This window comes from Syngnathus typhle, linkage group LG9, assembly GCF_033458585.1.
Source record: "Syngnathus typhle isolate RoL2023-S1 ecotype Sweden linkage group LG9, RoL_Styp_1.0, whole genome shotgun sequence".
Classification (NCBI taxonomy): Eukaryota; Metazoa; Chordata; class Actinopteri; order Syngnathiformes; family Syngnathidae; genus Syngnathus; species Syngnathus typhle.
The window spans coordinates 2,779,785-2,838,383 of record NC_083746.1 but is presented as its reverse complement, the minus strand read 5'-3'; the positions used below and the strand labels follow the sequence as shown (position 1 = coordinate 2,838,383).

The window sequence follows — 58,599 nt, the reverse complement described above, 5'->3', positions numbered from 1 at the left end:
GATTCAGTGTTTCTTATCGCTTGCGTGCCATGACCGTCAGTGTCAAACTGAGTCAACAGTATAAATAGAGAGGCATGCAGTGTGGGACAGAGAGAAGCAGGGATGAGAGATAGGAAGGGAATGAGGGAGGGATCATGAGTCGGTGCCGTGGATTAAAGGAAATAACCAGAGGAGATGGAGCTGGAAGACTTTGTTTTGCACCGACTATTGTTAACGTGATCAGGTTTTTTTAGGATAGTCGATAACTGCAGGACTCGTTGTGCAAGAACGTATTCAGGGCACAGAAGAATCAAATCATTTCACTTCACGCTTGCACGCCAGCCTACCGCAGACACATTGAAAATGGAAAAGTTTATTTTCCATGGAAAATGGAGTTTCACAAGCTGAAAATGTCAACATACAACAAAGCAGTTTATAGATGGCTTGCTAACAAACACAAATATGGTGTGTCAGGATTTAGTTCCCCTTAAGATGATGTTTTTCATGTTTTCAATTCAACCAAAAGGGAATGATTTGGTTACACAACAGACTAAAATGGCAAATTCCTTACTTCCAATTACAAAAATGTGTAACAAAGTTGCCTACTTGACTCCAAAGCCAAATGTGTCATCAATGTATTTTCCACTATGGCATGTTGAAGACGACGTTAACCCCATAATAAAAATTATGTTCTGTGCAGCCCCGTTAGAGGAAACATGGTATTCTGATTCAAATTGCATTCCTGGAATATGAATTACGCAGAGAGATTCACCCATTTTTAACCATATGGACTGAAAATACCATCACACTTGCTCGGAGCTCAGGCAACTTGTTTTATGACTTTATCCGAATAAATGAGGAGCACTTAAAAGAGTCTAATAAGTCAAAATAAACGATTGGATGTTTTTTTATCTGATCACAACATACTCGAAAAATATAATCCTATATGCATTTCCAACATGCCCGTCCGCCCCTAAATAAATGCATAAATAATTGCTTAATAGTCAAAAAAAAAAAAAAGTTCTATTGGACAGACAACATCAATCAACAGACTTGCCCCTACTATACATCATGTCTGCTCAAAACACAAAACAGTTTTACATGCCTTGCAAGCATGTGGGGATGAAATGTTTATTCAGACACCGACTGCTAGTTGTGGTTTTATTTGCTATATCTGTCAGCTGTCCACTTACTCCTGCCTTTGCTGTATTATTTTTAAGAATGGCTTGGCAACATTGGCACGGGCGGCCTCCCACTCTCTTCCGATCTTACTCATAAGTGAGCAGCTGCCGGCCACTTCATCATGCTAGCGTGCGTCTGCTAACTGGTGCCTGAGACCAATTGAGACTCAAATAAGACATCGTATTCTATGTCATCACACGAGCCATCTTTCTTTCCAATATACACTACCGTTCAAAAGTTTGGGGTCACAAAATTGTTTGGGTGACCCCAAACTTTTGAACGGTAGTGTATATATTTATTTAGATAATTATTTATAGATTATATATATAATCTTCTGTGTAAAAAATCTTATAATATATATGTATACTTATATTCATAATTATATATAATCTTATACAAATATAAGATATAATTTATAATATTTAATTCATAATATTTTATTATAATAATAATTACACTACCGTTCAAAAGTTTGGGGTCACCCAAACAATTTTGTGACCCCAAACTTTTGAACGGTAGTGTATGTTTTACATTTAAAACAGAGAAATTCCGTTGTGAAACTGTCTCCTAATGCTCATATGTTGTCTTAGAGTCAGCCATCCAGTAAATGTTTTGTCCTTTTTCCTGCTGTATTGTACTTTATAAGCTTGATTGGTTTAGGCCACATTTTTTGGGCAGGTTTTAGAAAAATAAATGATAAAATTACCAAGTAAAACAACATTTTGTGGCAATTTTGTATTGTGGGGACAAGTGTCAATCTCCTTTATATGTTTTCTATGAAATACAGAGTCGTGATTCCGCTGTGAAATGGAATTCCCGAGGACCATTTTATATCCTACATCACGGTGACGTCACAATGTTATCCGGAGGCAAAAAGAAGAGAAGCCAGCAGGAAAGTATGTCGGAAAATCCCATCTTGTTAGGACAAAAACGAAACAGCAAAAACTTGAAATTATATCACATCCCATCCTCTGCCAGTCATGAATTATTAATATTGATAATCGCCAGTTAAAGTGCCCTTTTCGGTCACATCAGTCTGTTTTCTTTTATAATTCACTAAGATACACAATATGTTCCCAGAAGCTTTTTGTAAGCGGAATTGTTCATAATTGTTACATTCAAATCAGGTTCATTAGACGTACATTTTCGTTGAAGTCCACATTTCTGGTGGTTGTGTTTTTCTCTCCCCAATTTGCAATGGAAACAGCACAGTAAGCATTTTTGCAATAGATACCGCAAAACAACATGCAATTTTGCACTGCAGGGGCAAGTAAAGCGCTGCCCCATCAGATCCACTTGATGAGCTTATCGTGAAAAAAATTCATGTAATGTTTCACAGTACATTTTTATTAAAAATATACAGAGTAGTGATTCCATTGCGATCGTTTTTACAATTAGAATCTTTAGACAAATTTGGGGGGAATATAGCTCGCTGTCCCTTTTTGCTGGTTCAATTTCTTTTTTTTTTTTTTTTATAAGCTTGGAGACACAATATTATATTCAGCATCAACAAGCAGTTGCTGGAGACCAGAAAAAAAAGTGTCTTAAAAGTAAAACACTTAACTCCTCATTTCAAAGCACTGCAGTTCGGGAAAGAGGGCAACTTGTCATCATAAGTGATTTTAATTTATGACAAAAAAAAAAAAGAAATTTCAAATAGCCCACAAAAAAAATGCCATTCCTCCTAATTAGAAAACATTTTTGTCCAAAATCCTCCTCAGTCGTGGTGAAAAGAGACTGCTATGTTGCATGTTAGGTTCCATTGTGCCAAACCTCATGGGACGAGAGAGTTATCACAAGACCATGCGCTGTCTCGGTGGATAGCGACCCATAAGTGCCTTGTAAATGTGGTCGGCTTTTTGTGCCTACCATTGTGCGCTGAGTGAGCACGTATGTGTGTCAGCTTATCCGCTTTCCGTCCGACGCTACCCTGTCATGCAAGATAGTGTCGCTCATTCATTTTGTTTCCTACAGTAAATCTCCTCTGCATTTGACGTTAAGTGTTAAATATAATTCAAAAGGCTTGCACAGACAGTGTTTCGGATTTAGAGGTATATAGATATATTCATGTAGAGAAATCGTGCTTAACTTGATTTACAAAAAGGACAGTGACACCATTTGACTGCTTTGTATGTGCAGTGTGTAGTATTTCTTCCTTTGCAATAAGTGTTGCACACAAAAACTAAAATGACACATGTGCAACTTGTTTTGAAATACCGTATTTTCCGCACTATAAGGCGCACCGGATTATAAGGCGCACCTTTGTCCATATATAAATCCATATATTTGGACACGCCTGCCGCAGTGGCTCAATATTGGTCCATATATAAGGCGCACCGGATTATAAGGCGCACTGTCGGCTTTTGAGAAAATTGGAGGTTTTTAAGTGCGCCTTATAGTGCGGAAAATACGGTATATGAAAGAAGAAAATAGTAATGTTAGGAGCTTGACCAGTAGGCCTTTTTTTTTTTTTTTAAACACAAATGGGGAGGTTCAGTGATCCTATTTTGTCTGCTTTGTATTCACCACTAAAAGGCCAACTTTTTATTTAAGGGGGAAAATAGTCTCTAATTATCTGGAAGTAAGGGAAGGGCTTCTTTGTGTAGTTGTGAGGGGCAGCAATGTTCTGAATCACCAAGCGGTCGTCTCCACTGACGAGGACAACTTTGCCTGAGTGACACTATAGAGTTTTCACCATAGTGGAACATTCTGCAGCGGGGTGGCTGACATGTGGAAGCAAGAGTAAGAATCGATGTAAAAAGTGACATGATGTCGGAATTACGATATAATTTATTACCTTTTGAAAGTTAGGGTGGAATTTGGGTTGTATCGGGGACAAGTGGTTACCACATTTGCGTCACAGTTCTAAGGTTCCGGGTTTGAATCTCAGCCTTGGGGTTTGCACATTTTCTCCATGCTTGTGTGGGGTTTCTCTCTCGTTCCAAAAACATGCATGTTAGGGTCTTTGAAATGTATTGTCCAAATGTGTGAATGGGATTATGAAAGATTGTTTGTGCCCTGCCGGGAATATATATTCCAGCTCAACTGCAACCTTACGATGGTCTGGCGCTATAGAAGATGGATGGATGATATTCTTTCACCACTGGGTGAGATTGCTAACTCAGTGCTAACTCAGCTCTGGTGGCAGGGCACATTTCAAGGCATGGCTCGATTTGGGATGGACCTAAACATATGACTGCCCAAACACATTGACCCTTCGGTGCTTGTTTTTAAAGGGGGGAAGGGCAATTTATGACATCATGCTTTTTTAAACACTTTACGGAACATTGAAAATGACTAATTCTCAACCCTAAGCGCCTTCTATCGACCGACTGAAACCAAAATACTAACCTCGACTATCCAGGGAGTACAGCCTCTGTTGGACTGATGTGGTACTGCACTAATTTGCTTCTTTCTATGTGCAGGACATCGTTGGACCCCCATTTCCAGGTACCCTGAACACGCAGGATGTACTTCGGTAGCCCTACAACCCATTGCTCACCCAGAATGGATGTCAAAATGGCCGCTTCAACCACTTCCATCAGATAACTCCGCTTTGAGTGACTGGAGGCTGAGAATTTGTGAGTTTTGATGATCAGTTGTGTGACATCATAAGACAAAGCATCTTCAATGCAACCAAAGAAATAGTAAAAGGAATGAATCACTGTGGGCAAAGTCATATTTCTAAATCCACTTTCACCTTGAGCCACACCTTGCTCTGCAACCAAAATTGCTCGAAAAAAGGACCGCTCCAACGCGGAGTTATTCATACCAAAATATGGTTGAGGATCTGACCCTGCACGTTGTGGCAAGATTTTAATCTACCAAGGTGAGTCACAGCAACCAAGAATTGGTTGACCGGGTTATCAGTCATCATACAGTAGCTGCGTTTGAAAATAATACCAATTAGATATGTAGATGTAGATGGTGTTGCTGACACAATGCGTAGGTTGTCAATTTGAACTCCAATATCTGTGTCCATAGCGGTGTTATCCGAGCCATCCAAGCATTCGAACAAATCCAATCTTCAACCCAATCTGCTGTGTCAAAATCATATTGTGCTCATAGAATTAATTTATTCATTATTCATCCCCCCAACTTGTCTTGATATAAAAACTGATGCTATGTGAATGCACTGCAAACTATTGGAGGCATCCTATCGTATGGACGCGTAGTTGAGAGGAAGACTTGAGTTATGTCTTGATGGCGAGTGACCTCAGTGACTCCAGCAACTTCCTGACGCAACGCCACTGTAAGACTATAGACGAGGGAGGGGGGTGGCGCGTTTCAGCCTTTTATCCGATGAACGCACATGATCCTATTTCTGCTTATAAGCCGTCTCTGTTCACCTTGCGTGCATGTATATGTGTGCGTATATCCGGAAATACACTTTTGGGATTGTCTCTGAGTGAGTGAGTGACGCTCCAAACTGAGTGCCGAATTGTCCCAGTTAAACTTAGACGATAGGAGAAGTTGTCAGGAGGGAAGCAGGGCGACCCCCTTGAAATGTGAACGCTACAGAAAAAAATGGGAACCGTAATTTGTTTTTTTTCTCTCGTGCGCTCTCTCTCTCGACTTCCCCAAATGAGGACTCCTCGTTTGGGGAAGTGAAGGCAACGCGTTACTTGGCGTGTGGGTTTCCAGAGTCCCTTTAAGCTATAATAAAAGGCATCATAAACTTTTGTTGGAGTAACACAACCAGGGTACCAGTGGTGCGTTCGCTGTCTGGTTGCGCGCAACTCGCCACTTTGTGCAGAAGCAGTCACACACATGCGCACAACCGGCGTTAATATATTGTGTGATTAAGGCATGGTGTTGCGTTCATTGTGAGCTCGCTCGTGTCTGCGTGTGTTTGTTTTTTTGCTGCTTCGTACACGCAAGCGAGCGGGGAGGGAGGTGTCACCGCCCCCCCCCCCCCCCCCAGCACCATCACCTCCCTCCTCCTCCTCCTCCACGCTCACCCCCACCCTCCTGCTTTTTCGCAATATTGACGCAAGGCAAAATAGTGGAACAAAAGAAACAACTTCCTCGAAGCTTTGCTGAAGCTCCGCTCGCCCGCCACTCAGAAGAATGGCAGCGTGTTGTCAACTCAACTTGCCGGGGAGGAGGCGGTGAACGGCGGTCGTGGTGTGGAGGGTGTCACCCCAGCGGAGAGGCAAAGATGCGGAGCGAGCACTCCACTAAAGCATCCAGTAGCTGTAAGTACTTATCATGTTATTATCGTTATTTCTAACTTTTTCAAGTGTCGATTTGAGGATAAAGTGGACGAGAACTCTGTGTTGATGAATGAGAAGTTGCACCGTTTTTTTTGTTGGAAATAAGAATTGATCATTTAAGCACGTTTGATTTAAAAAGAAAAGGTCTGTTGTGTTCGTACCACACATAACAGCTAGTGACAGTGTCCAAACAAGTTGGACTAGTATTTAAATTGCAGTTGTCGTGCTTTCTTTTCGTTTGTTATTGTCAGTCACCTCAGCGGCACTCGCCGGCTTACAAACGGTCGACCCTCGGGAGCTTCAATATCGACACGCAACAAAACGACCTTTTTTATAAAAAGAGATATTTCTCCTGCTTTGAAACTATGCGTGGAACTTTGCGTTGCCGCTCGGTATTTGCGTCGTGTCGGTGTTTTTGCGAACAAAGGAAGGGGCTTGCGAGGAGAAGTCGGCTACGCGGAGCGTCGGTGGAGGGAGAGGAGCACTTAGAGCAGGGCTGTTTACAATAATAACATGACCGAGGTGACGTCATTTGACTGACAGACGCCATGACCAATGGGAGGGCTCGCCAGTCAACGGCAACACGCTATATTTGGAAAGGGGGTTACATCATCCAGGTACTGGCCTGGAGAAGAGAGGAAGGGACTTCCGCAGTGGCTCTCAATTTGTAGTCCGGGAAGAAGACAATGAATGGTTGAGTTTGTTGTTGGTTTAGGAAGCAATAACTGCATTACAAATAGAATGTATTGCACAAGTGTCATTTTTAAAACGTTTTTCCAATATGCAAATAAGAGCTTCTTATGAGCATTTGCTAAGGCAGCGTCTGATGAATTTTTAGACAAATTATTAACAATGTACCAACAATGTCAATATTGCACAGAGGAGTAATACTATTTTTTTTGTCATGAGTCAAATTGTAGTTATGGGTTATATTTTTACAGATGTTGACAAGAAACCGAAGGTCGACACAAACAATTTGCTTTCAAAGGCCGCACAAAATCTAATCTGGCGCCCAAGCCATTTGTGTTGTAAATCTTGATATTTTAAACCCCATATTTCCAATGAAAAGAAAACCAAATTAGAGATCACCAGCCTCCTGTCAGATATTACTGAGCAGTGTACACTTCTTCAGCAAAAAAGAAAAAAACTATTTATTTCAAAGGTATCTTTAGGATATTGACATGTAAATGGTAAACGAGCTTTCACTTGTCGTGAAAGTTTAACCTACAAACTGATTTTTCCGATAAAACTATTAAAAAAAATTAGTCAGTCTCTTATCCATATTTACACAAGTAGTGTACACTCTTAGCGATAGTGATCACAATTAAGCCCACAAGTAACATTACAATTTCTAGTTTGTCATAGTATAAACTTAGAACCTCTAATTCCACTAAATGTAAATGATCTGCATTGTATCAGCATTCACGGAAACAGTGTACACTCTCAGAAACCATAAACACAATTGAGCGTATGAGTAAACTGGCATCAATCATTCTATCTTGTTTTTTGAACCCAACATCCACATTTCCAGCAGTGACATTCTCGGCATTGTTTAGCTTTTAATGAAGGAGACAGTAAACACAATTTACCCCCTAAGTCCTTATACTTACTACATTGTTTTCAGATAAGCTATTGAGTTTACTTGCATCAATCTTGCATTATTATTTTTTTTAAGCTTTTTAAAATACTATACGCCTGAGTATTCCTTGCTCATTTACACCCATTCATATCTGCAGATAAATTCCCGCAGTCATAACTGGCTACTATTTGGTTTGCTTTGACGCAGAATGACGTCATGCGATTATCATAACTGCATACTGAACTGTACCTAATTAGAAGCTGGGCATTTAATTGGGCAGTCAAACACGGACGGATACAAAAACGTCAATATGCAATGATGTCAGCATCTGTTTTAATAAGAAAAAGCGCCAATAATCAAGTTTTACTATGGTTTCACATGTGACGACGATGCCGCTCAGTGATTTCAAAAGGAACGTAGGCTTTCACTTACAATAAAACCGGGTGTGTCAGTTTAGCTTGTGAATGGTTTCTGGGCTCGGAGCAACATTAAAACAGGATTTTCTTTTTTTTTTTTTTTTTTAGATGCTCTATGGGCTGAAAAACAAATATTGCATGTCATGACCTAAACACAGATGTCTAATTTAGGCTACAACGTAATGGACAAAGTGAGCTATTGAAAGATTATTTATAACTCGCGTCAAACCCGCAAGAGAACTGGAAGTGCATCCAGTGAGAGCAGACCTCCACCGAGGTCACTGATTCTGTTATTCCCGCAGAACTTGATGTTCGCATTTATCTCGTAAACTTTGACACGTACCTCCCCCTCCCCCTCCTCTTTGGCGCACATCCTCCTGATGAACGTCATGACGAGCGGCCTGATGCTTGCTGGTTAATCCTCAAAGACCCAGAGAAGCGCACAAGGATGTAAACTTCCATTTTGGAGATTTTAAACTCCAATAAATCAGTCAAAGTGTTGAAAAGATGTCTGAGAGGAGTCACACCTCCTCCCACACTTTCTGACATATTTGTTCTTAATGCTAGTACAGGAGATCCTCCGAAGTGGAACACATTTTTTCTAGTTCTACAAGTTCTAAATTCAAAACAAACTTTTGTCACACTTCTTGTTAAGTCAATTAATCAAACTGGTACCATAATAAAAACCCGTGTAAGTACGGTACATGCTCGTTGTACTAGGTTCATCTTGTTTTTTCTTTTTCAATTACTTCTCTGGTTCTTCTATATCAAACAAATTTGTTTTAGGTTCATTTACCTGACATGTTTCGGCGGAATCTTCCGCCTTCATCAGAGCCGAAACATGTCAGGTAAATGAACCTAAAACAAATTTGTTTGATATAGAAGAACCAGAGAAGTAACGGTACATGCTGTTTTAGTCACGGGTTACACTCTTCAAACTGCTGGGTCGAAAATAACCCAATTTTTGTTAACCCCCTCCCAAATCGGGTTGTTTTTAAACAACCCTAATTGTGTCAAATTGAAATGAGGGTTAGCTTGAAAACTCTGGAAGAAAATATCCACAAATAGGTAAATCCGTGGATTTCGGGTCCACTGTGTCATCTATTTACAGATAAATATCAAACATGAGCAGTTTGATTAAGGGAGAAATTTGCCCTTCAATTTTGTTGTCATTTAATCCCCTCCCTCTCTGTAGAAGCCAACAAAACATTGTGTGTGGGAAAAATCGGTATTTGTATGAAAAAAAAAATCGATTGTATTGTGTGAACGTGTCAGTGAGAAGGACTTGTGCTGTAGTATTTGAACACCAAGGCCCAGCATGTGACTTGTGTTTAGCAGCACCCTGACTTGATGCGAGGCTGTGTATTTGTCACGGGATGAAGTGTTGGCCTTATTTTGTTTTCCTGAAAACGTGTGGTTTTTATCTCCAGGGCCCCGGCAACCGATAGGACCACCTCTCGGGGCTCGTGCTAAGAAGAGGTCAAAGGCCCGTGTCGTGTTTTCAGGGTGACCTGCTAGCGACTATTAGCCATTAACGAATGCGATGTCCCACAAGTGTGCAGGCCGGACCTCTCCAAAGGGGGAGGTGTCATAGCACGCCCCGCTCTAACCTCCCAGACAACCCCACCTCCACTACACACACTCACACATCCACAGACAGGCCTGCTGACAGGAGCACAAGGGGGCAGCTGCTACAGATGTCTCAGAGAGGGAGGGGGAAGGGGACCTCAATGAAGGGTCTCACCAAAGTCCTCAGCGGGGTTCTTTGTGTTCTCTAAAGACCAAGAAAGGCGAATAAGCTGCGCTAATGCGTTGCTCATTTGCGGTGAATATTTAGCTGCGTTGTTACAAGTGCCGCTGCCTTTGCACCAGTGCCCTCTAGGAGAACTTGCAGGAGAGACTGACAAAGGCTCAAAAAATGACTGGTTTGTGCTGAATTGAATTTCCCAGTCACCATTGTAAAACATTTAGGAAATGCATCGCGTCGTGATGCAGAAGTGATACCATTTTAACATTCTCGAATGTGCTACAAGTGGAAAAAGAAGTTGACCACTGCTGATAGTAAAAAGTCCTTTCGAAGTGATCTGGGCCTTGTTTGGAAGGTTTCAGAAAATGTTGTTCACAAGTACCTAAGCATATCATACCAGCACTGTAATATCTATTTGCACCGGAGAAAAAAAAGAGTTGTATTTAACATAGAACATGCTGTGTTTGTCAGATACATTTCTTTGAGAGAAAGACACAATCTTACGAAAAGATTGGGAAAAAGTCACGTTACAAAAACTTGTAATGGTTTATGAATAATCGTATGAGGAAGAAGTAAAGATGAAAAAGAAGTAAAGATAAAAAAAAAGAGTAATTTATCATATTTTCTCAGAAAGGAGTTGTATTTTCTTCAAGACTAAAATATTCTAGCTCTTACATAACAGCCTGATTTTCCTTTTTATATAGAACAATACCCATACTATAATATGAAAAATTAAATATGAAATATAAAATGAAAAGAAATATTACAAAAATTAAGTCAGATTTTTGCTGGGGCCTGAATTTCCCCACCCCTGGGGATCAATAAATATTCAATCAATCAAGAGGTTGTGTCGTAAAATTCAGGGAAAGGCATATTTTGGAGAATTATTTTATATCAAGAGAAAAAAAACTCATCAGGTCAATTGATTTATTTGTTTGACATAAAAAGTTGTCCAACCATTGACTTTCTATACCATTGTTTTTCATTCATGCCTAGTGACATCCAAAGCAAACTTATGACCTTAAATATGATTATATCAAACTGCAAATTTCCCTTTGCATGGTGCCTTTGTGGCCGAGCGTACATTCTAAACACAATACACAACACTGCCTCCTTTCAGCCATAGTAGAAGACGAGCGCAGCGGTGATGCCGTTTTGTTTGGGCCTGCAAAATAGCAGCAATGGATAAAGCGCGCTGTCTGAGTAGCATGGTTCATTTGTGTAGTGGCATGTGACTTGTGTTTTCGTGAGTCATAAGGATCTCCTGCCTAATGGAAGGCGGCGTGCGCTCATGTGATGCTGTTACAATGCGGGATGGACTGTGGAGTAGTAGTGTTCGCTCTGCCCGGCTACTGTCAAGCACCCGTGACCTCAAGGGTCTTTTAATCTTGTTCATTTCCAACATAGTGACACCAACGCGTACAGCAGGGCTTGTTAATGTCACTTATAGAGAGTGGTCACAGCGTAATCAGTAGGAGGGGGGAGGGGGGGGGGCAGGCTTTTGATATTAAACTCTGCTGCAAGATTGATGTGCAAGTGTGAATTTGAAAACTGCAGGCACGTGTATGTACAGTGTGTGTGTGTGTGTGTGTGTGTGTGTGAGCATTATGTGGTTCTTCCGTATGGTGTTTTTGCTGGCTCATCGTTGCCTCTCCACATGCCTGTTTAACAACACAGAGCTCCTCCTTGCCCGGCTTCCTGTGCAAACCAGTTTATCTGTAAACAAGTGACTACCCCCCCCCCCCCCCCACCCCACCTCCTCCTCGTCCCATTGTCCATATTACGACAGAATACACATGCACGCACTCACGCACACAATGGGCACCCTCTCATTTTTAGTAATTCCAATTGAAAACATGAGGTTTTCAGCAAGGAAAAAAAAAAAATATTTTCATGATAACAAATACGATAGGCCTACTCATCCTTCGCATGTGCCCGAATTGTGCCGCTACGTCACCGTGCATCGTTCCTTGAAAAAGGAATGGAAAGCCTCTTTGCAGGTTGTGACTTAGGTGGTTTAAAAAAATTCAATGTATTATTGTAAGAACAAAAAGTTGAGACTTTATTTGCTTGAAGACATACGAGTAAAACACTACAGCTGAAGTACGTCATTAATTTATTTCAAGAAAAGTTGTAATAATAAATTTGTCCAATTAGATAATGATGGTTTTTTTTTTAAACTTAACCTTTGTAGACAGGCGCTTGTGCGTTTGACATAATAACTGACACATATTCATTATCATGTCTAGTTTGCCAGGTTGGACGTTTGGCAGACCGAGGATGTTTTCTAGAACACATCCCTGGCACACCTGACAATCTGGTTCTTAAATGTAGCATGGACCTTAGACCAGGTCTAAGTTGTGGTGCAGGTGGTGTAGCGCTATTTTGATGGATTTAAACTAAATGCAGACTGAAAGATTTCGTGACAATAACAAACTAATCTTTCAATCTTCAGAAATGTTCTATTTTCAAGGAAAAACTTTATTTTCAAGAAAAAAAATTCTTTTCAAGAAAAATAGTTCAACTTGCACAAGAATAAAGTCGGAGTATGAAGACAAAAAAGGAATCTTGTGACAATAAAGTCATGTTGGAAAAAAATTGGAACTGTAAAGAGAAGAATAAAGTCGGAAACGTATGTCTGTGCCAAAAGCCTCTGGGATTATTTTTAGTATTGCATGATGGTCTGGATCAAATATGTCCCCACACCTTCTTTAAAAGATAAAACTCACGCTCAGGTTGTTTCTCTGTACTCCAAAGTTTGCATCCAGATTTCCTGTTTTGTCTAGACGCCAACTGTGACCTACTCTGACTTTTGTAATATTTACTTTTGAGGAGCTGCTTCAATATCAGCTGCATCATCCATAAGCATGGTACCAGACTGAATCTCAGTGAGCTTTATTTTTCAATTTGCTGTAGCGTGTTTAGTGTGGACATGTCTGTCTTTCTTGTACCACTGACTCAGATGTGGGAGTCACAATGGCCCCCGGCCCTATTTGACAGCAATAAAGGGCTGACATTGAAACTCAATTAAATTAAGAAAGTAAGCCAGACTTTAGATGCAGGACTTTGCCTTCTCCCCATTTTTTACTAGCATGCCATAAATCTTTGCATAAAAGAATTTTTAAAAAATGAAAGTGTTTATTCTACTTTTGGGCAAATACGTTGAATGTACGCCGATTTAGGAGATTCTATCTATCTATCTATCTATCTATCTATCTATCTATCTATCTATCTATCTATCTATCTATCTATCTATCTATCTATCTATCTATCTATCTATCTATCTATCTATCTATCTATCTATCTATCTATCTATCTATCTATCTATCTATCTATCTATCTATCTATCTATCTATCTATCTATCTCTCTATCTATCTCTCTATCTATCTCTCTATCTATCTCTCTATCTATCTCTCTATCTATCTCTCTATCTATCTCTCTATCTATCTCTCTATCTATCTATCTATCTATCTATCTATCTATCTATCTATCTATCTATCTATCTATCTATCTATCTATCTATCTATCTATCTATCTATCTATCTATCTATCTATCTATCTATCTATCTATCTATCTATCTATCTATCTATCTATCTATCTATCTATCTATCTATCTATCTATCTATTTTCATTATTCATTATTTCTCATGCCATAGTTTCACAACTAAAACACTGCTCCTTTTTTAATATAGATCAAAAGCAGTTTAATTTTGTGGGGCCCCACCTTAACTTTTGGTTACCGCTGAATCACAACTCTGTATGGAATACTTCTCGGAAAAAAATCAGCCGCGTCTCATGGCGGAGTGAGCCATATTCTCTTTCATCTCTACATTGATTTTTCTTTTGAAAAGGGGCTGTGTTAAATCAAAATACATACTAAAAAAAGATGTGCCAACTAGTTTGAAACTGCCACCTCTCTCTTTTATTTAACTCTTTTAAATCCATGTTGACCAACGTCTGTGGAGCCGAGGCACATATTTTGACAGAGAATCTCATGGCGCACCACCAGAAAAAAAAATATCAACATTTAAAGTTACAACATGGGATCATTGTTTGCCATCTGCCATCCAGTGAAAGAACATTTGATTGTTCTCCCTTTCACTAAATCTTATATGTCACTGGCATACAGTAGATGACCAAATTCTCAATAGTTGATTAAAAAAAAAAAAAAAAGAGAGAGAAACTGGATCATCTCCTGCTACACACTAATGTACTATGCAGAATTACTGATTTAGACGACAATGAATCCCTTCATAGTCGCAGTTGATGATTCAAGAATTTGCATAATCCCTGATATTTTATTTTCAGGGGTGGGGCAAACTATCCTTCATTTGCTGAATAACACAACTGTCTGCTCTTTTTGTGTTCAGGACGAAGAAATATGCATTTTTTGGGCACTATGTTGTGGCATTTGAGTGGTAAAGTGAGTTGAGGCACTTTATTTAGACAGAAGTACGTCTATCCATTTTCTGAAGCGCGTATCCCCCACGAGGGTCGCGGCCTTTCCCTTCCACCAGCCTTTGAGCGGTAGGCTGGGTACACCCTGAACTGCTCACCAGCCAATCGCTGTTTGGCACTGTACAGTGGCAGTGAATGCAACTCACTTCACAATAAGCAAAATATAGGGGTGCCTCTCCCAGTGAGCTGTTAAACGAACCAGAACAAACACAAATGATGCCTTGTGTATTTAAGACAACCACATAAAGTTGCTTTAGATTAGTCCGTTTTATAACAAGGATAACAAACAATGTAAAATGGCACGGGTGAACTAATGAATAGCATGAGTGTTGCGGAATTAAGACTTGAAAATGGATATTTGAACCAAACAGTGGCGCAACTCCTCTAGATAGATCATAATGCAGTATTTACACAACATATTCTTTAATCTCTACGAAGAAGGACTAATTTTCGGAAGAGCTGAAACTGCCTATCTGTATTATACTGCCCCCACGTGGCCAGGGCCTAAACACCAGAAGGAGGGTTACAATGTTTATTGAATTGAAGGAAAGAAAAATTGCAAAAAAACGTGTAATTCTTTGCATCGTATTTATTTATGACACCACTGTATTTTCTTTAAGTATATTATTATAGATATGTAAGTTTTGGGGTATTTTTATTCATTTCAATGGGCCAATCTGATTTGGGAAACCACTGTACGTATTTGGGAAAGAGCGCCGTCTTGTGGTGTGGAGAGCTTTACACTTTTTTTTCCCATCGAAAGGGGCTCCGTGTTAAATAGGAAACATTTATGGGAAAGAAAGAAAAAGTAGTGCCGCCTGGTGGGGCAGTACCTTTTATTCCTTTGATTATCTTATTGATCATTGGTATTGGTAGTTGGTTGGCTTATTGGTAGTTGAATCATTACTCTCACTGTACTCAATTAAAACGTCCATGCCTGTGGCCTTAACGTGTTGGTTCGTGCAGAAATTGAAGCTCATAAAGGGTCAATCTGGCCCCCCAATCCCCCCCACCTCTCTCTCTCTCTCTCTGTCTCTCTCTCTCTTTTTTTTTTCCCTCCCCCCCTCTCTCGCTCGCCTCAAGAGTACGTTACCAAGTCGGCCAATCAGCGACGAGCGCTGCTGCCCGCCGCCAGCCAATAGGAGGGCCAGCGGACTCTGTCGAATTTGAATGAGGAGTGTATCTTTCGGCGCCATTTTCGAGTGAGCAGCGATCGCTCGAGCAGCTGCTGTGTTTTACAGCAGGATGCTGCGGACGTAAGAGACGGAGAAGCAGCCGTCACCGCCGCTTCTTTCCCTTCTTGCACGGACAAAAAAATAGTTTTAGTGACGGGACAAGTGAAGAAGCGGCGTATCGATGGTGAGAAAGGTAAATGCCGCCGTGCAATATTTTCATTTTGAGTTTTGACGGAGAAGGAGGTGGTGGTGGTGGTGGTGTTCGAATCAGGAGAGCGACTGCCGTGGAGAGACGTTAGTCTTTTTGGCCAGCTTCGTAGCTACTAGCAAGTTAGCTTAGCGTGTTAGCATCTATTGGGGGCGAAGGAGTGGCGGGGGTGGGGGCACGACAGAAACGCGCAAAACAGCCGCTTCATTTTCCACCGATTTTTTTTTTTTTTGCTGCTCCGAATACGGGTGCGGTTGCATGTAGTCGACGGCGAGGTGTATCTGCTAAAGTTTTGAATCAAAAGTTGGATCTTTTTTTTTTTTTCCTCCGTTTGAGCGGGAGGTGCACACAGCTGCCAGGCTCGCTCGCACGGAGCCGCGCAGTGTCAACAAATGCACCCGGAACCTCCTCTCACTTTTAGGAGGGAAAACGCACAACCGCAGATCGGACAGAAAACGCGGGTTTTATTTTCCTCTATTGACCCCACCGTTTAATATTAACAAATTAAATGGGTCCATCAAATAACATTCATGGTATTTAAATAAAATCTGTTGTTATAAAATGGGTGGGCAAAGTATGGCCTGGGGGCCACACACGCCCCACTGAGAATATACTACACATTAAGAATTCTGTAATTTGTTGAATTAAATTACCCTTTTATTTTTACCTGTAATTGTTTGAAATGGGTTATTTTATTGGTCATTGCTTATTTGGGTCGACTGCAAATAGTTACATTGAAAATAAATCAATAATTTATTGATGAACAAAAAAATCATAAACAAGAAACAACAGACATCACTCAAAAAGCTTATTACACAGGACTGGACAAACGTGTACAATTTTAATAAAGTATATCAAGAGCATAGGAAAAAAAATATTACTAAACCAGTGAGAAATAAACACCAGTTTTTCTGCATCACAAATAAGATTTTGTGGCATAAACTAGTAATTCTGCAGTAATCCCTTGTATTAATTATGAGTATATTTATTAAGTTATTTCCTGTTCAGATAGCAATTGTGTATCATGGTACATGCAGTAAGGATGGGCTTGAGTCTGAGTCCATGTCCTAATAAATATATGGATTGGGTGAGTGTACAAACTGCACCAAATCATCATGTGATGTACTGTGCCCTTGATGTGAAAGTGATATTTTATTGAAATAGACTATTTTACTTTATTTATTTTTTTTACCTCATCTACAAATGACCAGGCCCATTTCTCTGTTGAAAAAGAATAAAAATGGACTATGAGCATTAAACGCAAATGTTTGCACACCTCTAGATTCAGATCTATACTATCCACTCTTTTACCTTTAAACATACAGATGGATATTTTATTGCAGGATCCACTCTGCCTTAAATGCTTTGTTTATTCACACAAATAGGTTCTAATAATTTCACCGAATAGAGCCACTGGCTCTGACATCCTTGTGGTATTCAGATTTTTTTTCCCCCCCCACCCTGATTCAAAGCAGTTAGCTGGAGACTTTAAAAAAAAAAAAAAAAATTGGATACTACAAACTTCAAATTTTTAACTACATGTCCACGCCTTGCATTGATCTCCCTAATAGGATTCATTTGAGTTTTTATGAAATATCTGCACAAATGTTTCCTCTTGTTATACGCATTAACATTTATGTGCTAGAAATTGTCTACTGAGGTTTTGATAATTTGTAGAACAGCACAGCGGGCCGGATTAAACGCTCTGACGGGCTGTATATGGTCCATGGGCTTTAGTTTGCCACCCTTGCATCTGAAGGAGAATCAGTTAATATGTTACGTAGTCATAGTCCTCCATGTCTTTTCATGCAATTATAAAGTTTTGAGTTGTTGTCGTTATTTCTTTTTTACTCAAATATTTGCCGGATCGTATTTTGAATCAATTTGTGTGAATTTCAGAATCCCCCCCACCCCCCCCAAGGTGGTGTCTGGAGTTTGCTGCAAATGACTTCATGCGATTATGGAGGGACTTTCGTCTCCCCTAGCAGAGCATAAAAGCATGTGGGGGAGGAAATTGCTGTTGTGTAAAATCTATAATTTTGTGTGTTGGCGGGGGGGTTCACAGGACTCGCTCCACCATAGGGGGGGGGGGTTCATGGCAACTTTAAATGACGTTTATTTTACTCGCACACGTGCAGCCTTGTGTGTGCTGTCATGCTCCAGTGTAATGTTCGCACGATTTTAGAAATCTAGTCCAGCGATGAAACCACTATGTACATCGAAACAATTGTCTTACCAATCATAGGGAATTTACTTTAATTATGATGTGGTTCATTTATTTAAATACGTCAAATCCCCCCCCCCCTTTTTTTTTTTTCTTCTCTCAACTAAGCCAGCGTTGCTATTCAAATCTGTCAAAATCGCTCAATATTACTTTCATTTTTACACAACCCCGTTGCCTTGTGTTGCTCCAATTTTAGTTCTGATATGTCGAGTCCAATCTCGTGAAGCGTGTGCAGCAAGTTGTAATAGTATCATCAAGGCTCTCAGTAATAATCGTACATCATGTTGTAGTAATCTTGTCGCCTCGTGTATCACTTTCTGTTACACGTCACGAGTAATATGGCTATAGTAAGGCACACACACACACACTGATGATGAAGAGCACAGCAAAGTCAAAATAAAAGCCAGGAAAATGTATGTGCTAGGTGACTATGTTGCTTGATTTTGTCTTGCGTGTTTTGAAATTGGCCACCCCCCCTTCCCCCAATTGGAAATAATGTAAAGACGTTTATGAACCGCACAGACATTTTCTCTGAATTCCTTACTGACATCCAAGTGCGAATACTGTAATGTGAACTAGTGGTAATCTGTCCCAAGGCCAAACTGTCACCATCATAAAGAGTCAAAGTGGACAAGCGTTTTTGCATTCTTCAGCTTTCATCAATGTATTCTATTAAAAGTCTAGAATGATGTAAAACTACACGCCCTTTGACAACGCATGATGGGCTGGGAACGGGGTTTTATTTTATTTTTCTGCCCCATAAAAAAAAAAAAAATGGTGTGTTGTGTACAATAGTATTTATGTTGGTAAAATGTCAAAACTACTGAGCAATGAGAATAATTTCCAACTATGATTTTTACACTTTACCATCATTGGTACACAAAAGAAAATATCCAACCTTTTGAGGTTAATCCTTTCACGTGATGATCGATTGAACTCCCAAGTTTTGTTTGACTTTTGGGTGTGCGTTCATGTAAATCGATGATAATTAATGTTTTAGTTAGATATAACTATTATAACCACGGTGTTAGTTTTCCCCGTTTGACGACCTGTTTGCTGCCATTCATTTTTACAACAAAGTGTGGTGGTGCCGTTTCAGACTGTGTGACATTCTGCGACTCATCACTCTGTCTTCTTGCCTGACCCCTTCGGCAAAATGGACTCCCGCTCGCCCGCCCGCCCCCACCGCAACCCATCGTTTCGTGGTGTGTCTTCGTTCCTTTCTTCATGCTCACACGTGCTGTAATCCCCCAACCTCACCTCCCCATCCTTGGCGTCCACCCCTGTAACTTGTTTTCCCTTTCTGCACCGCTCAGCACAAAGTTTACGCCGTCTGTCTTCCATTAGAATTAGGTACGGCACAAGCTGTCATGTTTGCATGCCGCTTCCCGCGTAGACAAATGCCGTAATTGTGTAAATAGGGCAGGCTGTCCTTTTATGTGGTAATATTGTCGAAATTATTGGACACTAGTTAGCTTTTATCCATTATACACGGAAAGAGAAATAACATTAAGACCAAAAAAAAAAAAATTCAAGTAACTTAACTGTTTTAGTACTTGGTTTTGATTTGCTCCAGCATTATTTAATTTAGTAAGCTGTGGGGAACAAAACTGATTTTTTTTTTTCTCCTTCTGCAGCTCTTTTGCTAAATTATGAGCATGTGTTGTGAAAATGGTCAAAAGAATGAAGCGACAAGGTTATAATTGAACCCGTTGTAATCTTTTTGTAATTGACGCGCTTCTCGTTATTTCGGGTTATTTATTAAGGTCTTATTCATGATTTTGTTATTTGTGCTTCTATTGAAACAATAGTGTGTTGTATTTTTGGGGCATCTGCTAAACGGTTGGTTAGTTATTTAATCGAGGGGTTTTTTTTTGAGAGCGGCGACAAGTGTCATTGGTGTGCTTCTGCTTATTTATTCATGAGAGGGTACGTCAGCGGCGCCGGTGAATCCCTGCCATTGTAGGTCATTTGAGGTAGCGCTCTCTCTGTGTGTAGCGAGCGAGATGCGTTCTCACTGCACACTTTGCCTTTCTGCTACCAGCCTTCTCGAGCGCCTCTGTAAAAGTGCCCGAGGAGTTAAGACGCAGTGTTAATGTTTTATTTGTAAAAAATAAGAACACTGGGAAGACTGGGATCCGACAATACCTTGTTGGCGGCAATGTTTTTTTTTTTTTTTTTTTTCTAGCTTCAAATTTCATGCCCCCTTGATTGGCTAAGTATCAAGCACTGGGCGCCGTTTGCTTGTCATCGTCACATATTGTTTAACTGAAATATTTGGTTCATTTGAAAAGTAAACTCATTTGGACTATATGGGTGTACCACTTTCCTGCTGTGGGATTGGAGTAAAACAAAGAGAGGAATGCCAGGAAGAAAAATAATATTGGAAGAATAACGTACTACAATATGCCATTGAAGTGATGTAAGTACAGGGGAATAATAACGTTTTGCTAATTTACCATGATGACAAGATTTGACTAATCCAGTAGGACAGAAATCGGATTATTTTCTCCCTCTTGTCTGTGGTAAAGTCCAGTGGTACTTTGCTTTACGGGTAACCCAAGTCAGGACTGTCCAATTACTAACTATTCCCAATTTGATCTATATATGTACACTACCGTTCAAAAGTTTGGGGTCACAAAATTGTTTGGGTGACCCCAAACTTTTGAACGGTAGTGTAAATATTATAATAATAAAATATTATGAATTAAATATTATAAATTATATCTTATATTTGTATGAGATTATATATAATCCATGAATATAAGTATACATATACATTATAAGATTTTTTACACAGAAGATTATATATAAAATCTATAAATAATTATCTAAATAAATATATACACCACCGTTCAAAAGTTTGGGGTCACCCAAACAATTTTGTGACCCCAAACTTTTGAACGGTAGTGTAGATATTTATTTATTGTCTTGAAGGCAAAAGATGGCATGACACTTCACAACAAACAGTTGATTATTCTCGGGGATGGAGATAGCGTGTCTGATTTTAAAACCAGTTCTTCATCCGTTTGTTGTGTCGCCTATACTGTACGTATATAGAAGACGTTGACAGTCATAATGGCTCTCTGAGGGAAACTATGACTACAATGCCGCCCACCACAAAAATGAGTTGGACACCCTTGGTTTGAAGTATTGCTGACACATTTTTACTAGTAAGCCATCATTGAACTTTCCTTCTTTTCTCACCGTGACGTGATGAAAACAAAGTCAGCCCCACTTGCTCTGAGAGACAACGTATAACGCCGGTGTCACAGAGCGTAACTTGACCCTTGAACTGCAGGGTCAGATGACTCTTTGAGGCCACTGAGTGGTGAGCAAACGCTGTAGTAAATGGCTTGAAAGGGCTCCGCCTCAAAGGCCGACATGTCTGGACATGCTTCCTGGAAAGGTTGGCAGGGACAAATTAGGGAGAGGTTCTAGTTCTCGAAGGGTAGGCTGGCATTTCAAGAGAAATTAACTAAGAAAGCAAACTTGTTTAAGACTCGTTATCCTTATTTGGTCGGTTATGGTTTTCTTCTTTTGTAGCATCTTAGGGAGCTGTACCATTTGCAATATACGGTGGAACCTTTAAAGCAGAACACTATAAAAAACAATTCAAAATAAATTAATTTGTTCCATATCTGTCACGTTCGATTCATCGTTCTTCTGATTATAGCTCCTTTCAAAATAATCAACATGGGACCAAGTTTGGCCGATTAATGTCTCTCATAAAACATTACATACACACATGGACTAAGTTGTTGTACGCCTTGCTCAATGAAAGAAAAACTTGAATGTGACAAAAGTAATAATACAAATTCTATGAAAAGTCAGGCATTGCTTTTTAACCATGCTTCAGTAGGATTCTTAATAAAAAGTAAGTGAAAAGAAGTGTTGGATTGGCCTTGACTTTAAGAAGAGCATGCGGCACATACTATCGCTTGATCGGTTTACAACGGCCCGGCATTCGTGTGTATTTTTGAAAGAAAGATATTATCAGGCCCGTTGGAAATGACTCTTCATTTCAGGTCCATTGAGACCTCTGCTGGTAAAAACACAATCTCATTCAATAGAAAAGTCCCCCCCCCCCCCCCCCATCTGTAACACGAATGCCCTGGTTCTTGACCTTCCTGTGAGAGGTCATGGCACCAGGCGATTGTTGGCAGATTAAATCTATCCGAAAGTAAAGTCATTTGTTAATGAATCATTACAAGGAAGCTTTTATGATATACTGTATTTCAGGATGCTGATCAGCTATTTCCCCCCCCCCCCCCCCCCCCAAATATACATTTAGTGGCATTTTAACATTCTGTACAAACTGTTAGCATTAAAACAAACTGCCATCAAGAAAAAATATGAAGCGTTGAAGAAAATCCTGTTTGAAATATCCTTGCGGCACAAGTAGGGCTGCCGTAAACGATTTATTTTGCTAGTCGACTCATCAATAACGTTAGTCGCAATTCGGCATCTACCTGCTCTTATATGACCATCGGTAGCTTACAGCTTGAATTCCTCAAGGTATGCACAACTGCAAATCGCGTTGCGTGATGACTACAGCTAGCTTCCAGACACGACTGTCTCTGTCAGAAAAGAAATCAGGCATCGGCCGCAAACGTGCTTCCATTTTAGATGCTCGTTTTTTCATGGTATTCGGTATTTCGGGTGAAATGCGCTCGGACTTCCTCTGTCGCTTGAGCCATGTCGCTGAACCAACTCGAATGCTTCTGTTTATATCTCACATGACCCAGATTACTTCGACTGCGCATGTACGTCACAGACCAAGCATATGGCCAGTGGGAGATAAGGCACTTTCGAGATAGATATACAGAACCAACTAAATAAATGCATTAAAAAAAAAAAAAAAGACTCACCGACAATCCAAATTAATTATCAACGTCGTCATGATTAGTCGACTAATCTTGGTAGCCCTAGCTGATAAGGTGGCAAAAAATGTGCAAATGCTAAAGTGGTTCAATACTCTGTCTCGTTTAATTCGATGAATGACAAGTTTCAATAGTTGAACTTTTGTTGCTACTAAGTATGTCACTTTTTCCATTTTGTGTTTCAGGCTGCCCCGTGCGATGAAGAGAACCCAATCACGTCCACCCGTTATGTTGTGGCAGTGCCGTAGCAGCACGGAATGGTTTGTGGGTTACACTGAGATGCAGGCCATACCGTGCTGCCACAGTGAAGCCCGACCCGCTCGTCCGGACGGCGCCCGTCGTCGCTCCGCCGCCTCACTTGCAGCGTATCGGCCGGCGCAGGTCACTTGACTGTAGCAGCACGTAAATATTGGAGTGGACTCTCTCAGCCGAAGTCTCCAGTATTGATCGTGCTGCTGAAGCAAAGATGACCACTCGCTCACAAACGCGGCCACCAAAGTCAATCCTGTTTTTAAACGTATTAATGTTACCATGAATAAACACACTGGGTATAATATATGATCTGACTTTGGTGTCCTTATTTCCTCAATAGCGACCGATGACGAATAAATGCCGTCAAAAACATTCACTACAAACCCTATTTGTTGCTCACCAAAAAAAGCAAGACAAAAATATTGCCTGAACATCCCCACAGTTCCCTGTGCACAATTAATGATTTCATACATGCACAGATGGTATCTTTAATCGCTCGACCGTTTTGTGTCTATGTTTGCCGCATGTGGCGAAGACTAATTTGTTTCACCCATTTTTCCATAGGTGTGAGGTTTTCTTGTTTGGAACGAACATTTACCGTTATTCCAGAAATATGTCCAGCAGTTGCCTAAATGAACATCAAGAGGCAATACAGTAAAAACAATTGACTCCAACCAACCTGAATAATGAAGTAAATCTATGACTGCTTGATGATTAGTGATCCATTTTGGCTCCAAATCACACACTATTTGGTATATTCATTATTAAAACCTACCTAGAACACATGAGTTATTCAAATTAAAAAAAAGGGTGACTTTTAACCTACATATTTTGAAAAGTAATTGTGAACATTTGCGCTCTGAAGCATTTTTTTTTTTTATAATCAGGACTTCGTTAAATCCTGAAATCGCCACTGATACGCCAAAGTCCCACACGTCTTCATTAAATGCCTTTTTTTTTTTTTTTAAACATAGCCATATGTTTATACTTATACAGATCGCTTTTAAACATGTAATTCTTAAGATTTTTGCACTTCGTTTACATTTATGTACATTTCGGCTGAACACTCGTTCATTCGTTTTTTCTTTTTTTAAATGCATGACAATCGGCGCAGTCTCATTTTCCTTCCTCCACTTTTCTCAAGCAGACATGCAGGAGTTTGTTTATCGTGCCTTTTCGACAGAATGCAACACGAATAATAAATGATCACATTTGTAGTGGTGATGAATAAAGTAGAATATTGCATGAATTGACGCGCATTTTGACTTAACCAGGTCTCATGTTTTAGCCTCTAAAAAAATACGATTTGTATAATTGCTCGATTTTTTTCCCTCTCGTGTTTCTTCTATATTAGTAGTGTATGTCTATTTATTTTCGTCGTTGTAATGTCATTTTAAAGTGGACATGTTCATAAAACGACTTCAAATACTTAATGTCAGCAAATCGGTTATCTTTTAGATATTGCAGTGTCGTTTTTAAAATAGGCCTGCTCAAGAAAGAAATAAGAAGTGCGCTAACTGCAAGTGTTTCTGATGTAAAACGATTTTAAAAATCGGAAAACACAATATGACTCGGTGTGTGGGCGGAGGATTTCTTTGCGCTGTATTGCGTGCAATCTGTGTGGCTTTGTGGCTGTATGTATATATATATGTATATACATACGTGTGTGTGTCTATATGTATATATATATATATATATATATATATATATATATATATATATATATATATATATATATATATATATATATATATAGCAACAAATCCACTCACTGCACGCAATGTGTGTGTGTATATATATATATATATATATATGTATATATAGTATATATATATATACACACACGCACGTACGTATATATATTCTAAAGTTACATAAGTTATTTTAATTAGATAACGTTCCTATTAAATTCCTCTGATGTGCATTATGCGCTATGTAGTCATTCATGTTTTAAGGGACCCCAAAAATGGCGAAACCCCATATTTGCATTGTTTTATCTGTTTTTATATTTAGAGGCTCAGTAAATTATGAAATATTGATGAAAACGTGGTGCTTGTATTTTCATGCCATATTTGCCTGGAAACAGAGGTCTATATATATATATATATATATATGTGAGTGTGTGAGTGTGTCACTGCTGACATCACTGGACCCATGTTGTTTGAGACACACCCTCGTCCATATAATTGAAAATTATTGCATTACAATAATACATTGATATTTTTTGGTCAGTTCGCATTGAAAAAAAATCAACTCTAAATAAATAATGCACAATTAACGAACGAGGCCAAGATTTGTTTTCGTAAATTGTAGTTTTAATATTACTTTTTTTTTTGTAAATAAACCATCGTTTTGCGTTGGTTTTGGCTTTTGATGAAGATCGCTGCCTTTTTCTGGGGTGATGACTTTTTTTTGCAATCTTTTTTTTCCACGCAGGCCCTGTTATGAAACCAGTGTCACATTGAAAAGACATGCGTGGGTAAATGTAGATTTAAATCAATTCCAGTTTAATTCAAACAAGCATTTAAAACGATCGTGTTTTTATTTGGAAAAGCCTCAAGGGAAAGGAACCAAAAATACCACATTTAATTAGGTGCTGTATAAAAAAACGGATTTTGCATGCGTCCAGGCTGCAGAATTTAAAGGTGAAAGAAGAAATGTGTATAAATACAAATACCTTCACTTAAATCAACGTACAAATGACAATGTAAGTGACAGGGCGTCAATGATGTGGCCCACGACCTGCGTGAACTCGCCAATCATCTGCCACAGGCGCTCCCCATTGCTGCTGCCACCGTGCTCCAACGTGGAGGGCGCCAAGAAGAGACCCCACGCCGCAAGCCAGCGCATGGACCACCGGCGTGACGTCTCAGCCGCCACCTTCCCCTCTCGTGGGGCAGTGACATTTTATCGACGTCACCGAGCCTCCCCAATTTTTGACGACGAGAGGGGGGACTTCCGGGGGTTTCCGATAGGTAGGTTTCTCATCCTTCTTTTTCTCCTCCTCATTCAGGTCAGCCAACATTTATCGGAAGTCGTGCAGATGCTCGAGGAAGCCGAGCGGCTCCGTGACGCGGCGGTCAGCGCGCTGGCGGTCCGGTCTGTCGGGCAGCCGCGTCATCTCCGGGTCGTGCGCCTGCATGACGGCCAGCCTGTGCGTCTCCAAGTCGCACAGGATCTCGTTCTTGTTCTCCAGCGCGGCTGCCAACTTGTACAAGTTGTCGCTCCGCGTCCTTCTTGGCGGCTTGCAGAGTCTCCATGGAGGCGAGGGCATCCACGCTCGGCCAGCCCTCCGCGCCACGCAGCAGTTCATCAAAGGCGCGCCTCTCTATCTCGTGCGCTTCCTCGAGGGAGCAATAACGGTGGCCCCGGTTCTCGTCGGCGGTCGCGCAACAGCCGCAAAAGAGCCGCCTCAGGTCCGTGGCGCAGAACATGTTGAGTGGCTGCACGGTGTGGTGAGCGCACAAGCCCGTTTTGGGCGCCACTTTGAGGCGATGCCGCGGAGGGAGTAAGTGACATGCAGGCTGTTGGCACCGTTGTTCGAGCTCTCCTTGCGGCCGTTGGGCACCTAAACGGCGATCTGGAGAAAGAAGAGCCCCGGGGAGATTCAAGGAGGCACTTCCGAAAGAAGCTGTCCGAACAGTAGAGGACTCGGGAGTCCTCGAAGAGCACGGACCAGATCGGGCACGTCAGCTCTTCTTCCAGCTGCTCCATGTTTGGCTCCTGTCAAAAAACATACACGCAAGGGGGGGAAAAAAGGTTGTCACGTCGGAGCTACCCCATCGTGGAACTTTTTTTGCACGGTCACGACGTGGAACGCCACGTACCAGTCAGCAAAATGAACTTTGAAAAATCAAAATGGACGCGCCAATACACAACCGAGATCGACATGGAGTTCCGAAAAGCACAGCCGTCGACGGACATTCACTGTCATGACGCCGCTGTTTCCGTGACACATTCAGGGGGCGCATAGTAACAAGCGGGGATTGGGGGGTGGTCGAGAGAGAGCGCTCACTCACCAGATGCTGGCAGGATGCGCGCGCGCGCGCTGCAACGCATGATGGCGCTTGTTGCCGAGCAGACTTAACGCTTCTTCCGGCTTCAAGTTCAACCCTTTGCGCACAGGACTCTCGGAAAATAAACCCGAACAAATACAAATCCATCTGATTCATATAATAACTGCAAATAATAACTTTTGAGCCAAACTGTACATCGCGTTATTTTTAATGATTACGTAACTATTTTTGCGTTTTTACCGATGACTTTTGTTGACGGTTCCTAGCATGACGTAAAAAGGGAGGGAGGGGTTGTTGCCATGCAAAACGCCATAGCGTGGAAAAAGTGTCAACTTGGGTTTTAAGAGCCACTTTAGCGTTGTGCAAATTCTCATGCTGCCCTAATTCTGCCACTGCGTGCGTGATTATGTACGACATCGTGATGAAAGATGCAAATGAAACCAAGTAACTCTTAAACGCTCAGATGTCACAATATTAGGAACACCTGCACCATGCAAACACAGCGACAATCTTAAATTAAGAATGCAATCTTTATTAGCAATGATTGTACTAGTCGAGCAAAATGTTTAATATTGTGTATGCCCCTGATAAACTATGGGGAATTTGGACAGGCCTCGCAACTTGACTGTCTTCTGTACCGCTGTACGATGATGGCAATGTGCTGCTGTTGTGATTTTTGTCATGCAGTCTTCATGTTAGAACATCTATGATAAAGCACGAATTTGCATTTAATAAAGATGAAGTATTTGTCTCATACTTCCAAGCTCACTCACTCACGCGTGGTTATATAACAGTTATATCCAATAGTCATTGAGTCACGTGTGGGATGTTTTGACCCTGATTTTTTTTCTTCCCTTGTTTCCATGCCATCAGGAGCAACTGCCTATCGGTGCCACTGTGATTGGATGGGCGGTAGGTTGATGTAGTTCTGACTCCCGCCTTGCGGTAGCGCTGTGGTTTAAAATGGCCTCATTTAGGGATAGTCTCCGGAAGTGGTGCCGGGCGTTCTTTATTTGGAAGATGGCGGCGATGTTTACGTGTTGCCTAAATTGCTGCGGAGATGGAGGATCTGGACATATCCAACTTAAAGAAATGCCCACGGTTCAATTAGACACTCATCGCATGGGTAAATTACATTTTCCCGTAACTACGTGGGTTTGTATATAGACATTAAATTTGTTCAGTGTGCGTGTTCTCCTCAAATACGAGCTTACTTGTTACTGGCTACAAGCAGTCCTTAATTGATGCTTTCTCTCGCATCCCACCTTTTAAGCAATTTAAGACTTGTATTGCCGTTTCTCCTCATGTCTGTATTTGAATGTCTCAGTTTTTGCCTTGTCTGGGGCCTGTTTTCCGTTTGCTTACCTTGTGGCAGAAGTGAGGAACACGTCTTTATTCCATGACTGTCTGCCAACAACTGTGGCTAGAGACAATTCAGCAAAGAAAGCATATCACAAAGGTCAAGCATGATATCACAAAGGTCAAACATATCACTCCACCCCTAAATGTATCGGCCTGCTGGGTGAGAGGCCTGGTACTGAGGTCCGCCACAGCCTTCAGTGGCGCCAGCTATTTGACTGTAAAATGATCCACTCATCCGATTTCTGTGCAGCCCATCTATATTGGGGTCAAGGTTGTGCTGGAATCTATGGCGGCTGGCTGATTTTAAGTGAGAGGCGGGGTGCATTCGCAGGATACGTAGACCAACACTCAAAATCACACCTTTGGACAATTTTCTGTATTTTTTTTTTTTAAAGAAATATGGAAGTAAGCTGGAGAAGTTTCACACTCAAAATCACATATATATATTCTTATATACATAAGAATTAGGTGGGTACTTGTTTATATTGCCCAATGTTGCAAGGTTACAAATGGCACCGAGTTATTGCCCTATTTAACTCTTTTCATTCATTCATATTTATGACTTTAAAGTGTTTTCTATACAACTAATTGTTGTAATTGTCACTATGCTTGCCGCGTTCAGACTTGTGTACAAATTTGGGCTACATCACCCCTGTGGAAACAGAATTGCTGTGTAAACCAAGGATTCTCCCTTTCCGGTGGTTCAACTTCTTCCATGCCAAACTGTCTCTAAAACTTACTGCTTAATTTGTCATTAATTTTAAAAGCTTTACAAAGGACTGACTGGTTGTTGTTTTTTTTGTATTGCAGGCACAGATGTTGTCATAGTGAAGAGTGGCCGGAGGATTTGTGGCACTGGAGCGTGTCTGGCCAACGCTCCTCTCCACCAGAACAAAAGTTATTTTGAATTCAAGATCCAGTCCACTGGTGAGCCTCAACTTCTGATGTCCAACAGTCACTATTTATTTTTAATTTATTAATTCGAGGAGGCTGGTCACTATCTATTTTATTTATTCGAGGACGCTGGTCAATTTGAGGCTCCTGTCTTTACTGCATAGGAGATGATTTGTTCTTTTCAGTACTCTGAACAGTTATGCAAAAGTTAAAAAAAAAAGCACAAGCCCTAAAATTTGCCCCCTTTCATGTGACTTGGATTTAGTGTTTAAGAAAGTGGAGAGGAAGGCTAGCAAGTGAGGCTTCTCAGCGATCTGTCAGACAAGTGTGAAAAGAAGCCCAGAAGTCTCGCTCACATCGAAATAAGCACAGGGGTAACTTAACACGCTCATTATTATTTATTTATTTTTTAACACGTGTAAATTTAAATATAGGCTAACTGCAATATTGCCGCACATCAAGATAATTTCGTTGTCAAATGTGCGGTTTGATCCTTTACAACCAGTTAAAATGTAGTTTTACCAACAGTTTTACTACTTTTCAAAGTTCAAGTGTACACAGTCATTGTCTGATTTTTCTGTTTCTGACGTGCATGTGAATCCCTTCACTGCTAACCCGTGTGTGTTAAAAGGTGTGTGGGGAGTAGGCGTGGCCACGCAAAAAGCCAATCTCAATCAAGTGCCTTTAGGCAGAGACCTCAACAGCCTCGTCTTGAGACACGATGGCTGTCTGGTTTACAACGGTGAAGAGAAGAACCGCCTGCCTGCCAACAACCTTCCTCAGGAGGGCGACATTGTGGTGAGTGTAGTTTTTGTGTCTTTATGACAGAACGACAAATCTTGCCAAAAGTTAAAATGGCATTGTTTTTATCCATTTGAATTCATTCATAAAAAAAAATAGTAATAATTAAGAGAGAGTGCAGAATATATCAGTTTTACTTTCACTTTAAGGGCATGTGAGGCAGTGACCCACCTTATCCAGCAGAGGGCGCTGCATTTTAAAATTCAAGATAAACTATATCTTTGTAAGCTTATATGACCATACCTTTCCAATACAGCACATAATAAATCATGCTGCCGAATTAAATGTGTATGTTGTTGTTGTCCCACACACATAGGGCATCACGTATGATCATGTGGAGATGAACTTGTATCTGAATGGAAAGGACATGCACTGTCCCGCATCGGGGATAAGAGGCACCGTGTACCCCATCGTTTACGGTAAGTGCATTTGATTACAACGTCACTTGATCACACATATTTTAGGATTCAATATTGTGAGCGTTAGGGATAATGTGCTATATAACCAAAAAGTTGTCAAATAGTGGTGTGCTGAATCAGGGCAGCTTTAGCTGCATCTAATATATTACATCTAATATAAAACAAACAAAACAAATCCTCCAACTCAAGTAGAACAAGTCTGTGATAGTGTTAAATAGATCCTACATATTAAATTTACAAGGCTAGCAAATGTGCAATCTTGATTAAGACCGTATGTATGGATGTACGTATCTTTTGTTTTGTTTAAATTACTTTTGGGAATTATTAGACAGATTTATTTAAATTATTTTTCGTTTTTTCTTTCTCAAGTTCTTTATTGAACTCAATTTTCTGAGCACACGCAGCGAATAGAAAAAAGAGAAAAAAAGTAATATGGTGGAAATAAAATGTTTCCCCTTTGTCACGGTTTCAAACCTGCTCCATGTTTTATGCACTTGTTTTTTTTTTAAAAAAAACAATGTGTGAGCACTCTTACCAAAATAAAATAACTGATGTTGATGCTCTGAAGTTATCCCTCCAATGTATGTTTTTGTTTGATGTTCCAGTGGATGACAGTGCCATCTTAGACTGCCAGTTCAGTGACTTCTACCACACGCCTCCTCAAGGATTCGAGAAGATCCTTTTTGAACAGCAAATCTTCTAAATCAGCACCTTTCTCGTCCTCGTCTTTGCATCCTGTATCATATATAATGTTTTGATTGTAATTGGTGGATTATCTCTGACCGATCCCTCCCCGTCTCTCCCGAATGATCATTCAAGGATGTCGATTTGTTATGGTTACTCACATATACAAAGGGTTTTAATAGTGGGGAGAATGATCCAGTCAGTATTTTCACGATCAGTTGTATGACTTCAACTAAAGCCTCCTCGTTGTCCATTCTGGACTCCTGTGGATGCTTCAAGGATCGGAAGCCATTTCTGGGGCTATTTCTTTATAATGTGTAATGGTTTAAAAATGCCTGCACTGACCTGTAATTATATTTATTTTATTCACATATCAAACTTCAAATGATCTCTTTCTTTTAATGGCTTGATCGCTTTTGCGTTGTCTGAATTCATGAGGTTCATCGTTGAAACCTTGAGGATGGCAATTTGTTTTTTTGTTTTTTTGCTGTTTGGAACTGACAGAAAAAAACATTAAGATTGGAAAGACAAGTCATTTCTCCAGATACCTCCTGAGCCCCTCCTCCTTAGACGTATATGTTGAAATCTTTTATGACGTATTTATTCTTCAACATGAATATTATCAGAAGTCGTGACGCTTGGCTCTGATAATGAAATGCTGTGTGGTTCATATTGTTGGAAGTTTGCTGCTAACGTTTCCAGCTATGTACTTGTCTTTGTTTGCACTAACCATGTGATTGATTGTACAAGCAAATCCAAATACTGTTGTTGATTAAACATTTGTCTGCAGGAATCATTAGGTTTTTTTTTAAGTGACTCATAGGCTTTCTATACACATTTATGCTCATATTTTTGTATAATTTTGATTGTGTTTAACCAAAACACGTTTTTTTATTATCAAAAGCAAAAATAATTCAATATCCGATCACAAAAAAAAGCATTTTGACGCTCCCAAAAATACAATCTTGGCGGCTACATAGCATAATTGCCTATTCTTTTTCAATATTTTATATATATATATATATATATATATATATATATATATATATATATATATGTATATATATGTATATATATATATATATATATATATATATATATATATATATATATAGGGCAGTCCTCTGTTCTAAGATGGCCGACCAATGCCGACGCTCACCACTAACCCCGCCTACATTTCCACGTGACATATGACATCACTTACCCACCCATCTCCACTCAAGCCCAGCAGCCCGCGAACCCGCCCACTTTTTCTACGTGACTTGTGACGTCACCATCCGCCCTGCACTCCGGAGCCCAGCAGCAGCAGCACCCGCAGGAGCAGGAGAAGCAGCAGCAGCAGCAGCAGCAGCAGCAGCACCACCAGACACGAGCTGCCGTGCCTGAGCCTCATCGCTCAAGAAGGATATCCCGAAAGCCGGAGTAACGGAAGAGAAATCCCCCCCCCCCCCATCCCGCCTCTACACTCACGCACACAGCCATGGCAGACAACGCCGGCTTGGAAAATCACCGCATCAAGAGCTTTAAGAACAAGGGGCGCGATGTCGAGGTGAGCCGACGAGTCTGTGCGACGACCGTGGGTCATTTGGGTCGTTTTCGAGTGGCTCTCTTTGGGCCTCGCTCGGAGAAGGAGGAGGTACAGCAGCAGCAGCACCAGGAGTAGCAGCCCGGCCCCAGCTCCAAGTGAGCTAACCTTGGTTAGCATTTGAAGTCCGCTGTCAAAAGTCCTTGTTGACTTACAATATGGACAGTTCCACGTATTTCTACCGAATAGGATTATCGTTTCTAAGATCGTAATGTTGCTCTTGAGTGGATACGGCGACACGTTTGGGTGGAATTGATCAAATGTACGTTGAACTATTGGAGCTAGCTGTCAGTGGCGGCTAATTGCTGGCTAGTCGGCTGGACACCGGTGGCTTGCTCGAAGGGCGGGCCTGGGCCGGTGGAATGATCCTTATGCTCGCCCTTTTATTGCATTCCGACCACTTTATTAACATATTTGCATCAATTTGTCGCGGGTGCTATTTGAACTGCAAACACTCAGTTGGTTTTAAAGCAAATCACAAGCGCCACTCCTGAGCTTGCCAGGTGAGCTAGCTAAAGCGAGCCTCGGGATTAAGCATTAATCACATGTGACGCTACGGTTACATTCACGCGCATGTTTCTCTCTATTCAACACTGTCAATGGTAATGGGGCAGACGATTGTATCATTCTCATTGAAAGTTTAAAAGATAAGATTTTAGATGGACCTTTTTGTTGTTGTTGTTATTTTCAAAAGGCTGAGAAAAGAATCAGACAATATATAGTCATGATGAACCTCAAATAATTATACAAAAGGACTCACTTTCACAAATAATGGTCAAAAAAAGAGCCCAAGAGAGTTCGCAGATGGTTGTCAGGTGATGTGATTTAAACAAACGCTTCACATGTTGTTGAAATACTCAGGAATGAATCAATATTATATAATTTGGTATGTATTCTTAGAATTAATCCGCTGACTAATTGGTAATTTTATTTTATTTTTTCCATCTTTCAAATATCAGCATTGGTCTAAAAAAAATTCTCTATCGTTCGGGCCCCAATGAATTAGCATAATGTTCTCAAAATAATTTGTAAGGTGAACAATTGCTATTTTAATTTTAGCTAGGGCGCGTGTTCTACGCTATCAGTAAATGTGTATAGTGGTGAGGTGAATAATACAAAAGCAGTGAAAGACTTAAAACAGCAGTTCCATGCTTTAAGTAATTATAACAAACGTGTTTTTATATGATGACATTCAGACATACGGCTAGGCTAGCTACTGTGTTCAAAACAGCAAGCCTTTCCCAAGATAAAACTTGATTTCACAATAATGAATAGGATTCATCAAAAGTACAATCTTTGTAAAGAAATTGCACCATTCCCGCTGCTTCCTGATCTATTGTTAATCCGAAGATAATCCTCGTGCTGCACAATGCGTATAAAACCCGCCTTCAACCAATCCACTCAGCCCCAAACTTCCAGTTCAATGTCCAGTCAGTGCTTGTTTTGAATCTGTTTGGGAGCCGGTGCAACAAGCACATGGCTGCTTTGGAAGATGGACATTGCCAATGCATTCTTGATGCTATTTCAGGCATCCTGGCTGTCTAGCTTCTCTTGAGCAGCATGTTTGCTCTACTCTTATGTTTTGGGAGTCTTTGCACAACAGTTCCTTGGAACCTCGGGATCTGTTTGTAGAATTGCGACAACAGGCCAGATCGACACAGCCCTGATTTAAATAGATGACTCAGAATGACTAATATTGTCTTTAATTTGTTTATTTTAGGATTATCTGACCCTACATTTACATACACAATCTATGAGGTGATGGTAACACTCTGGTTTGAGTGACACTGATGTTTTTTTTTTTTGTTGGCCCTCGTTGCATTGAAAATTGTCTTGCACGCCTTGTTTTACTAACATGCAGAAGAAGTCGAATCTGGGACTACAAGAGCTTTGGACGAGAAAAGAGTGCTGAGCTTCTTAAGATTCTAGCTTCCACTTTAGCGTGTTTGTGAGTAAGATTTACTAAGCGAGGTTTTATACGTAAAACTCAAAATATTGAAGCCGACGGTTCTAATATTTGCAGCGGGCATTTGATGTTGACATTCGTTAGTGATGGTCGCATGAACCTTGAGGAATGATTGCAGTATTATGACGGACGTGAAGTTATCGTCGTGTGATTAGCATGTAGTGGGAAGCGGCTGCAAACAGATCTTTTAACAAAACGAAAAGCAACAGAGTTCGGAATGTCGTTAGGCATGACTGCAACTCCTCTTTAGTGCCATTCCAATGAGACGGAACTATTCCCCCTACCCCAGAATAAAAAGTAGCACCCTAGACTCATCAAGGTACTATTTTTAGGTTCCGGCCAACCCAAGTTTCACGCACAAGTCAATAACACAAACGATATAAACGACTGCTGGTTTCTGATTGGTTTGTCATCCACCCGCATGCTAACGTTAGTTGCAGTAGCTTAGCTGTGGCTGCTGCAGTCTCATCATACTCCATAGTCTCCATGTTGCTGTAGGAGTTGGTTCTCTCGCTGCCCAAACTCTCCTATGGTCTAAACACGTGACCGCATTCAGTTAAGTAGATTAAGCACACTCACTCTCCTCCATTGTTGTTGTCTTTGTCTTGTGTTTTGTTGTGACTGATGAGTTCAGTGTGGTTTGGTTTTCTCAGGTTCTTGTGTTTATCAGTTTTAAAGTGGGGGGGGGAAAAGAGAACTTTGAGTTGTGTCACTAACGCACGAATTGTTTTTCATTGTCCACTTCTCCCCATCATTTCATTTAGTCTCATGATGTGTTTGTTAGCTAGCAGCGGTTTGCTGGGCGACACCTTTGTAGCCTCCGGAGTTTCGACCGAGGACGTTACGCAAGAGGCTATTTGGGAAGGCAACATGAACCCTTTGAAAGAGTCACAAGATCTCGAACGGCAAACGTCAACAGATGCTCAAATACAGCGATTACTCCAACTCGTCTCTCCTCACTTCTGTCCTATAATGAGCCCTGACTCCAAGGTTTTTGTTTGTTCCCTGATAATTATAAACATCGACTCTCAAGAATCCTAAAACGATGCCGTTTATCCACAGTCACTTTTGTTAGCACAAATGAAACGATATTCCTTTTGTATGGCTGAAGGTACAATAAACCAGTCGCTGAACTTGTAAGTCTTGGCTTCATGGAAGTGTAGCCACTTTGTGTTCAATTCTAAAAGTCCACAATTAACTTTGTGAGCTAATTGATCATCATCCTCTCTGTAGTCCTGGTTTCTGTGACATCTTTGGTGTAAGGGTGATGCAGAGCGCTTCCTTTCCAGTTGAGCTCACTTCTTGGGGGCAAGTTATCCTAATGAAAGCGCGATATAATTAAAGATGTATTGACTCTTATCCCCCCCCCCTCTTACAGACTATGCGAAGGCATCGGAATGAGGTGACAGTGGAGTTGAGAAAGGTGAGACACACACACACACACAACCCGTATGCCACTGAGCTGCGAGTGTTTGCATATATAGCAAATATTGGTATTTTGTCAGGGTTTTTCTCTCGACGACTATTAAAACCGTTGGCAAACATCTTTGCTACCACTTGCACATGACACGCTGTGTTGTCAATGCATGCTGAAGTTAAGTCAAGCCGAATTGCAAACACTCGCATGTTTTGGTGCAGAAGTGTGTGGGCGCTCCGTTTAATCGCCGTAAAAATAAATGGCAGCGGGTGTTTGTGTCAATAAGCACTTGTACGATTAGCGGGCGTGTGGGGCTCACGGGTAAAAAGCAGCAACGTTAGCACGTCATGGCCGAGCAGCGCTGAGTTGCTCTGGCGTCTAGCACATTCCACAGAGCCGGATCGGGTCAGGACCAAAACAGTGCAGTAGGCTGATTAGTCATCGCTGACGCACAGCGGCGTGATGCACAAGAATGTAGGCCAAGGGAATCTCTTCGAGAGAGAGAGAGAGAGAGAGAGAGCGAGAGCACATTCACAGTCTATGTGTCTTGACTCCCAGTCAGTAAGGATGCAGGCTCATAGTTTTGGAACTTCTAACCGTGAAGTCACTTGTACCCCCCCTCCGAAACAAAAGGAATACTTTCATGAGGCTGGCCTGCATTCATCGGGCTTTTAAGAATTCATGAATGCATTAACGCCTTCCGCCCCCCCCCCCACTCATCCTTTCATGACTTCTGTCTCTTTCCCAGAACAAACGAGATGAGCACCTACTGAAGAAGAGAAACGTCCCACAGGAGGAGAGTCTGGAGGACTCTGACGTGGACTCGGACTTCAAAGGGGTAAATAGTGGCCTGCATTGTCTCCTGAAGCCATTGAGGCATCCGCGCCAGGGATTCACCCTGAAAACAAAATATCAAAACATGGCTTTAAATGGCTTTAAAAGCTAAGCTGGACATTTTTAGACAAATCTGGAAAGTAGAAAAACATGCGTGGTCAGACGGAAATGATATGAACTGTTGCACTCAAGCTACGACCCCCCTCTGAAGCTGGATTTTTGTGAACTGACATTTACATTTTAAAAAGCATGGGAATCATTTGATGTTTTTGAATCCAGCCTTAACCGGCATTTTTTGAGCGTCAACATCCCTGCGCTAGTATCTCATTTTGCCCTCCTTTTTTTTTTTTTGCAGCAAAATATTACGCTTGGTGCCATCTTACTGGTAAGAGCCGCCCTAACGTAGTGGCAAATATACACGTGAGACGCCTTAGCGGTTTGTCAGTGATGCCCGGCTTCCTTTCTCTCGCTTTCAGAATGCCACCAGTGACAATGCGGTTATCCAGCTCAGCGCCGTGCAGGCGGCCAGGTGACAAATTCCCCCCCACACACACACACTCATTTACCCACACACAGAAGTGCCAACGCATGTTGTGATCATTTTTTTTAACATGAGCGTGTTTCTCATCTGTCAGAAAATTGCTCTCCAGCGACAGAAACCCCCCAATTGACGACTTGATAAAGTCCGGTATCCTGCCCGCTTTAGTCAATTGCCTGGAACGAGACGACAAGTGAGTTTGAAACGCTGAAGTCAACGTGAGCTATTTGCGTGCATCTGTGTGAGTGTTGAGGAAACGCAGCAGCCAGTTGGCAGGACCGGGCCAAATATAACAGCATTCTTGCCTTTGGGAGGTCTAGAATTCCCAGGACCCCGCGGCCGCCGTGGACGAGCGGATGAATAACTGGATTGAAGGAATTTGGAGGAGGAGTGACGAGTGTCATGTTAACATGAAGTACCCGTCGGTGTTACTTTCGACAGACCAGTGATTGTCAAATATATAAAAATTGCAGTTTTATAGACAAATGATCGTCTTTATTGCCATCGTGACGAGTTGGAGGGGGCAAGAAATATTTTGTTCTCCCTTGGGGGGGGCATAGCAGAAAATAATTGAGAAGAACTGCTTCTGCTGCTCTTTTGGGATGCTTGTCCGCCTCCTGTTTCTCGAATGACAGCGTTTCTGTTGCTGTCCCACAGCCCCTCTCTTCAGTTCGAGGCAGCTTGGGCCCTGACCAACATTGCCTCTGGGACGTCAGCGCAGACTCAAGCCGTGGTTGAATCCAGTAAGTTGACCTGACCACCACCCAGCTATTTGTGTTTGCTGCAGACTGGCCGGCAATCATACATTTTGTTTCACAAAATTCTGAAGAATTCATGTTTTGTCGTTAAGTGCTCAAGGATGATGCTTTTGTGTCTTCAGATGCAGTGCCGCTGTTCCTGCGACTGCTCCGCTCGCCTCATCAGAACGTATGTGAACAAGCTGTTTGGGCTTTGGGAAACATTATAGGTCAGTAGACTGTGCACTTGTGCAAATATTGACATCAACTCTTGTATTTGAGTATTTCTATTGTTGTTGTACTCCTTCACACAATTTAGTACTGTCAATGTTTTTTAATCCCAATTTTATTAGCGTATAAAAGGCGTCCCTCAGTTTTTTGAGAAGATTAAAGGCTTTTAAGTGCGCCTTATGCTGCAGAAAATACGGTACAGAAAGAATTGCCGCTTCATGTGAAAACATGGAGTTGTATACTTTTCATTGGAAAATGGAAAATTTCTCGTGCCTTATTACCTTGTCTGTCTGTGACTGGGCCGAAAATATTTGAAATACTCCCTTGAAATAGACATCGAGTGAGTTGTATCTTTTGCCGCTCCAGGTGATGGGCCACAGTGCAGGGATTATGTCATCTCCCTGGGCGTGGTCAAACCACTGCTCTCCTTCATTGACCCCGCCATCCCCATCACCTTCCTGCGCAACGTCACGTGGGTCATCGTCAACCTCTGCCGCAATAAGGACCCGCCCCCGCCCATGGAAACAGTGCAAGAGGTAAAATGCTTGAATGAGCCACGCAGAGATTCTCGGTCTTGTCCCACGGCTGGGGGAAGTTTTTTGAAGCATTGTCGTCTGGCACTTGACAGCTACTTCATCTTTGTCGTTTTCTTCTCCTGACTCGGCCTTGTTTTGACTTCATATTTTGATGCAACAGCCCCCATCTAAACTGCTCTTCGCTCTCTCTCTCTTTCTGTCTCTCTCTCTCTCTCAATCCCACACAGATTTTGCCTGCCCTCTGTGTGCTAATCCATCACACAGATATAAATGTAAGTATCAAACAAAAGGTAGTTCCATTCCAAAATCCTGATTGTATCACGTTTCCTGACTTACAATTGTTTGGTGATATGAGCTGTCATTCATTTATTTATTTGTTTTTTCATCTAGTTTTTCTTTGTCTTACCTGTGAGTTCAAACTTGATAGCGGTGAACTCCATTTCAGTCCCTTCGTTGTAGCAGCACTTTGGCAAATAGTGAATAATTGTGTTTAAAAAAAAAAAAAAAAAGCTCAAGACTACTTAATGCCACTCCAAGTTGAAATTGATTGTCAAAATGAACATAAAATACACCTTTTGTATTCAAAGCCACCATAGATTGGCTTTTTTGTCTGGTAGCTTAATACTAACTAAAATTTGTATCTTTGTTGCCATGCTTTCAATTGTACAACGACAACAAACCTGTTCAGAAATTCACACCGATGCCTGTGCACTACTTTGCGAGCGAGCGTGTTCGTAGAGGAGTGCGCTCCGCTCCCATTAATTTCTGAACGCAGCTAGTATTGGCACAAAGTGTCTCTAGGCTGAGCACTGAGTGGCACGCCGTTTTTGGTGCACTGAATTTCCAAAAGGCAAAATTGAGCAACCTACTGAATTTTCAAACGGTCACACCCTCAACTCGTGTGCGCTCAGTATGAATTTCCAAATGCCCATAGTGAAAACAAACTGTGCAGCTACATTAACAATGATTACATTTTATTTTTATTTACAATTAATTATTAGGCATTTATTTGCAATATCCTTTAACAACTCATATTAGTGCTGCCCTAATGAGCTAAGGGAGGTGAGTTCAAGGCAGGGTACGTCCTGCTGCGATATGATTGGCTGTTGCATCCAGGCAGGACTGCATGTGCTTAGAAGTCCGGTTTAATCCATAAAGATGGTAGAAGCAATGCGTATATTCCATCTGTCTGTCTTTTACTGCCTCCATGTGGCCAATGCAGACTAGAAAGGGAAGCATTCAATTGACGCAATGTGACAAAAACAGTTTCATTGTTTTAATTTTTTCTATTTACATCATTAATTTGTTTTTATTACAATAAATGACATTCAATGGGAAATAGTTTATTTGACATATGAGTATTTTGACTTGAGATCATGCTCACAGGACGAATAAAACTTGCATGTCAAGGCACTACTCGTGAATGTGTGTGTGCATGTGTGTGTTTCTACACATGCAGTATAAGACTATATCTGAGGACATTTTGAACAAGTTTAACATTTCTTGAAAGACTGAACAATTTTACAACCTTTTACGAAAAGACAACAATTGCGGTGTTCGCAATCGATCACCGCTCAGTGAGACGCCAGCTTGGGGAATGGTTCAAATCGAGAGGTTATCATGCAGTGAGTTTCTTGTTACAAGGAAAGTCATTTTACAATATGAATTGACTTCAAACAGATTATAGAAGGTGGGTATTTGTATTTGTGGCTTTTGTCAATTTTTTTTAACCAGTACCAACATGTAAAAGTTCTCTCAAGCCTAAACTACTCCGGTTAATTCAACTCTCAAAGAAACATGGCACATGTAACTTCAAAACAATATATACACCAATTTACTTTATAACTTTTAAGAGTTCTGAATGGTCGATGGGTGCAAGGGTCAATTACCAACACAATGTGTTTGCGATCGTCCAGTCCGTCGAGTTCCGCAGACTTCTGGGTGTGCTCCTGGCATCACGTGTTGTTAACATCTTGTCCATTTAGATCCTCGTTGACACAGTGTGGGCGTTGTCCTACCTAACGGACGGTGGCAATGAGCAGATCCAGATGGTCATTGACTCTGGTGTCGTTCCACTTCTTGTGCCTCTCCTCAGCCACCAGGAAGTGAAAGTGCAGGTGAGACTCCATGAATGAATCAATCCGTTTGATGATATGATACCTAAATATTACCTTTGCCGTGTCTTAACACGTAGACTGCAGCTCTGCGAGCAGTCGGGAATATCGTAACCGGCACTGACGAGCAGACGCAAGTCGTTCTCAACTGCGAGGTCCTCAGATACTTCCCCAACTTGCTCACACACCCTAAAGAAAAGATCAATAAGGTACGACAAGCACGGACACAACTGATTGGAGCTTTTCCTTCACGTTTTGGTGGCTATTTTTCTAACCCGGAAGTAAAACCCCAGTTCACTGAAACTCGTAGGTACCCTTGAGGTGCGGTCAATTACCACAAACAAAGTAAGACATCTCAAAATTATTTTTAAAAAAAAAAAAATCATTCAAAATATCCCAAAACTTGGGATATCAACGCCGATTTCATAAATAACTCCAAATAGCAGTCACATGCTCCATGGTCTGTAGTTCTTGTGTATTGCGTATGAAGGATTGTTTGAACTTAGAATTGCTCTTTTGTCTATATGTGATTTGTAGGAAGCAGTGTGGTTCTTGTCCAACATTACAGCTGGGAACCAGCAACAGGTCCAAGCTGTGATCGATGCAGGACTCATCCCCATGATCATTCACCAACTTGCCAAGGTCTCCTTTTTTTTTTAAATTCCATATTCCTTCAGGGGCTTATAGTATTATTGCTATATTGTACCAGGACAACATGTGTGATAGGACTTACCTTGCCACGTACGTCTTAGTGACAGCCCGACTCTCCACAGGGGGACTTTGGCACTCAAAAGGAGGCTGCGTGGGCCATCAGCAACCTCACGATCAGTGGAAGGAAAGACCAGGTGAGTTGTTATGGGAGAGGCATGCACCCACGGTGTTAGTCATTTGAATTATGAATTTTAATGTGGTCTATAACCGAGCTTGTAACTGTATTTTTTAATAAATGATTGTTCAAGGAGCACGTTATAGGTGATGTTGACTGACCTTCCACTCTTGTAAACCAATAAGCTGTGAAGATGATGGCTGCTGTGTTTTGTGTAGGTGGAGTACCTGGTGGAGAAGAATGTCATCCCTCCCTTCTGTAACCTGATGTTGGTGAAGGACCCCCAGGTTGTGCAGGTTGTTCTGGACGGCCTCAAGAACATCCTCATCATGGCGGGCGACGAAGCCAGCACCATCGCCGAGATCATCGAAGAGTGTGGCGGTGCGTGGTGTGCGGCGGCATTTTGTTTTGTGTTACGTGGCTTCGTTCAGCCCTACATCCCCCTTTCTCTCCCTCCACTTCTCAGGTTTGGAGAAGATCGAAAGCTTGCAGCAACACAAAAACGAGGACATCTACAAACTAGCCTTCGAGATTATCGATCAGTACTTTTCAGGAGACGACGTAAGTTCACGCGAAGTCACCGGAATCCGCAGATATAAGACCCTATTTCAGAAATGTTCCGTTCAATATGTCCAGACTGCACAAGTAGCTATTACGCTGTCAATTTATTTCTATTTTACGATGTTGTATGGAAGCAATGTCATCGGGCGGCACCTTTTGTATACGTTTCTGACGATGGATTCTTATTCCAATCACGTCGAAGTTCACCGTGGCTCTCCCCTACCCCTTTTAGATTGATGAAGATTCCAGCTTGATCCCGGAAAGCACTCAAGGAGGAACCTTCAACTTTGACCCTGCTTCCAACATGCAAGCAAAGGAGTTTAATTTCTGAAAAGAGAAGATAAAAAAAACAAAAAAAGCCAGGATGTTTGCTTCAACCAGCTGCACGGGTTACTCTATAATCTCCACCCCCCTCCCCATGATGACATGCATTCATTTCGCCTCAAATCTGGCACCCTGATATGGAAAGATTGACTTCAACGTGGATACTCACAGTCACTGATGGATTTCCGGCCCCCCACCACCACTTGTGCACTGTGGGGGTTGTATTTAGCATTTTTGTAATGGGTCACTCCTTGCCACCATCCGCCAGCCTGCATCACAAGAAGGATTTTTTGCTTCGACATATCACGCAACGCGGAAAAACGGGAAGGCCAAAACAGCGTCAGTGGCAACCTTTGATCGCCAAAATGTTCACGAGCACATTTGAGTTGGTAGTCTCCCTCACTGACACACATAGACACATTTGGACAATGAGTGTGCACACTTCTTTTGGAAGCTGTCATATCACAAACGGGAGAGAAATACTGCTGTTTTGTTTTTATGCCCTACCTTTGTCTCACACACCCACTATTCGGGTCATAATGTTGAACCCCCAGGCACCTGGCCCACCCCTCCAAGTAATGATTAGCCATAATTAACGACGGATAGATCCCCTCACCCTCGCTCCCCACTCCACTGAGGGTGAAAGGGCTCCAATGATGGCAGACAGACTTGACCGGACGGACTTCACGATGTCACTTTTTTTTTTTTTTTTTTTTTTTAATGTGACTTTAATTGAATTATTCAGTGGTGTGTACTAAAGCCCTTTTCCACAAAAGTGAAGTAACTGCCATCATTTTTTATTTTTTCATGTTTAATTAAAACTGAACAAGCTGCTAAGAAGGACTTGGCAGAGTAAGAAAAGAGGTAACTGGGAAGTGCAGAAACTTTGTGACCACTGTAGCGTCTCCTCCCGAGGACTGGTCTGCACTGGACGTCCTATTTGCTCATGATTCCCCTGTAATGTGAAAATCCAAGTTGGTGGTGGTGGGGGCCACAGGGGAGGTGGGGATTATATCACAATTTGCTAAATCTGGGCTGAATTGAATATTTGATATATATGAATTGAATTTTTAATCGTTTTTTTTTTTTGTAAGTTTCAGTTCATGATGTGGTTACTTCTGGTTGGATCTTCCAATTGCGTTTTGTTTGGAGCTTCACCATATTTTAATCTTATGAGTATAGGGCGGACTGTTAGGACCACTGGAGAAAAGGAAAATTTTGAATCACAAGAAATGGGAGAAAACAGCGACAAGAAAAAAGTTGGAATATCAGGTGAAAAGGAAGAAAAAAAAAACGTGTAAAGTTTCACATTAAGTTAAAATGTTATGCGGAAAAAGTTGTACAAATTTTGTAGTGGTGCATTTTGTGGTACTTCTTACTAGTAAAATTGTATTTATTCTCATTACGTTTTTCTTGTTTGAGGACAATTGTTTTGCCAACAAAATATTTTTAGGTTTAAATTTATGAGCAGAAAAGTAAAAATGACAAGTAATAATTGTGAAATGTGGACTTCTTAATACGATAACTATTCTACTAAAGTCTTGACTTAAACTATGAGGTGATGCTTTTAAATTGAAAGAAATTAGGATAAAGATGAAATCCAGCCATAATTGACTTAGTTATTGTGATAAAAGTCCTATTTCTTTCATAATACAACTTTTTCATATTCTCTTAATACAAAAATTACAACATTTTTGTAATTGGCTTCCTGGTATGATAACATTGTAGCCTCTAAAAGAATGTAAAATTATCCAAAATGTATTCTGAAGAGAATGTAATGCTGCGGTAATAGAGTAAAAATGCTAGGTGGGGAAAAAAAAAAGCCAATTTATTTTCGCTATGTTGAACTTTTTCAAAAAGCTGTTTTTCATAGCGTTGCGAGTTTTTCCGTATAACATTCCATTTGGAGAATAAAGTTGCAATATTAGAAAAGAAAAGAGTTACTAGAAGTGGTCTGAATGTAGTATTGGGGAAAATTAGTGAAGTGACACAACCAAAAAGCAAAATATATATATGTTGCAATATTATAAGGGGAGAGGGGGGGGGGGGGTCACAAGAAATGTTAGCTTATGTTAAAAGAAAATCCTGAGAAATTCATAGTATTACAACAATATATGAATGTTGTGCAAAAATTGTATATACACATATATATGCAATGTTTTTCCCCGCGCAACAGTACAGCTTTTTCAAAGTGACGTTTGTCCGTATCAAATCGCTTTATTCTCATAACATTTTCATCGTGGTCATAATGTTTTGACATTGTTTATATTTTTGAAGACTCTCACAACCGAGACTTTTTTTTTTTTTTAAGATAGTGTTATTTAGTTTATTTTCAGCGTGGCCTCGTTTGTTTACAGGCTTTTTTGGTTCACTGACAAAAATGAAAACGAAACTTCGGGGAGAGGAAGGTGCACCTTCACCGTACTTTTCAACACTCTTGGCTTGTATAGAAAATGTGATGTGTAGCTCTCTTTGCCGTTCTATTTACACACACATACGTACACGTATATACATATATGTGTGTGTATGTGTAGCCTGTAAAAAGCTGCTGCAGCTGACACTCTTTGCAAGGACGACAACAATGATGACCTCGCTGTCTATAATGGCTGTCGAGCCTTCCCCCCCCCCCCCCTCTCTTTTTGTTGAAGCAATATTTCTGTTTTTATTTTTGACTTGCATATGTATTGTGATGACATGCTGGTTATTAATAATCAGAACACTTTTATTCACCCCCTTAGTGGTTTCGGGCCGATGATGTGCTGTCTCCCGAGACTTTAAATGCTCCCCTGGTCTGTTGGTAACTACTGAGAGGGCGTATTCACAATTGCTGGGGGATTGGGGGGGTGCTAGTTTATAACGGAACAAAAATTCTAGAGTGAGGGTGTACAGTCGTCATGCATTAGCAGACTAGACCGAGCCACTTTAAAGATTTACAATTATGTTTGTCTTGTACCCGCATTGGATACAAGCTGATGTTTGTTGCAAGATTTTTACTTGCTCTTGAAAGAAAAAAATAAGGTGTTTTAAATGAATACTAGAAGTAAAGCAACAGACAGCATTTTGGCCTCTGATTGTTTGTATCTTTTTATAAATTTTAGATTGAACTTTCTTCTCTCTTTAAGGTGGCTCATTGATGCTTTCAACTCCTGTGCATATTAAAGACAAATATGAGTTGGAAAAAAACAAAAAAGTCACGGTGCCTTTTGTTTTTGTCATTTTGTTGATTTTAAAACTAATAGTCGGTCAGTGAAGGTGTGGGAAAGTTCAAGCAAAATGGCTGCTCTCCGTTAATCCTTTACAAACTTGAACTGAAAATGGGTGAATTAATTTAGTGTTGCAAGATTAAAAATAAGCCTTTTCTTTATTTTCTGTAGGTGCAGCGCTCCACACTTTGAAAATCTTTGTAATGGAGTAATTAACACGCCAGATGTTATACCTGTACACACTTTGGTTGCCATGGAGATGCAAACACAATTTTACATGTTTGCCCCCTCCCACCACCACAAGCCATCTTCGCCACGTAACCTCATTCAGGGGGATTTTTCATAGCATTTCTTCTCATGGCACCCTCAGGACGTGACCTGTCTTTCTGATCCGAAGCAAAATAAAAACCTGCTGTTCAAGCCGATGGGTCATTCAGCGCTCGCAAGTGTGGTGATTTGCATGTGAAGGAAAAAATAATAATAATTCAAGTAAAGGTTAAATACAGTGGATGGTGAAGGGGAAAAGGCATGTTAAGTAGAAATACGAGAATGGAATTGCATGTTATGGCTGAGAGGTCAAATGAAAAATTGTGGAATGATAATAAATGATGGGAAATTACAATGACTGGGAATGAGCTGAACATGGAGTTGGAATGCTTAGGATCTGTCAAAGGATGTAGAAACTCCATATGAGCTTATTATTTTTTTGTGTTTTGGTAAGTTTTGGGAATTTAGGCATAAGCTAAAAAATGTAGTTAAAACAGTTTGAGTCAGTCAAGAATGCTAGATATTTGGCAAGAAGAAAAAAACAAATTTTCCATTTTTATGGGTATTTTAACAGGGGGAAATTTGTTTTATTTTTTGGTAGAAACTATGATATGCATTGCGTAAATCTAGTTCAGGAAAAAATAGTTGCTGACCGCAAGCATGTGAAAGCGGAATCCATAAGTGGAAGTGGGTACTAATTCTTGTTATTTAATTAAACTCCCGTACTCAATGAGGGGTCAAAGTGTTATGAATGAATGAATGAATGAATGAAAAATTTACGGAGACTCTGACAAATCCTTGGCTATCCCTGATTTACCCCCCCCCCCCCCAACACCCCCCCCCCCATCTGAACCCCAGCTCGTGCCTTATCAAGTCGCGTTTCAATCGAAACAGGCCAGCTCTGTGATCGATTATTTTACCTGCAATTGTGACGGTGACGTCAGCAAACATTCGCCAAGTCAGCGCCAGCACAGTTGAGCTCGGCGTCTGCGGACTAACTGGCTTCCGGAGGGGGGCGTTGTAAACATTAGCGACCGACGGCCACAGTGGACCCTCGGGTACCATGGTGAAGGCGACAATTAGACCCGCTTTCCCGAGAGCTCACGCGCAAATTTTCAACAGGTGAGTTTTTCCTCGATAAAAACAAGGTTATGTGGTTTTGTTGACTGCAAATCAGCTAGCTAGCTAGCCAGCCATCACGTTGGAAACGGATAAATCCAGCAACTACCGGCTGTTCAGCGTCCCCTTTTTTGTGTTCTCTTGCTGTGTCAGGCGGTTTGATGAATAGTGCGTTCTTAACAATGGCCACCTAATTGCTAGCCACGTTTATGTACAAAATGTGTGTACCAGAGACGTGGGAATCATTGTTTTTCTAACCCCAAGCTTTTAAGTTCAAAGCAATCGATTTGGCTGTCAAAGAGGGAAATAAAGCTTAAATGGCGGCGCGGCGTATTTATGGATTTTTACGGCATCCAGGGGGCGCTCTAGCAGGAAGCAAGAGCGAGACAGACGCACCGAAGAAGACGTGCTAGTTTGTCAAGACTGAAAGGAAGCTTTTATACACAAACCGTCATTATTGGGGACAAAGGAAATGCATATGATGCCGCTTTTAAGATAAAGGCAGTCGATGTTGCGTCACCCTTTTCTTTATTTCGTGGTCCCGCCTACTCTGGAGCTATACGTGTCGCTCGCTAGTTTAATGTAATTTAGCTCATCGTGCATGAATCAAATTAGCATGAACAGACCCTCATCACACTGGAAGAAATGCACAAAAGCCACGACGAAAGAGCTGAGAAAGTGTGAGGCGAAGGATATCTAACGCTATTCCAATCGAACACTGATGAAGATGGCTCTTGTTGACTTTTACTGCTACGTTTTTTAACGAGCCCTGTTGGTGCTGTGTTGCCGCCGCGTCTCAGTGACTTTTACCGGTATGTTGTTGTTTTTTTTAAATCCAGCCCTATTAGTCTTGTGTTGCTGCGGTAGGTATTTAAATGCGTGTTCCTCAATAAAATGACATTAATTTGTTCCAGACCTCCCAAAGCACTGCCATTTTCAGTAAAGAAAAAGTTCATTTCTAAATCTAACAATAGAAAAATAAATAATGAGGTGACTCAGTTCGTTTATTCTTGTCCACATTTTATCAGCATGTCTGTGGTCCAATCACGATAGATGATCCCCTCCGTGCGGTCGACGTGTTTTGTTTTCACACTCATCTGCGCATGGTTGTTTATGGTAAAAATATTGACACGTCTTGCTGTCTGCAGTGTCTCCACTTTCCACCTGCCGGACCTCCCTCCTTTGGGTTCTGTTTGACGGTTGCACTCCATCCCACAAACTGACCTCAGAGTAACCGACACGCAAAATGGTGGACGTCGCAAAGTGGCCCCTCTTCAGTCTGATGGCACCCAAGGAACTGGCCTGCGTATGGAAAGCATTTGTTTTTGGAGCATCCGCAAATGAGGCCATCTTCATAACCGGCGACAATGAGGTGACACTCTAGTCGAAGTATTAGTTGTCGTTATCAGCACGTCAGTCTTTTACTGCCTCGTGCACAACAAATTAAATTGCCGTGGTATATTGTGATGCGCACACTGTTCAATCCTTAATATTTTATTTAGTTATTGTATTAATATTTTTATGAGGCTTCTTCACATTTGCTTTTTTTAAAAAAACACAACCAAAAAAAAATCATGTGGTTTCTTTCAGCTGGAATGGAGTAAGTGGGTTTTCCATTCAGTTCAACGGTCAGTAACTTAAAACGCGTATCTCAATATTGTTGACACTCCAATAGGCAAGGCAAGTTTATTTGTATAGCACATTTCAACAACAAGGTCATTCAGAGTGCTTTACACAAAACTTAAAAGGCACCAAAGAAAAAGAAAGCTTTAAAAGCATCAGGGCACAGTTAAAAACATTCAAAACAATTGACGAGACGCCCCCACAAACAGTCCGGTGCGTCCACTAAGAAAAATAAAAAACGCATACCCAGTTGACACGCTCCAGCACCCCCTGCGAGCGACCCCTGTGAGGAGAAACGGTACAGATAATGGATGGATGAAATGAGATGCGTAATGACATAAGTTTGGCAGCAGTAGGCAATGAATCTAGTTCTCTGGCTGTTTTATCACGTCACCAGGATTCTTTGCTCTGTCCGTTTCAGGTCTATGCGTTTGGGTTCAACTGCAGCAACTGCCTGGGCACCGGAGACAGCCAGAGCACCATTGTGCCCAAGAAGCTTGACTTCCTGAGTGGCAAGAAGGTGATCAGCATGAGCTACGGCAGCGGTCCGCACGTGCTACTGGCCACCGAGGGTATTGTCCTCCTGCGAATTGTCGCAATATTGCAACTGGTATTTTTTGCTGAATCTTTTGTCGTTTCAGATGGCGAGCTGTTCGCCTGGGGACACAATGCCTACAGCCAGCTGGGGAACGGGACCACTAACCAAGGGCTAGCGCCAGTGCTGGTGACAACTAACCTGCTCAACAAGAAAGTGACCAAGGTGGCCTGTGGCTCGCACCACTCCATGGCGCTCACTGAATTTGGAGAGGTAGGTGCTTCACTTCTAGCAGCGTAGAAGAAGTATTAGTTTATCCATTACTACATTACCTTTATTCTTCATTCTATTGTCACTATATGAAAAGTTCATTTTCATTTTTGTGTATTGTTACCAGAAGGCACATTATAAAATTCTATACAAAGACATGCCACGGGCCCTGCTGAATAACAGTCGCTGTGACGTCACACTATCTCATCCGACTGCGCAAAATATGAATTAAAATAAAGTGAACGAATTGCGACTCACACCGCCGCACAGAGACGTAATATATAGGCACCTGATGAACCAACCAGAGGACATTACGTTTTACGTCGATCGGGGCGGTAAACCAATCAGACGACTGGATGTAACAAGTAGAAGAGTACGTACCTCCGCCGCCATTAGCTTCTGCTACACAGAGACGTGATATACAGGCACCCGTTTGCTTACGTTTACGTTTGCTTACGAAGCGGAATCAGAGGACTGGACGTGACACGTAGAGAGGAATACGTACCTCCGCGTAGACAGAGACATGCTTACCAGGCACAATTCAAGCTTCCTGGAAAGCTGGGATCATTGCCGAAGAGCAACGTGACAACGACCAGACAATGACGAGGGAAATTGGCATGTCAGATGGCGAACTTGCCCAACTGTTTAATTTGGAGACAGAAGATGAGGACTACGCTCTCCGTAGCCCATCAAAAATACCGTAGTTGATCGATAGTGAGCATTAATGATTTTGTGAAGGCAGATTTTGTTTTATACATATATGCAATTGCACCTCATCGTGTGACTTTTTCCCACGTGTCAGGTGTACGCGTGGGGCTACAATAACTGCGGCCAGGTGGGTTCGGGTTCTACAGTCACGCAGCATCACCCGCGTTGTGTTTCCAGCTCCCTTCAAAACAGGACGGTGGTCGGCATCGTCTGTGGACAGACCTGGTCCATGGCGGTAGTGGACAACGGCGAGGCAAGGACCAAACATTGTTCTTCGCTCTCTGGTGGAATGTTGCTCATATTTGACTTGTTTTTCTCTTTGGACAGGTGTTCAGTTGGGGCTACAATGGGAACGGGCAGCTGGGAGTGGGGAATAACGGCAACCAGCTGACTCCTTGTCGAGTCACCGGTTTGCAGGATCTGTGTGTGCAACAGGTGAGTAACGCCACTAAGGCCATTATCATTGCTTAGGCCAAATAAACAAGCTCAAAAACTCACAATTTCCTGAGGCCAGTTTCACTTACGACATGAAATTTAGTAGTCGTGTCAATTGTAAGTAGACCCACAAAAAGCGCCTCCACAGAAGCTGACCGTAGTCCATTTCCAGGCGTCATTAAGAGATTTTGTCTGATTGATACCAAATTTGAAACACAGTTACTTATCGTACGGGAGAATGCCAAATTGTAAGAAGTGTGAATTTTGGTCGTTGTGGAGGAGTACTTCCAGTTCAAATTGTTGTTACAACTACAGTTTCCATCCCTGACGTCAATGGCAAATTAATATGTTGCGGTGTGGAAGTGTTTATTTATTTCATGGATGATCATCTTTGTTTGTTCGCTGTATTTTATACAAGATTATTATCATTAAGATCATTTTTTAAAATATTTTTTCCCCCAGTATTTTATGATTTTTTTTTTTATAGATTTATTTTTCATCCAATTATTTTTTTACATTTTCATTTCTTTCAATAGTTTTTATTTCTACGTATATTCATTTGAGTCATTTCTGTAAAATGTATATCTAATTGCACTCTAGGTCGTGTGTGGATACGCACATTCATTGGCGCTGACGGATGAAGGCATCCTCTACGCGTGGGGCGCCAACACATACGGGCAACTCGGCACGGGCAACAGGAGCAACCACCTTAGCCCTGTGCAGATTATGAGCGAGTTAGGAAGGTCTGACACGACTCTTGCTTTGCTTGCAGCAATGCTTTGTGACACTTTGAACATGCTTGATGTGTGATTTCCAGCTGTTGCGATATAATCTATCGTGACCCCTGAAAAATTGGCATCATTAAGGCTTACAATTTTTAACAATCCTCTTTATCCAACAGAAGCTACATTGTGTATTGAATTGGCAGTTCTCGGAAAATATCAAATCGGTTTTGTTCAAGTTGAATGATTTTACCACCATTTTATTCATTCGATATTAATTGCTTGCAATAAGAGTTGCAGATCACACAGAAAACAAATCGTTCTTTGTTAGCATGCCGGAGCAGATTAACGACATTTGGATTTTTTTCAACTCGGATAAATGATTTTGAGTTTTGAGTTTCAAATGTGGTCAAGGAACAAATTAAGATCATGTTTCAAGACACTAGTGGACTTTTTTTTTTTTTTTTTTTTTTTACAAAGAGTGCTTAAGACAAAATGTTCCAAGAATGATTGCAAAAATATACTATATTTATATCGGTTGCGGTGTCATGTTTTGTTTGCGCTCCAGGATCGTGGAGGTGGCTGCCTGTCACTCGACCCACACGTCAGCCGCCAAAACGCAGAGCGGCCAGGTGTACATGTGGGGCCAATGCAGGGGCCAGTACATTCTGCTGCCCCAACTCACGCACTTTGCCTGCACTGACGACGTCTTTGCCTGCGTTGCCACACCCTCGGTGATGTGGAGGCTTCTGTCCATGGGTAAGATGTGGACGTAACGGATAAAAGGACCTAGACCTACGAGGTCCCCGCGCCTTTCCAATTATAAACTGGAAAAATGGTCTAATTGTTAATTGTTTCCTACCCTCAATATTGCATTTTAATACACGATTAATTTCAATACCTAAAATGAAATAATCGTAACAAACTATTAATAAAAACCATCAGATTTATTGTACGTAAATGTATTAGGTATTAATAAATCAGTCATATAGGTTGGGCTTTCACTAAAATAAACATCTAAGGCAGTCTCCACATCAGTCTTTTTAAGCGTTCCAAGGCAATGAAATCAGACCAGTTATGGTGGTGTCTGTTAAGTACATTATGAAACAAGTCAGTTCTAAGAACTGGACTAGGATTAACAAGAGGTTCCATTCTCCTTTCAGAGTTTGATGACTGTCCGACGGTGGCTCAGTCACTCAAGAAGCAGTTTGACAACCCAGAAACGTCCGATCTCAAGTTCTGCGTGGATGGCAAATACATTTATGTCCACAAAGCATTTCTCAAGATCAGGTCAGACTCACTTCATGGTATACATTCAATATTAGAAGAAGAAAAGAAAAAAAGCAAAGTTCAGTAAAGCAAATAAGACAGAGGGCAGTGATATCAGAGAGCCAAACTGTTTAAGTAATCACGATTTTCTCCCATTTGCTTTAGTCTTTCAAAACGTTGGTGTTATTGTTGGCATATAGTACCCATGCCTATCATCCGAGCAATTTTGTTTATTACACTAAGGTGTGCATGTTCATTTTTGGGGGACTGTGTGACTTGCATTTACAGATGTGGCTTAGTTTGGGGAAAATGAAAGAAAAACAGAAAATAAAGGGAAATTAATAAAACAATTCTCACTCGTACAGATCACCTAGTTACCATAGGCTGATATATATATATATATATTATATATATATATAAAAAAAAATTCCCCTCTCACCCTCCGCGGGTGGTCTCCCACTCCAAGCTCGGGTCCTCTACCAGAGGCCTGGGAGCTTGAGGGTTCTGCGCAGTATTTTGGCTGTTCCTAGCACTGCACTCTTCTGGACTGAGATGTCTGATGTTGTTCCTGGAATCTGCTGTAGCCACTCCTCCAGTTTGGGGGTCACTGCCCCAAGTGCCCCAATGACCACGGGCACCACCGAGGCCTTATATATATATTTTTTTTTTTCTCCCAGCAAATAGTTGAGGACAGGTTCCACATAGAAATACACAATATGGTTAATTTAGGAATAATTAGGTGGGGAATTACTGTAACATTATTTTCGAAATAATACTTGGAGCAGACAAAAATTGACTATGTGGCCTGTCAAAGCAAATCGTGCAGACGTCAGGCAAATAGCAACTACAAAACTGCTGTCTGAAATAAAAGAACTGTGAGATTATTTATATAGACAAGGAATAGATTCTGCTAAGATAATGCATTCTTTATGGTCTATGGAAACCGTAAATGACAGACTCGTAGCTCAACCAAAGCAGAAATAAGTGCAAAACCTTTCTGTGCTGTGCTTGGTCAGTCTGTTTCCAGGGTGTGTCTTAGCCAAACTGTAGATTTTTTTTTTAAACTCAAATCACACGAGGTCCGACAGTAAGGTTACAGTTGACTTGAAAATTGACCATCGTGTGATCCCCATATGTTGTCTGGTTTAGGTGTGAATACTTCCGCACCATGTTCCAGTCGCACTGGAATGAAGACATGAAGGAAGTGATTGAAATCAACCAGTTTTCCTTCCCAGTGTATCGCTCCTTCCTGGAATTCCTCTACACCGACAATGTGAAGCTGCCGCCAGAGGACGCCATCGGTCAGACCCTGAATTGCGGCTGGAAACTGTCTTCATCTGGCTCTGTGTCCTTTCTGAACTGAACTTTTCCCTGTGCAGGACTTCTGGACCTGGCCACGTCCTACTGCGAGAATCGTCTGAAGCGTCTGTGCCAGCACATCATCAAAAGTGGCATCACGGTGGAGAACGCCTTCACGCTGCTGTCGGCCGCCGTGCAATACGACGCCGAGGTCCGCCTTTGCCCACCCACAAGAAAAAAGAAGTTCATCACGGGATTGTAAGTAATCCTTCGATTGTTGTTAACCAGGATTTGGAGGAGTTCTGCTTCAAGTTTTGCGTCAACCATCTGACTCGAGTGACGCAGACGGATGCCTTCTGTCAATGCGACGGTAATTTACTCAAGGATTTCATACGTCGCGCCAGCCGTTGCGGCGCTTTCAAGAACTGATCTAGAAATTATGCGTTCAGGGACATTTAGTCCAGTCACCCTTTTTTTTTTTTTTTTTTCTTCTACTTGAAAGACTTGTGGTATTCAACTGACCAAGGAACTTTAAGCACTTTTTTTTTTTTTTCCCCTTTCCATTGACCATTTGCACTTGTGGACAGTTCCAAATGCTTTTATCAGTAGCACTTACTCGGAAAGCACATATCCTATAATGCCCTGCAAATAAATGCTCAAAATTGATTGTTTTGAGTGTATCAAAAGTCTTGAGTTCATTGACTTGACAATCTTACTTCTTTAACTAGGATTCTCCACTAATTATGAATTCCCAGCTGAATAACTGCAGTGGATTCCCATCACAGGTAAAGTTAATAATATATACAAACAATATTTGTTGCAAAATAATATTTTATTTCAAACAACCTTCAATGTTGGTATTTTTCAGAACTTAACGCAGAGAAATCATTACGCAATGCAGCTAATTCTGTGGCTAACCCAGTGCTTCTCAATTATTTTCTGTTACGCCCCCCCCCTAGCAAGAAGAAAACTATTCGCGCCCCAAGTGACTATCCTAACTTGTCTTGTAAGTCGTAAAATGTCGCACTGTCGCAAACGTGACAGAAGTAACAATGAGAGCGCCACTGCCCCCTGCTGTAGTAAAGGCGCAATTACACTTCATTCTAGTACTGCCAAAAAAAAAGCCTGTTCCCCAGGGTCACACGCGCCCCCCACTATTTGAGAAGCACTGGGCTAACCGCATAAGAATGGAGAAACGCATTTTTTCACAAACCAGTGTGTTTTTCTGAAGTCCAAAGACGTTTGCAGGATTAGTTTTCAAGCCAGACTAAACGCTTTCTAGGCGGCTGTCTGTGATGTAGTTCAGATCTGTAAGCAAGCAGTGTCAGCTCTAATAACACTTCTTTGACATCTTTAAATGTTTAAAAATAAAATGTGGGTGATCATGATAGAACATATGCTAATCAAGCAGCGAGGGGAAACTAATAAAAAGCCCAACATAGTATTAAATGCTTCCAGTGAGAGTGGTGCTGGATTCCATGCAGTGAGAAAGTGGCCATCATCTGCTCAGCAAAGACATGACTTCCTGCATCGCTGCCACTGACTTTTGCACTGCCACTTGTTTGTGCTCCAACTCTATTAAAACCACAAAGGTGACATTTAGATGAATGACATACATGATGTAAAAAAGGCCTAACTACATTAAAAGCCTTCCTTTAAAAAAACATTTTTTTACCTACTAATCTGTAAAGTTGTGATGAAAATCAAGTGATATTACAGAAAGTCATTTTATCAAAAATAATTATACACCAAAAAAAAGTGTTGTTGCAATTTTACCACAAAAAATGGAAAAGTAGTAAATGATCTGTCGTACCAGTTTGTTCTGGGACAACTTGTTTTAACATCTTTTTCTCAAGATGTTGCATTCAAACTAATTTACTACTGTACCAAAATCAATAAACCGTGAACTCCATCTGGATAAATCATGACATGCACGTTGTTTTGGCCATAAGGCGGCTGATTTAATAAACGTAGTGGCGCCTGCAAACGGCTGATCTGAATCCATCGCATCACAAACGAAGCGCATTTTCATTCCGTTATTGTCATTCATTGAACAAACAGAAAACAAGACTTCGTGTAAACCATGATAGATGACTTCCGATTGTTTCCTTGGTCCACTACGTTTGGCCAAAAATGGTGTAACATTTAAGCGCGTCAATGTATGTGGTCGTACCTTTTTGCTGTTTTCTCAGCAGCTCTGTCATTTTGCCAGAAGACAACATAACTTGCAACGCCACGTTGAAATCTGCAGACAGCATCACATCTCATAATCTGCCATGCCGCAGTCGCACCCTCCCATCGTGATGTGTCACTCGCTCACCGTCCTGACTGGCCTGACAGTTCTGGATCCTCAGGAAGACATCCTTCATGTCTGTTAAGAAATCGCTGAAGATGGCTTCCGTACATCCTGCTGTGTTGCAATGACCCCAGAAGATAGCAGCGTCCAAGCCAAGCTCTCTCACACCTTACATTTTTTTTGCAAAAAATTTACATTAACACTAAAAAAACATCTGCATTTTTTTTTATTGTAACATTAAGACCTGATCTTAGGGGGGGGGGGGGGCATTTCACAAGTACACAACAACTTGTTAGTGGTTTTAAGATAAGGGCTGAGTGACCTCAAAGTGACATCACCTTGGTCATTCTCAGTTTTCACCTCTACCGCATTAGCAGATGCCATCTGAATGAGGGTCTCAGGCTGGAGTCCACGTGGAGGTTCTGAAACCTGAGGGAACAGCTGCGTCAGAACATGTCGCAGTTACATTCATGTCATCTTTAAATGAGGTTGCCACGAAAATGATGCTACTTACTTGGCACGGTTTTAAGTTGAAATGTTCATCTAAATCGGATTCCTCAATGGGGGCTACAATTGGAGAGGGCTCTTCATCTGTGGAAAACAAAAGGGGGGGCATCAGGGGGCAAAAGACTGCAACAACCTTGGCAGAAAACCCCGATTCTCTACAACCGAGTACGGTTGCAAACTCATGGCAATGAATTCCGCGATACCGTTCGTAATTCGCTTGGCCTTTTTCGATGTCTTTGGCTCCTTCTTCAGGGTGTCCTCAGTTGTTCTCAGGCTGCTAGTAGCAACAGCAGCAGCCGGCTTTCTCAACTCCTCTGTAGGGTGGAATCGTGCTGTGTGACTTCTCAGATTCGTTGTGCCAAAGTATTTTAATTTAGCGCGACAAATCTTGCATACAACGTAGCTTTTGTCCAATTCATTTCCTCCGTCAACATTGTAGAATCCGAAATGATTCCACACGTCTGATTTAAGGTGTTTAGGGGCAGGTCGGATTTCAGGCTCGGCCATGTTTGTTGTTTTTCTGGAGGTGTGTACTGAAGTGTTGGCTCGTAAATTCGTATGACTACAACCAGTAGGTGTCAGTAATGCCCATTGAAGCTGGTGCAACCTCGCCGTGAAACAAAACGAAGAAGAAAATGACGTACCTTCCTGTTCACGAACGAGTCGTGAATTGCATTTCCCGTTCACCAACGAACAAATCTGAGTGAACGAATCAGTGAGTGAGTGATTCCTTTCCTCACGATGGCGGGTGTGGCACTTTTCACTTTCAGTGCCATCATTTTTCCCTAATGCGGTGGCCTGTCACGTGGTACGCGAGTGTGCAAAGCGCCATTGGACGAGCAGGCGAGAAAGATTTGAATTAGCAGATGTGACGTCATGAATCGAGGACGGTGTGTGCTCAAGGAAGTTGTCATACAGGTGCGACATGTTACGTCATGTTCAAATCTATTCCAAGATGGCGCCCGCTCGCCCGCAACAAACATTTGCGAGCGTGATTTTCTCCCGTTTTGGACGACTGCTCGATTCATGCCGCCATTTTTGAGTGAGTTGATGGATGATAAAATTAAAATATTATAATTTGGATACTTTTGTCATTATTATTATTAGGACGCTACGCAGAACGGGGGGAGCGAGTACAACAACAACAACAGTACATGACTACAACAACAACAACAACAGT

General features: G+C 41.3%; 5 protein-coding genes and 1 long non-coding RNA gene across 10 annotated transcripts; 4 read left to right on the top strand and 2 right to left on the bottom strand.

Annotated features, from left to right (window-relative positions):
- The first annotated feature begins 6,099 nt into the window (after positions 1–6,099).
- On the top strand, positions 6,100–23,627 carry LOC133160082 (uncharacterized). Its single transcript, XR_009715812.1, has 2 exons — positions 6,100–6,359; positions 23,255–23,627. It is a non-coding gene; the product is annotated as an uncharacterized LOC133160082 (long non-coding RNA).
- Positions 23,628–25,807: 2,180 nt separating this feature from the next.
- trim13 (tripartite motif containing 13) lies at positions 25,808–27,602 on the bottom strand. The gene is given in 8 exon segments (XM_061287541.1): positions 25,808–26,039; positions 26,042–26,206; positions 26,209–26,250; positions 26,253–26,548; positions 26,550–26,817; positions 26,820–26,879; positions 26,882–27,044; positions 27,341–27,602. Coding segments are annotated over 8 exon segments (1,182 nt in total). The 5' UTR covers positions 27,494–27,602; the 3' UTR covers positions 25,808–26,004.
- Positions 27,603–28,303: 701 nt separating this feature from the next.
- Positions 28,304–32,290, top strand: spryd7b (SPRY domain containing 7b). Its single transcript, XM_061287542.1, has 5 exons — positions 28,304–28,463; positions 29,510–29,626; positions 30,225–30,391; positions 30,711–30,813; positions 31,419–32,290. Exons 1-5 carry the CDS (start codon positions 28,358–28,360, stop codon positions 31,514–31,516), a joined length of 591 nt encoding a protein of 196 aa, XP_061143526.1. The 5' UTR covers positions 28,304–28,357; the 3' UTR covers positions 31,517–32,290.
- Positions 32,291–32,777: 487 nt separating this feature from the next.
- Positions 32,778–46,801, top strand: kpna3 (karyopherin alpha 3 (importin alpha 4)). 3 transcript variants are annotated; one of them, XM_061286808.1, is made up of 17 exons: positions 32,778–33,046; positions 36,427–36,471; positions 37,214–37,303; positions 37,655–37,684; positions 37,776–37,828; positions 37,935–38,030; positions 38,495–38,580; positions 38,718–38,804; positions 39,172–39,341; positions 39,569–39,613; positions 41,327–41,458; positions 41,536–41,664; positions 41,993–42,097; positions 42,229–42,300; positions 42,500–42,662; positions 42,748–42,842; positions 43,075–46,801. In XM_061286808.1, the coding sequence occupies exons 1-17, from the start codon at positions 32,978–32,980 to the stop codon at positions 43,171–43,173; spliced, it is 1,566 nt and encodes a 521-aa protein (XP_061142792.1). In that variant the 5' UTR covers positions 32,778–32,977; the 3' UTR covers positions 43,174–46,801. The 3 variants fall into 3 exon arrangements, with proteins under 3 accessions (XP_061142792.1, XP_061142794.1, XP_061142793.1); XM_061286810.1 differs by lacking the exon at positions 32,778–33,046 and adding an exon at positions 33,159–33,180; XM_061286809.1 differs by lacking the exon at positions 32,778–33,046 and adding an exon at positions 36,273–36,356.
- Positions 46,802–47,591: 790 nt separating this feature from the next.
- Positions 47,592–55,302, top strand: LOC133159830 (RCC1 and BTB domain-containing protein 1-like). Of its 2 annotated transcripts, none has more exons than XM_061287207.1 (12): positions 47,592–47,758; positions 48,904–49,127; positions 49,800–49,950; positions 50,020–50,186; positions 50,986–51,144; positions 51,219–51,326; positions 51,927–52,069; positions 52,617–52,807; positions 53,212–53,338; positions 54,467–54,618; positions 54,697–54,827; positions 54,905–55,302. In XM_061287207.1, exons 2-12 carry the CDS (start codon positions 49,002–49,004, stop codon positions 55,043–55,045), a joined length of 1,596 nt encoding a protein of 531 aa, XP_061143191.1. In that variant the 5' UTR covers positions 47,592–47,758; positions 48,904–49,001; the 3' UTR covers positions 55,046–55,302. The 2 variants fall into 2 exon arrangements, with proteins under 2 accessions (XP_061143191.1, XP_061143192.1); XM_061287208.1 differs by lacking the exon at positions 47,592–47,758 and adding an exon at positions 48,141–48,567.
- A 127-nt stretch (positions 55,303–55,429) lies between these two features.
- Positions 55,430–57,972, bottom strand: LOC133159831 (uncharacterized). 2 transcript variants are annotated; one of them, XM_061287209.1, is made up of 6 exons: positions 57,623–57,972; positions 57,427–57,503; positions 57,251–57,353; positions 56,937–57,080; positions 56,790–56,861; positions 55,430–56,191 (listed from the first exon to the last, which is right to left on the bottom strand). In XM_061287209.1, the coding sequence occupies exons 1-6, from the start codon at positions 57,924–57,926 to the stop codon at positions 56,115–56,117; spliced, it is 777 nt and encodes a 258-aa protein (XP_061143193.1). In that variant the 5' UTR covers positions 57,927–57,972; the 3' UTR covers positions 55,430–56,114. The 2 variants fall into 2 exon arrangements, with proteins under 2 accessions (XP_061143193.1, XP_061143195.1); XM_061287211.1 differs by having other exon boundaries at positions 57,251–57,341; positions 57,623–57,969.
- Positions 57,973–58,599: the final 627 nt, after the last annotated feature.

Excerpts from the sequence above, each read along its gene's own strand:
- spryd7b (XM_061287542.1), top strand. The coding sequence starts at position 28,358 with ATGGCGGCGATGTTTACGTGTTGCCTAAATTGCTGCGGAGATGGAGGA. Across the intron at positions 28,464-29,509 it reads ATTAGACACTCATCGCATGG|GCACAGATGTTGTCATAGTG; the intron begins GTAAATTACATT and ends TTTGTATTGCAG. Across the intron at positions 30,814-31,418 it reads CGTGTACCCCATCGTTTACG|TGGATGACAGTGCCATCTTA; the intron begins GTAAGTGCATTT and ends TTGATGTTCCAG.
- kpna3 (XM_061286808.1), top strand. The coding sequence starts at position 32,978 with ATGGCAGACAACGCCGGCTTGGAAAATCACCGCATCAAGAGCTTTAAG. Across the intron at positions 36,472-37,213 it reads TGACAGTGGAGTTGAGAAAG|AACAAACGAGATGAGCACCT; the intron begins GTGAGACACACA and ends TCTCTTTCCCAG. Across the intron at positions 37,304-37,654 it reads TGGACTCGGACTTCAAAGGG|CAAAATATTACGCTTGGTGC; the intron begins GTAAATAGTGGC and ends TTTTTTTTGCAG.
- LOC133159830 (XM_061287207.1), top strand. The coding sequence starts at position 49,002 with ATGGTGGACGTCGCAAAGTGGCCCCTCTTCAGTCTGATGGCACCCAAG. Across the intron at positions 54,619-54,696 it reads GCCGCCAGAGGACGCCATCG|GACTTCTGGACCTGGCCACG; the intron begins GTCAGACCCTGA and ends TTCCCTGTGCAG. Across the intron at positions 54,828-54,904 it reads CCGTGCAATACGACGCCGAG|GATTTGGAGGAGTTCTGCTT; the intron begins GTCCGCCTTTGC and ends GTTGTTAACCAG.
- LOC133159831 (XM_061287209.1), bottom strand. The coding sequence starts at position 57,926 with ATGGCCGAGCCTGAAATCCGACCTGCCCCTAAACACCTTAAATCAGAC. Across the intron at positions 57,504-57,622 it reads GGCCAAGCGAATTACGAACG|ATGAAGAGCCCTCTCCAATT; the intron begins GTATCGCGGAAT and ends TGTTTTCCACAG. Across the intron at positions 57,081-57,250 it reads GAAAACTGAGAATGACCAAG|GTGTGAGAGAGCTTGGCTTG; the intron begins GTGATGTCACTT and ends AAAAAATGTAAG.